This window comes from Entelurus aequoreus, linkage group LG13, assembly GCF_033978785.1.
Source record: "Entelurus aequoreus isolate RoL-2023_Sb linkage group LG13, RoL_Eaeq_v1.1, whole genome shotgun sequence".
NCBI classification, from domain to species: domain Eukaryota; kingdom Metazoa; phylum Chordata; class Actinopteri; order Syngnathiformes; family Syngnathidae; genus Entelurus; species Entelurus aequoreus.
Window position 1 is genome coordinate 60,735,534 of NC_084743.1, and position 59,110 is coordinate 60,794,643.

Below are 59,110 nucleotides of genomic sequence, written 5' to 3' on the forward strand. Positions count from 1 at the left end.
ACTTTAGAATTTGATCATTCACATTTTAACAGGTCAATTTAAAACTCTCTGAGAGCTTTTCTGGCACAGCTTTTGTGCCTCAGTGAGTGTGTGACACACTTACTAGCTGTATTGACACTGCACAGATGCCGTGTTGATGTTTCACAACAGTCATCCACCATCTTCTGGCTTAAAAAAGTCATTACACTTGACCTGCAGATAAAATGAATAGTTAGCCAATTTTTTTTTTTTTTTTTTTACAAATGGCTGCACAGAAAGGAATATGAAATGCACAATAAGAAAATAACTAACCTTATTTGGAGCAACAAGATCAAAATGATCCCACACTTTTTAAATGTTTTACTTAGTTCCATTTAGATCGATGATGGTGATTAAAAACCGCAACTCCTCCAACTTCATTTAGTACCGGTCATTTGTGAGGAGGGATAAACGATAAACAAGAATAACCGCGTTAAAACTCTTGACGGTTAGTGTTATCGTTTAAAAAAAAAAAAAACGCTCCCTAGGTAGCCTAAATGCTGACAAGAAGAGAAAAAAACGCGATTGAAAGCCAAACTTTGATTTAACTCACGGATTGACTACTCGTGCTGTCCGGAGGACACGACGTCCAAAGTTTCCAAAAACAATTTGAAATGTGCACTCGTCAGACCACAGAACCCTTTTCCACTTTGCATCAGTCCATCTTAGATGAGCTCGGGCCCAGCGAAGCCGGCAGCGTTTCTGGGCGTTGTTGATAAATGGCTTTCGCTTTGCATAATAGTTTTAACTTGTACTTACAGATGTAGCGACAAACTGTAGTTTCTGACAGTGGTTTTTTGAAGTGTTCCTGAGCCCATGTGGTGATCTCCTTTACAAATTCCTTGCAATAGCTCATTGAGAAATGTTGTTCTTAAACTGTTGGACAATTTGCTCACGCATTTGTTGACAAAGTGGTGACCCTCGCCCCATCCTTGTTTGTGAATGACTGAGCATTTCATGGAAGCTGCTTTTATACCCAATCATGGCACCCACCTGTTCCCAATTAGCCCATCCACATGTGGAATGGTCCAAATAAGTGTTTGATGAGCAGTCCTCAACTTTCTCACTTTTTTGCCACTCGTGCCAGATTTTTTATTTTATTTTTTTAAAATGTTGCAGGCATCAAATTCCAAATGTACGGAGCCCCTAAAGGGACATGGGGGAAATTATTTTTTTTATATATATATATTTTTTTTTAGGCATGTTTGAAATAGTTTTTAATTTTTTTACTTTATAAAAAGTTTCTCGTGCGCACGAGATGTCTAAAAAATAAAAAATAAAATAAAAAAATTATTAAAAAAATGTTTTCCCCCCATGTCCCTTTAGGGGCTCCGTACAAATGAGCTAATATTTTCAAAAAATAAAGTTTTCCAGTTCGAACGTTAAATATCTTGTCTTTGCAGTCCATTCAATTGAATGAGTTGAAAAGGATTTGCAAATCATTGTATTCTGTTTTTATTTACCATTTACACAACGTGCCAACTTCACTGGTTTTGGGTTTTGTATAACAGGTGTTTAGTTTTTTTACAACTTTATTAAAAAAAGCGGTCTACAACCAAACGCAAACTCACGTGTAGCAAAGTGAACATTCAATTTACCTTTATCAATTGAAAAAGATTCTAAAATTTACACAAATTAAAACAGAAATAAAACAATATATGTCTTAAGAATGTAGAACAACACGTACCGTATTTTTCGGACTATAAGTCGCAGTTTTTTTCATAGTTTGGCTGGGGTGCGACTTATACTCAGGAGCAACTTTTGTGTGAAATTATTAACACATTACCGTAAAATATCAAATATTATTTAGCTCATTCACGTAAGAGACTAGACGTAATGCGACTTATACTCCAGTCCGACTTATATATGTTTATTTTTCTTCTTTATTATGCATTTTCGGCAGGTGCGACTCATACTCCGGTGTGACTTATACTCCGAAAAATATGGTACATAAAATGTGTTTCTTCTGTGAATAAAGTATATTGTGTCATTTCATTAGAAATGTGAGTGTGTACAAACACACATTATGAGCACATTCAACAATACCACGATCATAATAACCGTGATGTGAAATGTGTTTTCATATCAATTACATCGCTGGTCATGAGCGAAATAAATGCTTCCTGGCAAGTTTGATGTGTCAGTCAAACGACACAGCAGCTGCATCGTCACCTGGTTCCTGTCAGGTTCAAACACTGATGACATCTATTAAACAAGACAAGAAGCAAATAATCAAACAGAGACAGAATTCAATTTGGCTCAATTGAGGAGAAACGTGTCACCCACGCTCTGCCGAAAGATTGTATGCCTCCCCCTTTATTTGGACTTTCTCTGACCACATGTCTACAGCTGCTTCCAAAGGGACGGGGGTCGTAAACAGTTCACAGAAAAGGTTGTAAAAGAGTTCAAAGAAGAGGTTCGTAAAACAGTTCAAAGAGAGGTTCGTAAAACAGTTCAAAAAGAGGTCGCCTGGAGGGGAGTCTGGTCCTGCTTCCTCTTCGCTTTTGTAGTTCTTGGGTCAGACAATATCCTTCTGCTGATTATAATACATGAAAGAAACAAGAACACCTTCATGTTGCTTCCCCCCTACACAGTGGAGTTTTACAAGCCTTACTCTTGGTAGGTTCAAAGACAGCTTTTGCTTCTTACCGGGCACTCAATGCAACACAAAGTTTATGTGATAACTTAGAAACAATTATTCTAACAGTTCCTTTCTTAAAGTGACACACACACGGAAGCTTCGAGACACGGTATCACTTCTTGTGTTTCACAATGCGTTGATATCGTTTCACCCACCACTAACATGTGTTCCATGAAACATTTGAAAATGAGCACTTATAAAGTGTAAAAAATAAAATACTTACCATAAATGTTCCAACTTCAGGCCTCTCATATCGTCGCCGGGTGCGTGGAATTCAGTCAAGCACGCATGCGTTTGATTTTAAGAAAGCTGACGCGTATAAATGTATAAAAAGGGTCATCTTTATTTAAAGCCAAACTACAATATCACGGAATAAGAGCACGTAACTTAACATGGAAATCATTGATGCCAACATTCCAAGATATTACACAATCAAATACATCATTTATGTATCATAAACCGCTCAAATCAAACAATTTGACGCTAAAGTTCCACTGCAACTTGAGCGACTGAGGAATCCAAAGCGAAAGAAATACGTGAAAGGGTAACAAGACTAAGATTCTAGTTTTAAAGTCCAAACAAAGATGTTTAGTACAATTTGTACACGGCTGATTGTTGTCAACTCAATTAAACATGTCCTCACGGTCAGCGTTGTAGATTTCTCCCTCCTGCAGAGAGGCAAAGTTGAGGAAGTGCGACGGCCGATGGACTTCGTGGTAGAACTCCTTGGGGTTGGCCAGCTGCAGGTCGTACTTCATGTTGGGGTCGTGGCGCACGCCTGATGAAGGAAGACAGGTGGTGATCATCACGTGTAGTCTAGATCAGAGCTGGGCAAATATGTTGACTCGGGGGCCACATTTAGAGAAAAAATGTGTATGTGTGTATAGATGATATAAACATTTAGCTGTAAAAACATTCTGTACAGCAGGGGTCACCGACGCGGTGCCCGCGGGCACCAGGTAGCCCGTAAGGACCAGATGAGTTGCCCGCTGGCCTGTTCTAAAAATAGCTCAAATAGCAGCACTTACCAGTGAGCTGCCTCTTTTTTTAAAATGTTATTTATTTACTAGCATGCTGGTCTCGCTTTGCCCGACATTTTTAATTCTAAGAGAGACAAAACTCCAATAAAATTTGAAAATCCAAGAAAATATTTTAAAGACTTGGTCTTCACTTGTTTAAATAAATTCATATTTTTTTTTACTTTGCTTCTTATAACTTTCAGAAAGACAATTTTAGAGAAAAAAATACAACCTTAAAAATGATTTTAGGATTTTTAAACACGTATACCTTTTAAATTCCTTCCTCTTCTTTCCTGACAATTTAAATCAATGTTCAAGTACATTTTTTTTTTTTTATTGTAAAGAATAATAAATACATTTAAATTTAATTCTTCATTTTAGCTTCTGTTTTTTCGACGAAGAATATTTGTGAAATAGTTCTTCAAACTTATTACGATTAAAATTCAAAAAAATGATTCTGGCAAATCTAGAAAATCTGTAGAATCTAATTTAAATCTTATTTCAAAGTATTTTGAATTTCTTTTAAAATGTTTGTTCTGGAAAATCTAGAAGAAATAATGATTTGTCTTTGTTAGAAATATAGCTTGGTCCAATTTGTTATATATTCGAACAAAGTACAGATTGGATATAAACCTATTTAAAATATGTCATCAAAATTCTAAAATTAATCTTTATCAGGAAAAATTACTAATTATGTTCCATAAATTCTTTTTTTTAATTTTTTCAAAAAGATTCGAATTAGCTAGTTTTTCTCTTCTTTTTTTCGGTTGAATTTTGAATTTTAAAGAGTCGAAATTGAAGATAAACTATGTTTCAAAATTTAATTGTCTTTTTTTTCGTGTTTTCTCCTCTTTTAAACCGTTCAATTAAGTGTAAATATCATTAATTATTAATAATAACATAGAGTTAAAGGTAAATTGAGCAAATTGGCAATTTATTTAAGTGTGTATCAAACTGGTAGCCCTTCGCATTAATCAGTACCCAAGAAGTAGCTCTTGGTTTCAAAAAGGTTGGTGACCCCTGCTGTACAGTATGTGTTTTTGGGTCTCTTTTTTTCCAGGAACACTAATACAAAAAGTCACAATGTCCAATAGAATCCTAAAAAGTTATGACAGACCACCTCAAAAAAACGGAATGGGATTTTACAGTTTTTTACTGAATGAGACACCCAAAATGTACATGAAAATAAAGAAAGTGGGATTTCCAAAAAATAACTATGAACAATAAAACACTGAATATTAACAACATATGAACATTGCTCTTCTTTTACTTCTCAGACCAGCTACTCTGTAATTGTGTATCTTTTACAATCAAGCAAAACACAACAAAAATGTAACAAACAGCAAAATATGAATGCAAAGTGTAATAAACACCTACAATATGATATATTAGCACTTTTATGCAGACATTTGTTGTACAAATTTGCTTCTGCATCTGTTCCTGACACATGCATTTCGGGCTGGCTGCTCTGAAAACAAACCCCGCCCACTCTGCTTTGTTCCTCGTCTGAGCTGCTGTGACATAGATTACTGTAATAACTCAAAAGCGCAGATTTCAACCATTGTATAGTTCAAGACTTACAGTAATTTAAAAACAGCACTGCACATCATATTGGCGGCGACAGTTTTGATGAGGTTAACCTCTTAAGACCCAAGCTGTTTGTTTACATGCTTTTATTTCTCTTTGCTATTTGGGCTTATTGGACCCTAATTAGAATAAAAACTAAGAATCATCTATTGATATGATGTACTTAGTCCATAAGTACACAAACGTGTACTAAGTCTAAGTCTATCTGATAGCTCAGTTACAGCTCTTTTTATTACCAAATATGTGTTATATGTGTTTTATGTCACACGTTTGCACCAAGAAAAATTCCTAGGTTGTGAACCCGTTCTCAAACAATGGCAATAAAACTATTCTGATTCTGATTCATGTTTAGTGACATGCTAATTCTTATTTTTACACTTTTTTTCCCCAAATTCCATTGTATGTTATACTCTTCTGACACCATCAGATGGCAGTATAAGTGTCCACATAAGCGGCCATAATACCCCGATTTAGTAGTGTACACAATTTTGGAAATAAGAGCTAAAAAGTGCTGTCCACGCATGTGGCCACTAAGTCTTAAGGGTCTAAAAAAAATTATGTAGAACGTCTGACGGGCCGGATTGAAAATCTTAATGGTCCGCATGTGGCCCGCGGGCCGTATTTTGCCCAAGTCTGGTCTAGATCCAAAAATATGTGACAAGAGGCCACTCAATGGAACTACATACTCGATTTACGAACCCCTCTATTTGCGAGCTTTTCGATTTACGAATTTTTAAATGGAGCCAAATATGCTTCGATGTGCGAACCCTTCATTCCTTTCTATCACGCCTGCAGGCAAAAATCAGGGCGCATCATTGTTGCGAAGGCGGGACCCCACGTCACTTGCTGCACAGGACATGGGTCCAAAAAGCCAACAAACCAGCCTCGAAAGTAAGAAATTTGCTGCGGACTAAAAAAGGGGCCACCATAAATTCTAGACTATAAGCCACTTCTTTTTTCCTACATTTTGACGGTGCAGCTAATTTATGGATTTTTCCTTGGCTGACGGCCATAATGCAAATAGTAAAAAAAAAAACAAGCTAATACACAGAAAAGGTGTTATTGTTTGTGCTATGGCGCCATCTTTTGGATGAGTTCGCTCAGTGCAGGTGCAGCAGTGTCCTATCATGTAGTGCTTTCAACCAAAGGTAGATGTGCTGGTCCGTCTTCTAGCTGTCCATAGCGTTTCTACTTGTACGTATTCTTCATTCATCAACATTTGTAAGTTTTACAATACAACTAAAACAATTACTTACTAAACCGTGCCATGTGTGATGTCTGTAAAGAGTGTTTTAATGCATATTTGTACATGCTATCGTAACACAATGAAGCTGGCATCGTTAGCATAAGCTAATATGCTAACACCTTTACGAGTGTCAATGTTAGTATTATTTACTTACAATGGCATTCTTTTTGTATTGTTTCAGTTACGTAATTTCACCAAAATGTCAGCGTGGAGTTATTGAGTCTGTTTAGCTGATTAGAGAGCTAGCTTCTGCAGCTAGTGGGTCCATGATGACTTCTGTTTTGTTTGAGCAGCCGTTTTACTGCCGTGTTACAGGCACTGTTTCAAAATAATTAAAGTATGTAAATAAACATCTACAAAATGTTTCTGTGTAAATAACTCATTTCATAACGTATATATCTGTGGCTCATAGTCCGGTGCAGCTCATTTATGAATAATCACTTTTTTCTTTAAAAATTTGGTGGGTGCGGCTTATATACCGGTGCGCTCCATAGTCCGGAAAATACTGTACAGACTATACGGTCTTCAAATTGTCTTCTATTTTCTTTTTCAGAAAAAAACTAAAATAGGGACTTTTCTCGAGGCTTGAACCATTTATTCATGCTTACATAGTTTTTTTTTAATGGAGAACGCTGCTTCACTATACAAACTTTTCGGTTCACCAACCTTGTTCAAGAATTAATTAAGTCCGTAAATCAAGGTTCCACTGTATTGTAAAAGTGTGAGATGAAAAGCAAGTAAAAGTTACTGACCCATGAAGTTGTAGTTCCATGAAACCTGGCCCGGCACCATGAAGAAGGCCAGGAAGCGATCCGAGAGCAGCATCTGGACTCGCTCATAGTGGGACGGCAGGTAGCCTTTCGGGTTGTTTCCCTTGTCCGTGTTCTGCCTGCCCCACTCGTAGCCGCTGGGCGTCAGCTTGTAGGCCGTCAGCGTGCACGAGCCTGGCGTGAAGCTGGAAACGAGACGCTATTAAATACTACTTCGCCAAATAGCCATTTATTTCCGCTTCTTATTGTCCAACTTCAGTCTTCGACAACACAAGCAACCGTAACCGTGGTTACCTGCAGGTGATGATAATGGTCTTTTCTCCATCCCAAGAGGGGTTGTCAGCCATGACTTTGGCATGAGTGGTGACATCTTGGGGCGACAACTGTGGCGACTCGTTAGGTTGCGTGTGGATCCAACCGAGGGGCTCCATTTCCTTTGCAAACAAAACCTCCTTAATATTCTTAAAATACTTTGGACTATCTCATGTGACAACATAATCTTGAGGATGAGTTCTCTAGTTCAGCCTCGGTCTCTTACTTTCAGATATTCATGTCCCGGCAGCTGATTGGGCAGATGGACCGTCTGGTGGGTCCCCCACTGAGGTACCATGACAATACAACGGATCTCCTTTACTTGCGGGTTGTCGGGTGGACTGGTGCCGTACAAGTAGCCTGCAATCTGAACAACAACAACAACAATTGTTCTTACTGCAAACAGCCAATTTTTATTTGACACTGTTTTTGTCAAACACATAAAAGCATCATCATAACACCGACTACCAGGACATACCTGTGCTCGCAAGTCTGAAATGCAGATGAACTTCTTGAGGACGTTCTTGGGCAGGATGTAAGTGTATCCCGTCTCCTTGATGTCATCCGATGACACGTAAATGTGGTTGGTTCGGAGATGGAGATTGGCAGCAGATATAGCCCTAAAAATAAACAGAATTTAACCAACTCAGAAAATAAAAACTAGGTAATTTACAACAGGTGTGATGATGATACAAGATAGGGCTGTGAATCTTTGGGCACCACACGATTCGATTTGATTCATGATTCAAAACGATCCTCGATTAAAAATCAATACTTTTTAAATACCGGTAATCATTCACCACAATTTCTATAATGTATTATTTGGAGTATAAATTATAATAAAACCTTTTCAAAACAGGTTACAGTTTACAAACGCTCCTCTTGACTGCTGACATACAACTTATATGCAAAGTGTTGGCCTAAAAAAAAAACATATTTTTAAAAATAATTTTTTTTATTGTATTTTATTTTTTTAAATCATAGAATGTTAATTTAATAAAAGAAAAATAATGTAACCAACTCAATCGAGCTTTACAATACTTAAAATAAATGTATAAAGCAATTGAAAAGACATACAAAATACAATACTTATTAAATACAATAATTTAAAAAAGGAATTGATAAAAGCAACAGTATCAATAATAATGTTGATGTCAATAATAGTTGCTTAATGTTTTGAATTCAAATTTCCACCCCTAAAAAAAAAATAGTTAAAAAAAATAAAAATATTTTAATACATTTTTTGAAAATTATGACTTGATTTAAAATCAAAATAAAGAAAATTCGCAATTTGGATGTGAATTTTTATTTATTTATTTTTTTAATAGCATCCCTAGACTTTGACTTTTACACTCTTTTAATCCAATACAGTAAAGCTGCAATACTGAACAGTATGATCTAATTTGTTTGGTCTCCTCTAGAGGCCAACACTACTTGCTGCTCATGAAAGCAATCCGGTGTGTCTAGAGTGCATGATTGGCAGTTTAGCCTGCTTCTACTGGGACATATTGTTGGCTGTGGAACTAAAATGAAGAAGAGTGGCTAAAAGTCACCCCCACCCAGGAGAGGCTAGCTATGTTAGCTAGCTCTCAGTAGCTCTTGTGTGCGCAAAACGCCACATATGCTGTTCAAATGTCTTGCTCATTGCCAGACTAATATGCTTCTAGTAGTAAAATAACAAAATAAGCCGACTGCGTATTGCCCGTGAGACAGCTTTTCTTTAAATGAGAAACATGTTAATCCCGCCAGTTATCATCACACTCGTACCATTAATTGCCATCTACTTTCAGTGTTGCCTTTGAAGAAGACACATACCTGACCCTCCATTCGGTCTTGGAGGAGAAGGTCTGCGTCTCATAGTTGGATGTGGTGGATGTGATGATCTCATCGCCGTGTTTGTTGACGGTGCGGGTCTGTGTGGCGGTGAGCTGCGACTGCTCTTTGGTCTGCTTCTCAATCTCAGCAATTTGCTGGCGCTGCTGCGAGGGAGCCGAAATCTCCATTCCCAGAATGATGTCACGGATCTCAGACTGGGTCAGGGAAGCCACGTTCACGCTGAGGGAGAGAAAACCGGAGTGACGTGCTGGATGTTAAATTGTTTGGTCCTGCTTTATCCACCTAATGGTACTAACCAAAAAAACTGTACAGTGTCCAATTTTAGTTATAACACTCACTTGTTCTTCTTGCCATAGTCGGCCAGAATGAGGTCTTTAAGTTGCACTTCCACCTTGATCCACTCCTCGTCCGTGAGAGTGGGCCAAATGTGATGGGGCTCAGTGATGGTCGTCTTGTCAGGTTTGAGGATCACCTTGGCACGGTCATTGTTGACATGTAGCGCTCTGAGGATCAGGATGAGTCGCGAGAAGGCCTACAGAGGGAGAAAATCCCCATGCACAAACTACTTACACAGGTGGATACGTATTCAGTTTCCTGTCATGTCACCCATTTTCATGCTTGCAAAGAAGCACGATGGTGAAGAAAACACTACAATTTCGTTTTGGCGATAGGGAGTAAAACTCACTGTGTACGACGAAATAGTCTTGAGCCAGTCATCGTAAAGGTTGAACAGCACCATCTGCGGCTCGGTAGCTTTGAGAATCAGATCTCCAAACTTCTCTACCTTCAGACATGCCTGGAAGGGCAGCTGTAACTCAGAGCCTTTGATCACAATGTTGGGGAAGTCAAGCAAGTGGACCTGTGTAAAGAGAAGAATGGCATTACAAATATTAGGCATTGACGCTACTGGGGGGGCTCGATCCGATATCGATATGGGTCAGATATCAGCAAAAAACATGAATCGATTTACATCTAAAATCACCAATATGAGCGCTCCGATACAAGCAGTCCTGCAGCGTGTTTACTTGTGCAAAGCTGGACAGCCAGTTAATATCCTCCAATAATGACACATGGTTGGTCTTTTCTTTCCTCTTAGTCAAGTTATTTACACAAGGTACACATGGTAGGCTATAGGCTAGTAGAAGCTACACAACAGCTAAGCACACAAAAGCATATAAGCTAGACATACATAGTAATAAGTGTCCTTGATTGAACAACATTGCAGTCTAAAACAGTATCAAATAGTTATAGTTGCACATTACACACAGATACAAAGTCTCCAAGGCAAAAGCGTATTGGAAAAAAACCCAGTCACAAACGTGTCCGCATCATTCAACTTACTGGGCGTCAAGAGCTTAACCTAATGATTGTGGCCATGAAGTGTTGCAAAAAAAAAAAAAAAACAGTCATCACTCCACTTCCACTTGAAGACAGCATAAGTCCATTTAAGACAGTTAATAATAAATAGGTGAGTTGTTTTCATTACCTACCATTGTTAGGTTTTATTTCACCTAATCAAGCATTTTCTAAGATTCTACATTACAATATTTTTGTTTAGTATTTAAACTGTATTTATAGAGCACTTTACTATACCTGATACTAGGGCTGTGAATCTTTGAGCACCACACCATTCGATTCTTGGGTGTAACGACTTGATTCATATTAAAATATAAATAAATTAAATAGATAGATTAGTTTTTTTTAATTGATTAAGAATCGTTACAAATAAGAATCGCGATTAATTCCAAAGGCGGTTTTTTTTACACCCCTATCTAATACGATCCCTGAAATGCATTTAGTATACATTACATTCACCCATTCACACACAGATGGCAGAAGCTACCATGCAAGGCGCTAACCACGACAAGCCCCAAAATAATAAAAGCATGTATGATTCGTGCTGATATCACGTCCGATCAATATCGTTATCGGGCTATAATTAAAGCTCTTATATCGGCATATCATAATATATCGGGAAACCCCTACTCAGCGCTAATAATTATTAATTAGCCAACTGTACTTTAGTGTGACAGTCTTACCTCCAGAGGGTCCAACATGCCCTTCCTGGTCACAATGATCTGCTTCGGTTGCTCTTCCACTGGGAGAGATCGGATTAAGGCGGCTACTTCTTCAGCTGTCTTCCATTTAGCCAGCTGCAAGGAAACAAATTGTTTTAACACATGCAAATTATAAGGAAATTAACATTATTGATATTGGTTTAAAAACGGTATTTGCAATAGATTATGCATGAAGCCTAACATGAAAGTTTTGTTTTCACTCCCACAGAAACAGAGCTAAAAACAGCAAAGAGTCGCTTGTAGTGTTTCCTCGATTTGCCAAAAGGAACTCAATTCTGTAGCAGGTACAGCAGCATCAGTTGTATAATGTCACATGACATGTGACATTGAGTCACATGTCTTTTTTTTTTTTTTTACCTGTCCCAGACGTTTCTGCCCAGCCCACACAGAAGTGTGAATGATCTTAAGGAAGAGCTGTCCCGTCCTGGGGTTGAAGATGAAAATGGCTCCATTGATGGGTTTGGTGGTCAAGTTACCTTCAAATGTCTGGTAAAAATGGAAAAAAATGGTTGTAATACATTTTCTATGACGATACAATGGAACCTCAATTTATAAATCCCTATATTTGCGAACTTCTCGATTTACAAACTTTTAAATTGAGGCATATATGCCTTTGTGTGTAAACCATGTATTTGTGTACAAACACTTCATTCAGTCATTCCTTTTGTGTTAGGCCTGCAGGCAAAAAAGCAAGGCGCGGCATTTTTGTGGAGGCAGAGCCCTCCAGGTCACTTGCTACCCAGGACGCTGCTAGTCACTTCTTAGCGCTTTAGCATGTGTGCTTTTTGTGTGCTTTCCCCCATTTGACACATCTTGTCCATTTTGCTAACTCAAGTACCTAACTTAAGTCCCAAAAAGATAACAGACCAGCGTGGAAAGAAGAAGGGAAATGCAGTAGAATTTAAAAAAAAAAACTATTTGCGAGGAGTACATTAATGGCAGAAGAATCATCGAAGCAGCCTACGTACCAGAGCAAGTTTTAACTGTGATGAGACTGGACTTGTCTAGAAAAATATGCCAAAGCAGATTTATTTCACAGCGAATGGGAAGAGCTACTCTCGTTCAGTAGTGTGTCTTTCATGTCGCACTCACGCACACATTGCCCGTACTCTCGCTTTCCCTGTCTGCTCCTTTCTTTCCCGTCGACTCCTTCTCACGGATTTTACTTTTTAAAACCCGTTTAAAATCCAGAGGGGATCGTGCATTTTCTGCCGTGGCTCCAAAACTTTGGAACAATATCCCTCTTGCTATTCGGACGACTCCCTCTTTAATGAGTTTTAAAACACGTCTTAAAACATAATTTTACTCTTTGACTTTTAAACAAGCATGAGAATTGTGTGATTTTAGTCCATTTAAAACATTTTTATTTTATGTTAAATGTTTTATATTACTGACTCTCCTTGTATGGATGTCTTAACTCCTGTGGAGCACTTTGTGAAACTTTTGTTTTTTTAAATGTGCTATATAAATAAAGTGGATTGGATTGAAAATCTTAATTAATATAGCAATGTTGTTAAAGTTAAGGCTTGTTGTGATTTCTGATTGTTTGTGAGGACACCATAGTGACTTCTGCATGTGTTGGCAGAGCAGCGCATAGAGCACAGTTCAGCATGTTTTGGCTTTATGGAGAAATTTGCTTCACTACATGAACGTTCGTAAATCGAGGTAATATCTAACAAAGAGACAAACATTTAAAAGTTTAAAATTGGGAGCACAAGTCAGCACACACCTTGTGGATGGTGACTCTGTAGACATTGGTGTCATCCACAAACCAAATGATTTGGTTGGAGAAGAGTTCCCCATAGTTCTGTGAGGACAGGTAGGGCTCAGTAGGCTCTGAGGAGTAGAGTTGCAGACCCTTGCGGATGCGCTCCCTCAGCACATACAGCGCAGGATTGGCCTTCATGATCTTAGCCATGGCCTGCTGGATCAAAGGCTTGCTGCCAGGGAACCAGTTTCCATAACCACTGCACAAAAAGAACACATGCAAGATGTGAGAGCTGGACAACGTCCACATTTATATTTCTGGGCTCTAATAATTGTTATCAAGTCATTGAAGTACTTAAACCAGGGGAGTCAAAACCTTTTCCAGCGAGGGCTGCATGAATAAAAATTGGAGGCAGCGGGGGCCACTTTGTTACATTTTGTACATTAAAAGATACTAAAACGAATACAACATGGGTCAATCAAAATATGCTAAACTTCTGAACACAACATCGATTTCTTAGCTTTGTGTTATCAGTAACAAAGCATATTCTACATCATTTTGCACTAAATTAGGCATTTTAAACATAACATTTTTTAAATTAACTAAAAATACCAACACTACAGTAGTATTGGCCACTAGACCAGACCTAAACAATGAGACTGCCCTCATCAGTATTGTGGCCACTGATTGGGTCAGGCTCTGCAGCCTTATTAACATTAGCATGCTTACTTTGTATCCAATTTTATTTTGTCTTTACAATAGTGTTTCAGGCCAAAAACAAACAAACTGTAGGCCGCACTTTGGGTGATGCCCACACAATACTGACCTGTGAAGGTTGTAAGCCAAGTCGATGGCAATGAGCACCCCAGTTGGGGAAGGGTAGATGCTCATGTTGTCTGTGGTGTAGTCCAAGAACTTGGCTCTTGCGTAGCGTTCAATATCATGCGAGTCATAGTCACCCCAACGCAGCTGGATGTCAATCCAGTATTTTTGGGTGGTGGTGCTGTCCATCACATCCCTGCAAAGAGTCGTACATGGAGTTTACATGAAGTTCATACCCCAGTTTCATGAGCATAGACAATCAATGAAGAGAAGTGCCGAGTCATACTTTGAGTCAGCCAGCAGAGACGGCCGAGAGACGTTCCACTTGTAGGACGCAAAGAGGAGGATGTCGGCACAAGACGAGTTCATCTTGTAGGACTTCCTGGGGTGGATGGTCTCCTTCTGCACAGTCTCGATCTCAAGAGCATCGAGCTCCTGGTCAAAAACCTGAAAGCAAAAACACATTCATATCTGTACAAATAAAAGCAGGGAAATATAGCTTTCCATTCCTTATTGCTCTGTGTAGAAAAATCCTACCTGACAGAGATCCATGACAACGCTCTCATGAATCTTCTGCCACAAATGAGCCCTGAAGATCTGAATGAGGGAGATCTTCAGTGTGGGGATCTTTCCGTGCATAAAGATTCCAGTCAGGTCAAGTTGCACCTGGAAACCCACATATACCTAAAGAGGGGGGAAACACTATTAGTTTGAGAAGCTTTTAACCTTCAAAATAGTAATTTTTAATCCCTACAAATAATACTTTTGTAGTTATATTTGGAACTAACATTGGCTCTGTTGATCGTGGGCGACCACCAAAGAGTGAAGCGGCGGTTGGGGATTTGGTTGAGACCAGATCTCTGCGCATTGGTCAGCTTCTTCCACTTCATGGACTCTTCAAAGCCACTGGCTTTCTCCCTGTAGTCCAGAAAGACAATTAGTCAGTTTGATTTAAATTCAATTTTGGGGAAAACACACACAATAAGAAAACTTGGTGACGCGAGTATAATTTATTTCTCAACATGACTCACCAGAAGAGACCTTCCCATGTGGGGAAGTAAGTGCCTCTGAAGAGAGTGTGTTCCAGGATGCCTTCCACACCACCCAGAGCCTGGATCATATCTGTGCGGTAATTGTTGAGGTTCCACAGTTTTCCATCATGCCTCTGATGGGTCCACCAGAAGGGATTCTGCTTCAGCACCTGCATTATTTCACAAAACAGATGCATCAATTTTTAGATTCACTTCACATTTGGTGTTAAACACAGCATGTTATCATGCGACACACGATAATGCTGATAGCTCGTTTGAACTTTGCATCGAACATGCATTTCCAGCTAAAATATCTCTCCATCATACCTGGTATTGTTTAAAGTCTGTTCTGACTCTCCAGCCTTTGTCATAGGCCAGTGTGTGTCGGTCTTTTTGGAAAAGGGTGTTGATACGTGGAATTCCTCTGTCCCATGAGTCTTCCAAATCCTCCAAAGTGAGACGCCTGGGATACAGAACACAAACTGCCATTTGTTCCACAGCTTATGACATTCTTTCCTTTGTGGTCAAGGAAAACTAGAAATATGTGGGTGTCTAGCGTTCACAATACACAAGTCTAATGACTGGGAAAGCCTTTTATGAAAACATGCCCATCATGAGAACTCCAATTACTTTCATAAAACACTACCAATGAAAAGAACAACATACCTGTTCTGTGCAATGGCCTCTTGCCTCTTGAGGGCGTACTCTGCCCATACTCTCTGCGAGTCAATGAACTCGCTTTCCCATGGCTGAATGTAACGATACAAGTTTGGAATCAGTTGGTCCTCTTCGTGACTCATTCCAGACCTGAAATGGGTGATGCCCACATCTGTCTGCTTGGACCACCTGGTAGGGAAAGAGAACAGTTTAATACAAACTTTGAAGTAGTTTAAGGATCATGGAAAATGTGCCGGCTTACCGCAGGTCAGACTGTGGAATCAGCACATGGCCCATGGACAACATGCCCAGGCCTCCCAACTCTTTGGGAGTATAGAAAACGACAGGCGGGAAGCGACTGGGCATTTTGGAGTTCAGACCGATCTTGATACGCGTCTGAATCTTGTTCTCACATTTGACCAGTAGATCCAGGAGCTCCTGGGTGTTGACCACCGCTTCACGGAAGTAGGTCATCAGACCGATGAGAGCTGTGTTCCATTTGTTCACAATCTGGAGGCAAAAACATTCGTTATGACCCTTAAGTCATTTTGACAAACACTACCTCCAATTTTTAAGACTGTACATTTTAAGGATGCACAATTTTTTCATCCAAGCAGATACCGATAATTATTTCTAAATCTATTACTAGAGATGCCTTGATCGGGGGCCGATATTTGTTTTTTTTTCAACTGATCGCGATCGGCTGATGAGCTGCTGAGCCCAGGCGATCTTTACCACAGCTGTTTGTGTTCACATGGCTAAGGATTGTATTCACCGGAAAGCTTCCTACAAAAAGGGATACAGTCAGGGAGACAGAATTAAATTTACATATTCCTCGTTACACACATGCAGGAGATGTGTGCATTAACTCCCGGACAGTGCGAGTCTTGCCAGAACACTGCACCGATTTGAGAGCAAGCTCTAACAAGGGCGTCGTCGAGAAGCCTCTTTCTAAAATTGTAATCCTCAACACCATGGTGGAAAATAAACTTTCTTTTACTGGAGGACTAGAGGAAAGAGAATGGTTAAGCATGTTACACACACCGAGCAGGACAACAAAAGAAACTAACAGCTTGGGGCGGTATAGCTCGGTTGGTAGAGCGGCCGTGCCAGCAACTTGAGGGTTGCAGGTTCGATCCCCGCTTCCGCCATCCTAGTCACTGCCGTTGTGTCCTTGGGCAAGACACCTTACCCACCTGCTCCCAGTGCCACCCACACTGGTTTAAATGTAACTTAGATATTGGGTTTCACTATGTAAAGCGCTTTGAGTCACTTGAGAAAAAGCGCTATATAAATGTAATTCACTCCACTGCTAAAGCAGCCATGTAAAATAGAGGTGATCGATGAAGATGTCGATACTATCAATGCAGAGCATGGTATCAGTGTATAAATGATACTAAAACAATTAGATCAATCTTAATCTTTTTACTGTTCTTATTACAAAATCTTTATTTTTTAATCGTTTTTTGTTATTGTTGACAAACTCGGGTAGTAATTGTCTACATACAGGAAGGCTTTGAAGGTAAAACCCAATTTTTTTAAAAGAGGAAGCCAATAGACATTTTTTCCTTTGTTTTTGTGCAGGAGCCACTTTATTTAGTTAAAAAGTTGTATGTATCTGTATCTGATTTACAACAATATTAGCAAATTTTAAATGTTATAAGATAAGCTTGATAAAAATGTTTTAATGTTTACTTTAGTTTCTTTCTACCAGCCACCCCAGCAAGGGACAAACGGTAGAAAATGGATGGATGGATAATCTGTCAAAATATCTGATCGGGATATTAGGCCAGAAATGCTAATCGGGACATCCCTATTTATTATATTTAAAATGTTGTTTTAACTGTAGTTTGTACACATTTAAGGTGGATTTGACTAACATTACATGTAGATTTGTCCTGACCAAGGACGACATCACTACTATGGTTGGGATAACACAATCATTCATAAATCAGTAGTGAAGCTTAAGTCCTTATTTCCATCAATCAATGCATGCAGTGTGGCGATCACGTATTTTGCTAGAAAAAACATGAATTCGAAAAAGCTTGGAAGTACAAACTGTGGCTCCTAGTCGTTTACTAGCTCACAAAAGCCTGTATCTTCACCAATAATAAAGGGCTTGTCATCCAGCGCCATCACTTCAATGACAAAATCACAGATCGTTTTATCCCTCAGGTTGTCTCTTTCAAACCTAGGCTACAACCCTTTGGAATTTCCGTCAACTAAAACTACCAAAAAAATAAATGACTAAAGTGTGACTAAAACTAAGTATTCTCAGCCAAAGGACTAAGACTAAAACTAAGATGGCTGCCAAAAACACCAGCTTTGGAATTAAAATATCCACTGACCTTTGTAAAAGTGGTTGAGCCAGAGGCCATCAGGATCTGGCGCACTCGGTTGTGGAAGCGCTGCATTGATTCATCATCCACACGCAGGAAACACTGAGCTGTCCTCTCTTTGGTAACCTACACATGCAAATACACAAAAGCAACGATGCCTTTAACACCGCAATGGTATGGTGGCCACAGCATTTTGGGTCTGTAGAAGGTAAAAACCTGGTACTGGTCAATGAAGGGAAGGTATTTATTTACCTCATTCTGCAAATTCCAGACACCGTCCTTATGGGTGAACTCCTCATAGCTTGTTCGACATTTGGGCAAGATGCGGCACTCAAAGCCACACATGTTGAAGAGCAGGTTGGGATTGTCTTTGCTGTAGACGGACACAAAGCTGTTCTCCCACTGGACTGTGGTCACAGACCTTGGCAGGCGGTTCTTGATGTCCCAGAACACTGCACGCCCACTGAGATGAAAATGAAAAGATTTATAGCCAAATTTTTGACTAGTTTGAAATACATAGTGGTATAAATCAGAGGCAGACGACTCACAGATTGACATCATGCTTCATCAGCCTCATGCGGGCATCACGGGGCCAGCACTTCTTGTTGTTGTAGCCCACAATGTTCTCATTGTTGGGGTCAGGGTGCTCCGTCAGATACCTCTGAATGAGATCCCGAGCCTCGTCAGCAGAAAACCTGATGAAGTCACAAGAGAATATTTACACAAAAATGTAACTAGCCAAGAGTAAAAAAGGAAATACTAATTTTGAGAGGTTTCATTTTCTAACAACATTCTAACCTGAAGAAGATGTGAATGCGGTCGATGTAGCGGCAGTACAGCCTGATGGGGTGGGCACTCTCTGTTGCTGTGTCTTGGAAACTGAGGAAGTCGTTGGGCATCTGAGGGGGACCTGCCATCTCGCTGGCTCGGTGCAGACCTAGCACTAGTAGATCCATAACTAGACCATAGTACTGTACAATGAATGAGGCAAACTGGAGTCCCCGGATGATGCCGTAAGAGTTTGTGTGATTCATGTCCTAAAAACAATGATAAGAAAATGCTCACTTACTTTTTGTGTTGTATTACAAATGTGATAACAGAAAAAATAATTAGGGATTATTTGATATCTTCAACAAGAAACTGTACTTTTTGGAAATGTTGCCTATCATTCACAATCCCTATGAAAGACAAGAACACATTTTTCTTTTTTTTATGCATGAAAGTATGAGGTGGCTAACAATGCAGCTAATTAGAGTACTCTATTGCGCCCGTAGAGCCCGCTAAAAAAACATCCAAGAACCACCAACAATACTCCATTTGCATCTTGTGACCTGAATATTAACCAGGTATTAGCAATAGTTATTATAAGCGTTAACGTAGACAATTTTTTTTTAACTGCGCCGTGATCACAGAGAGCTAACTAGCTTACGCAGCTACACTAGCGACAATATGAGCTGGTACTGCATCGCCTCTGAGCTAATGAAAGTTAATTCTAGATTAAAAATCATGCCTCTCACCTGGATAGTAGAAGGTTGTGATCATAAACCAAGAAGTTGGTCAACTTTGACATTCAACTTATCTTTTTTTAACCTGCTTTAGGATTATAAAGAATTATTCATCTAAATGGGAATATGAGAACATCCTTTTTGTCGGCATCCCAGTAAGAGCTGACCTTGTACAGTAAGTGATTGTTTTATTATGTTTGTAGCTTGTATATATTGTTTAGCACTTGGCAATACTGCTACATGATGCTCAGTGTTTCACTAAAGCTGGATCAATTTATCACTCAGCTTTTAAAACCTGTAGCTCATCCTGTATATTCATGCTAAAGAATATAGGGTTCTGGATCATCGTTTGTTCCAAAGTAGTCTTTGTTGTCTCTTATGAAGTCTGCCATGATTAGTAGTGTTGTTGTTAAAGGGAAAAGCAAACGTGACACCTCTGTGAAATTAACACATCGCCGTATGCTTAATGACAAAGATACGTAAATATTGTTGGATCAATAGGGACGACTGTACATTTTAATGACTTTACTGCAACTCCTGCATCACAAGAACAACGACTCAAGAAAAATGCCCTAGGCTTGGTTGTTTTAGGAACCGTTCAAATCGCAAAAAGTATAAAAGTTTCTTCAGAGTTCCTTGAGAGGAGAAGAGCGAAAGATGTCAAGATTTTACAAAAGGACGAGACAAGTGGCACATACTCCAGCCCAAGAATGCAGAGTCGAACAATGCACAAATTTGCAGTGATCTCTTCATTAAAGGTTTGTTTGTTATACTTTTAACTTCTAGTATTTCCCATTTAATTATTATCTTGATATTATTAGTATTTTATCTTGTTTTGACGTTCTTAACAGATAGTTCAGATAGTTTGACTTGTCTGGGAACGCGACCGACGGATAATCTATGAGGTCACTCGACAAATCTTTTTTTGATAACGTATAGGGATAGATTCCATTGCATACGCGAGGCATTCAATCGATCGCAACGGGACTGTTGGGTTCGCCTCTTACCCAAGTAGGCTTCATCAATGTGTTCCAGATGAATGAGACATTCCATTGCAGAGTTTGCAATGGAATACTCAGTTCGTACTCGGTTTTCTGCAAAGTTGCCATGTTGGTTTGATGGCCCACTACTTTGTTAACTTTGGTTTAAAAGTCACGTGACTGAATACAACCTATATACTTACAGCGTGCATATATATATAGATGGAGGTTTTTGATGTTTTTAGAGCGCTTTTTAGGCAGAATAGAGCGACTTAAATTACCTTTAATGTTAGACAGACTTCCTTTGTCATTCAAATTTTAACTTTACAGTACAGATAGGAAGGAAATGTTTATTCAAGAGTTAGAATGCAAAAAAAAAAGAAATGTGTTCCTCAAAAAACTGCAATTCCTTTTTAAAATGTATTAGAAATCAGTTTACCTTGTAGTTGATGACCACATTGTTCTTGGCCGTCATGTAATCAGCAATGTTGTGGTCCACAATAAGACGCAGCAGCCTGTTAAGCAATGTCAGATCTATCTTCTCGTACATCTTCTCATAGCGAGATTCCAACATCACATTACACTCTCCTTCTGTAGTTTCCCAGACATCTTGCAAGTTGTTAACGCCTGCAAACATTCAAAAGGATAGGAGTAAAAATATGATCTGTATTGAAGATTTTAAACATTGTTTATGTAATGGCAGGGGCTCAACCTTGGCACCACTTGTAGACGAGCAGTGGAGGTGGCTCAGTGTCGGCTGGTTTGATCCAGGGTGGGAACAGCCGTCTCTTGTCAGCTTCATACCACAGATACTGATCGAGGTAAGCGTCTGTGATCTTTTCCAGGGGTTCCACGTCGTACACCGGCACCAGGTGGCTGTACAGGTCCATGAACTCGATCCCCACCTGTACAAAACAAGAACAGTGTGATGAAGGCCAATGCAATGAAGCTTCTGATTAGCTCCTCAAAAACCTCTGTCAAGAATGAATGCATAGCGGGCCAACATTTGGTGTTTGCAATCCAGTAGACCCCCCCCATATTTGCGAGTGTTGGCTATTTAAATATAAAAATGTGTATTTTACTTAACTCCCAACAAATGAATAACAAGTAAAATTTAGCACTGTCGAATCCAATAATTGCCACTGCAATAATCCATTATTTATCACTGTTATTTGGTTCTGGACATGACCACAATAAATGAATTTCCACCAGGTAAGAATATCTATAACTTTTATACTTTCATAGCTAAAGCATACATAACACTTTACTACCTTCTAAATACATTTGACAACATAATGAGAGCCCTCTAGACATGGAATAACAACAATGCTAATGTTAGCATGCTAACTTTTTAAGTTAATTTTGCAGCCGTACTCCTCAGTCATAACTTGGTACTTCATACATGCTAACTGTTACCATGCTAACGTAAGCATGCGCAGGTGATAAGAGTGGTTGCGAGTTCCATACTCAATCCCCCTGTCGAAGTATACCAAACCCCCAGTTGCTCCTGATGTCATCAATAGGTGAATGTGGTAATAGTGTCAAAGCCCTTTGATTACCTTGAAGGTAGAAAAGCGCAATACCCTTACCCATTAGTCACTTTTCCACTCTTTGAATCTAATATAGTAATGCTGCCTGTGGCCTGAGGCTGAGCCAGTCAGTCTGGGGCCACGATACTGAACCGCATGATCTGATTGGTTTGGTCTCATCAAATGGTCAATAATACTTTAGTATTGATATTTTTAGTTCATTTAGCCATGTTTATGCTTGAAAAGGCTTCATCTACAGGAAAATGTAGACTGTGTTTAAAATCCCCCCAAAAAATCAGCAATGTGGTGAAACCGCAATATTTGAAAACAAGATGTGGCGAGGAACAACTGTGCTCAGATTTTTGACAGAATCTTAGCTTTTATAAATAATAATAATGATAATAAGCACTTACAATGCAACTTGTTAATTTTATATTCATTTGACTGCTTATATATATGCTCTGTATGTTGTAATAAAAACTAGATAAATTAGTTTACATCATTAAAAACATGATGAATTAAAAAAAAAAAACTAGCGAGTTTTAAGGACTACTCAAATAAACTGATATGGGAGTCATTTTCAGACAGACTCGTAGTATCTGAAGTATTTTTTTATTTATTTTGTACATTTTGTAGTCATTAGATTAACAGTTCTAATTAATTTCTATATTACTTAAAAGAAAACTGGTTTTGTTTAAAAAAAAATCGACCCAAACATTTAATAAAGTTAAATACAAATAAGGCAAGAATAAGGAAAGTATTCCACACTTCTCTTTTCTAAAGTAAATCTGTACATCAGACATGGGCATCTACATCAACAGTATGATTTGCCTGAGTGGCTGGACAGAACACATTAGATCAATTTTTGATTTTTTAGGCCGATAATCGTTACAAATAAGAATCATGATTAATTCAAAAATCTATTTTTGTGACACCCCTAGGGGTCATAGATCTTTCATATAACAGGTGTGTTCTGTTTTAAGTACCTATAGTAAAAATAAAATGTTGCTATATAGTGTTGTGCTGCAAAAACATCACAGTTTAACTTTTTAACTGTCCTTACAGGACAACCGGTTAAAATCGATTGCTAACTTATTATAAACACATACAAATTATTTTTACAATTAAATTGGCAAACTTAACTATTTTCTAGTCTCACAAAAACATCACAATTCAGGACATTTTTGAGTCAGTCAGGATGTCAGTAGAAAAGTGCAATTTACGAATGCATGTCGAGCAGGAGTAAAAACAATGGTTTGGTCCTGACCTCTTTGAAGGCTCGCTGGGTGAGCAGGTGACGCTTGATCCTGGACAAAGCCTCGTGGGGATTGTCATAAGCCTGCTCTATCAGACCCAGTTCTTCTCTTTGAGACTGGTTTAAGCGAGACTTCACACTAGGACACACATTGTCAAAAGACACATCCATTAAGGCTTCTTTTCAGGCTGGAATGACCACAGCTGTTGAATGTTTGTTTACCTGTAAGCCTCTTTGAGCCTCTCCAGGGCCAGGATGAGCAGCTTGGTGTCGTGCTTATATGACAGTGGTGGGAAGGGGATGGGTGAGAACCGTCGACTCTCCAGCCAATGAACAGTTGTGGTGTAGATGGCTACAGCTTCCTCAGCTGTGATGTAGGGGCCATCCTGTAGGCAAATCATAATAACCACTTTCACAAATATATATAAAAAAAATTAGCAGTTTGACATCAAATTAAGGTTTTGTGGGAATATTTTTAATATTAATGTACATAAAAAAAAAAAACTTGACCCCTGAATTTAATTGAAAGCAATGTCTGAATGGCGACATATTTGCTGCTGCTGCAGCTAGTGATAAAGAGCTGCCATTAAATTCAATATTCCTCCCGCTCTTACGCACAGGCAAGCAGTCCAATGCAAGTGCGCCTATGTAAGAGGATTTCCCCCCCCAAAAAACAATATGCTTTTTGTCCCAGCAACTTACCTTCAGGTAGTTGTGCTGTCTCTCCTGCTCAGCTTTCAGATACAGACGAGTCAGTCTTCCCAGGTTCTTTTTGCAGACCGTCTTGTCAACGGTGGCTCCGCGACGGATTCGCTCGCGGTTGTAGTGGGCCGTGTTGGTCCACCAGTCGGCTTTGGCTTTCACATAACGCAGGATCATGTTCTCGATGGGTGTTGGCAAGCCGGGCACCTGTAGGGAAAAGAGAAACGATACATCTTTGGTTTTACGTTCCCTTTGTTCCATCTTCAGCACGACAATGGCTTGTTATGTACCAACCTTCCAGGGGATGTTGGCCTTCCAGCACCTCCACGACTCACTGAGATGCTGCAGAATGGTCCTGGCCTTGTTCTGTTTAATGCCCTCGGGCATCATGTCTAGGATGTCGTGCATTACAGCAGCACGCAACTCCAGATCAAAGTGAGACTCCACGCGCTGTTTGGTTACGGTCTTGGCCACACCCTTAGAGTGACGCCCTGTTGGCAAATTAAAATTTTAAGAATTACAAGTAGTTCACACACAGAATGCAAAATCCATTCTCTGAGTTCCACACATCTAAATATCGACAGTTATAGCAAAACTCTCTGCAACATTTTAGATTTTTGTTTGCCTCTTGGGACTCATTTAGTTATACATTCTGTTATGTGGTTTAATACTGTATCATTGTTCATTTAGGATTGAACACAACAAAAATATGGCTCACCTTCAAACTGTCTGGCCAGTAGATTTCCAAGCCACCTCTCCAGCAGGGGAGTGATGCCCCTCATGAAGAAAAGCCACACCCTCCATCCAGGCGCCCAGAAGCCACAACCTGGCCCCTTGCCTACGGGACCCTGATTAATCACAATAGCCAAACATGAACTCAAAATTCTACAATTAAAACATGCAGCGATGGATTTGAGACAATTTGAGTGTTGTGGTAAATACATAATGTGAAACATCTAGGAATGCACCAATAAAAGGTATTAATGATAATTGAGTAGTATTACCATTTTAAATTGAAATGATGGAAAAACCTGGATTGATAACTGCACTTGATTAACTCACGGACTAAATGGCAACAGCTCACTTGTAAATGCTAACATGAAAACAAGAAACATTAACATCCTTCCCCGTTAAACGACATACCCCAAACCTAAACGGCTTGCTAGTGTTACCATATCTGAGTTAATGTGCAGAAATATGGGGAAAAAACTACAAAAGTACACCGTGTTACAAAAAAGATAAGTGAGAATAATACATAAAATTGGATATAGAGAACATTCAAACCCCGTATTTTTTTAATTGAAAATATTGAAATTCCACGACATAGTGAATTTGCAAACAGTTAAATTATGCACAAAGCAAACTATAACCTGCTAGCCAAGAACGTACAACAATTCTTCTCAACAAAGGAAAAAATATAACTTAAAAGAAAAATGTAACTTAAAACATTTGTATGCACGTACAACACTTAAAACCTTTATTATATCAGTATGTGGAATCAAATTATGGAATGGATTAAGCAAATAAATTAAACATTGCACTAATATGATCCAATTCAAAAAACTGTTCAAACTCAAATTGTTTACAAAGTACAAAGAAGAAAAACCATGATAAACATTCTGAATTAACTGATAATCTCACCATATGAAATACAACTTACTTCACTAATTATTATTTAATGTTATTACTTATGGAGTATATTGTGAATTAATTGAGAACAGGAAGTGAACAAAAGTGTTAGCAACTGCCATGTAAAGGAAAAGGGGTAGAATTAAATAAGCTCTGCTTCTTCCTACTCCTTTTCGAACATGTTGAAAAGAGAAACTGGAAATTGTGATGTATCACGTTGTGATTGTACGCATGTTCTAAATAAACTCAAACTCAACTCAAAACTTATTGCACATAACACATTGATGTCTGAGTAACCAATAGATTCAATTGTGCACATTAAACCTACAAACTGTGGTCTCTAAGAACAGAGTGACTGTTCAATACTCCAAGGAATATGAGAGAAGTGTTTTTATAAGGCGTTCAAGGACCGCTGAACAAAGGACAACACAAGGCCCTACAGAAATAATAATATATATTTAATTTGTTACACACTTTCCATTCAAAAAAATTGGCAATTCGACCCATGAAATAGATGAATTAAGACAACACTATAAAGATTTCAGTGTCTGAAAGTATTTTTGAGCCAATTTTACAATACCGACCGCAATAACAACAGTGATAATTTTGGTCACGACACTTATGATATTTTCATATCCTTACATCCCGAGAAACGTGTCAATTAAAAAAAATCAAATAATACTTACAGTATTGAAGCGGTAGTAGATAAGATGCTTCAGATCTTTGCACATCCGGATTTGTCTCATTAGCTTGTACTTGTAGCGGTACATGCCAGTCAGCTGTCCCACATGAGCGAAGATGTACTGCAGTCCATCAGACAACTATAAAAAAAAAAGTAATATTGAGATTTGGCTTATTAATTCATTAGGTTGGGTCTTAAAATAATGCACAACTATCCAATGGTTAAAAAAAGTACAGAAAATATACACTAATATGACCTGGAAGGCATCCACATTTCCCAGTCTGTACTGCACATGGCTGTCCACCACCAACTTGCTGAGTCGCAACACCTCTCTGCAGAGGTGGAAAGCGTTGCCAAACCTAGACTTTTTGCGTTCCTGGAAGGGAAACAATAAAGTGTCAAGTAGTTATATAGGGGTATATAACGCTAATGACAAAAGGTTTAAGTTTGTACCTTTGTGGTCAGTGTTTTGACAGGCTTCAAGTTGAAGTTGTAATCAAGATGCAGGTAGTTGAGGTTCTTGCGATGGATAAGCAGATTGAGCATGTTGTAGCCCTGTCGACAGACCTGCAGGCCCACCTCCACCCAGTCCAGCTTGGTGGACTGAAAGAACTTGGTGGCCTTGAAGGAGCGGAACAGGTACCTGGAAGCCAAACAACATAGTTCTTAACAGCAAATCTAGGATGATGAGCAAAACAAAGGTTTAAAAGAGGAAATTTAGGTCTGTAAAAGGAAAATCAAAACAAATATGCCACACCTCTTTTTCTGGGCCTTGGGTGGTCTATGTTTGAGAGCATTGAGAACATAGTACTTGAGCAGTTTCTGATAGGACACACGTACTTTCACCGGCTGTCCAGCAGGGCAGTGCTCACGGTACCTGTTGAATATAAAAACCCCTCTTTATAAAAATATAATTTTTTTGATGACAACTATTAACATGTTGGCCTGCTTACCAGTTTTTGATCAGAGGGATATCGATGGCTCTTCTGGTGCGACCTGAACGAAGATTAAAAGGCCGTGGCGCCCAAAGCAGAGCGATGCCATTGGCGGTGTTGTCAGTGTAGAGTGGCGTCTCCTTCAGGAAGGGCTCCACATACTCGGGAAGCTCAAACTCCTCGTCGTCATCTGGTAGAGGCTCTTGACTCTGAAAAGAAGCAGGTAGCAACAATGACAATATGAGACATTAAATCATCACACTGACGAGCAAACTAAAAATGACTTATCAGTTCCTTTACATAAACAATATTTGACTGATGGCAGACCTAATGCAACTGCAAACGGCCATAAATAAAAGCCACCATTCATTTTAATATTCCTCCATTTGTTACGCACAGGCAAGCAGACCAATGCAAGTGCGCCTTTGTAAGAGGACTTGATCAGTGAACTAAAGCAACAGATAGGTTCCCAAGAACAAGGTAGGGATGCACAATATTAAAAATGTGCCCATTAATCACCGATATCAGATGTTGTGATGATGTAAGCAATATGCACATAATGTCAGCGTCGTGGACGTACGTTAATACATCAGAGATATTCAGGGACAATGATTTACAAAATATTTAATGTGCATAAATTAAAGAAAGTCGCGCTCTTTTAAGGAGAGAAAATGTAATCGGAGCATAAGCGCGAAGCAAGTGTGACAGTCAAACTTGCCGCAGTGTCCAATCATGAGTACAGTCTTTAATAACTAAAAGTCAATAACAGGCTTGGCAAAGTTTTTAGAAACGAGAAAAATTCTCAACAAAGTACATTGTACAATAAGCAGCAACAATTGAAAAATAGAGTAAAATTACATAAGAAAAAATATGTTAGTTATTTAAGAGATTTGTTTTTCATTTGTATGTATATTTTTTTGTGGCCATTTTAAAGAAAATATATGCATCATCGCAGATTATGCAAATCATATGATGTCATATTGACCACTCCACTAGCCACGCCCCCACAGGTATGCTGGCAAACCAGGGGAAACACTGCTAAATATTGTGTAAATATATATACATAAATATCAATTATCGTTATCCGGTGTGAAGGTCTGGAAAATTATCGGTATAGGTTCAAATTTTCATTATCGTGCATCCCTAGAACAAAGCATTATGTTAAGTTGTTGTCTATAAAAGACACGAGACGCACACTTACCTTGACTGAATGTCTGTGTGAAATAGGGTTGATCAGTGGATCAAAGTAAAACGCTGGAAGATCTGGGTCCTCGGTCTTGATGAACACCACATTGGGTGTATGGTACCTGCATACGAATCAACAACCTCTTTTTACAACCAACAAGAAACAAATTAAGTATAACTATTCATAAAATATATAACATCTAGGGTTTCCCCTACATGTACAATATTTTTTCGGACTATAAGGCGCACTTCAAATCCTTTCATTTTCTCAGAAGTCGACAGTGCGCCTAATGTACGTATTAATTCTGGTTGTGCTTACCGACCTCGAAGCCTTTTTATTTAGTACATGGTGTAATAAGTGTGATCAGTAGATGGCAGTCACACATAAGAGATACATGTGGACTGCAGGTTGACTGATGCCCGGTTAGTAAATGACGCTATCAAGTACACACAAGCAATCAAGCATAATAATTTGATGTTTCATTGAGAATATAGAACATTACACAGGGCCCTGAGAAATCTGTCAAAATGTTTTAACAAGACTTTGGTAAGCTACGAAGCCGCACAACTTGATGGAATAAGAAGCATTACGGCTACCGTAGTCAGACGTGTTGTGCTTCAACATACAAATATTATTAGGGTGTGTGTATAAGGACCCCAAAATTGCACCTATTAGGACACATTATTTGGCGTTTTGTTTCGACCTATTATGCAAAACTAACTTTTCTTACTTATTGGTTCCTGCTGATGGGTATTTTGGATCTGCATAAGTTCCAAAAATGTGTGCATGTCCGCCGTTAGCCCGCGTTGTAGTCAATAAGCTCCTTTTTCCTCTACCCTCTTGTTGTGGGGCATTCATCCTGTGCGGTTGTCATTTCTGATATAAAGTATCATCCATCCAGCCATCCATCCATTTTCTACCGCTTGTTCCTTTTGGGGTCGCGGGGGGTGCTGGAGCCTATCTCAGCTGCATTTTGGGCGGAAGGCGGGGTACACCCTGGACAAGTCGCCACCTAAAGTACCATACAGTTGTAACTTATATCTGTCAGTGGCCTCGCTGTGGCAGTGCTAAAAACTACCAGTACAACCAAGATGATGGAAAGAAGACGCTGTCCAAGTTCAACCAGGTAAATAGGACCGCCAACTAAACGGGTTGAAGATGGTCTGTAAAACATAATCTATGCAACATTTTGACCGAAGAACCATCATTGCATGTTATGTAGACCACATGGAAGTGTTTTAAATGTAGGGGGGGGGATCATATGACCCCTTTAATGTGCCTTATGTGGGAAAATAGACCGGAGTAAACCCACTCATCAGCAGTGCACCTTATAATCCAGTGAAAAATTTGGTAATTGATCATGAAAATTGCTTCTTACCAGGTGAGGTGAACATGGTGTGGCAAGTTGTTGTACAGGTAGGGGAATGCGATTTTGTACTCCGTCCTGATAGGCTGCCTGATGATGATCTTGTTGATGTCATTGAACTCATTCCAGTCTTCATCCCTTCGGGAAGAAAACAGAAAAACATTAAGTCGAGCACTTTTTTTGTGCAGCAAGATATGCGGAAGGTCCTTACTGGAGGTTAATGTCTCGGACGAGTGGCTCAAATTTAGGCCCCCCTGGTATGGCCATGTTTAACGCCTTGGAAGTAAAAAAGGCCTTAAGGTCAAACAGGTAGAAGTAGTTGAAATCCACCAAGTCTGTTAGCAGCTGGTTGGCCAAGCGGTACAGAGTGGACATCATGGGAAGTGTGAACTGCCAGCGACGGTAAGTGGTGCCGTTTACAAACCTGAAACAACGAAAGGTCAGTGCATTGTTTGCAAATAACCCAAAAAGATGTCAAGAGATCCTTACTTTAAAGTGTCTTTGAGGGGCTGGTGCTCGTACAGCCATTCCGCTACTGAACCGTCCTCCTCTTGATCCATCTCCATCTGAATGGCCTCCAGGGGTTCTACGTCCAGGATATTGTCTGCGTAATCCAGCGGCGGCTCCTCGTCGTCGAACGGCGGGAAGCGCATCCTTTTGAAGTGTCGACGGTCACGCTTCTCTCGACGCATCATGATCCACATGGTGCTAACAGAGGATACAGGGAAGTACGTCAATCACCGCGCTCAACTTTGTGTGCATTTGAAATGCATCCTTCTTACCCCCACTGGGCGATGTAGACTGGCTCGATGACCCATGGTATTTCATTCACAAAAGAAATGGCCCCAGTGATGTGGTAGAGGACTGGCACGTCCCTGATCTGTTCCCAGGGCATTGGCATGTTCTCCAGGAGTTTCAGAACTGCATGGGGCATGTACTTGAGGGCACTGTGTAGAAAACAAACTGAATCAGTTCAATTATATTAACCAAAACAAGAAGCTTGAGGACATACATTAGATTCTGAATACCGGATGATTAAGAAATAAAAGGAAAGATGATAGTCAGGGCTGGGCGATATATCGATATACCGTATTTTTCGGAGTATAAGTAGCTCCGGAGTATAAGGCGCACCGGCCGAAAATGCATAATAAAGAAGGACAAAAACATAAGTCGCACTGGAGTATAAGTCGCATTTTTTGGGGAAACGTACTTGATAAAATCCAACACCAAGAATAGACATTTGAAAGGCAATTTAAAATAAATAAAGAATAGTGAACAACAGGCTGAATAAGTGTACGTTATATGAGGCATAAATAACCAACTGAGAACGTGCCTGGTATGTTAACGTAACATATTATGGTAAGAGTCATTCAAATAACTATAACATATAGTACATGCTATACGTTTACCAAACAATCTGTCACTCCTAATCGCTAAATCCCATGAAATCTTATACGTCTAGTCTCTTACGTGAATGAGCTAAATAATATTTTTTGATATTTTACGGTAATGTGTTAATAATTTCACACATAAGTCACTCCTGAGTATAAGTCGCACCCCCGGCCAAACTGTGAAAAAAACTGCAACTTATAGTCCGAAAAATACGGTACTCGATATATCGCGGGTTTGTCTCTGTGCGATATAGAAAATGACTATATCGTGATATTCGAGTATACGTTCTCACACAGTTGCTTTTAGCTGCGGGCATTACACTACATGTGTTCCCACTCTTTCTTGTCTATCCTTCTCACAGAGACTTAAAGGCCTACTGAAATGAATTTTTTTTATTTAAACGGGGATAGCAGATCTATTCTATGTGTCATACTTGATCATTTCGCGATATTGCCATATTTTTGCTGAAAGGATTTAGTATAGAACAACGACGATAAAGATTGCAACTTTTGGTATCTGATAAAAAAAAGGCTTGCCCCTACCGGAAGTAGCGTGACGTAGTCAGTTGAACATATACGCAAAGTTCCCTATTGTTTACAATGATGGCCGCATGAAGTGAGAGAGATTCGGACCGAGAAAGCGACAATTTCCCCATTAATTTGAGCGAGGATGAAAGATTTGTGGATGAGTAAAGTGCAAGTGAAGGACTAGTGGGGAGTTGAAGCTATTCAGATAGGGAAGATGCTGTAAGAGCCGGGGGTGACCTGATATTCAGCTGGGAATGACTACAACAGTAAATAAACACAAGACATATATATACTCTATTAGCCACAACACAACCAGGCTTATATTTAATATGCCACAAATTAATCCTGCATAAAAACACCTGCGTGTTTGTTATGCTAGCTCCTAGCTCCTCTGCTAGCTCCTAGCTCCATAGAACACGCCAATACAATTCAAACACCTGATCAACACACACAATCACTCAGCCCAAAAGACCGTTCACCTAACCCAAGGTTCATAAAGCTTATATATTTTTAAAAAGTTACGTACGTGACGCGCACGTAGGTACGGTATGTGTTATGCTAGCTCCTCTGCTAGCTCCTAGCTCCATAGAACACGCCAATACAATTCAAACACATGATCAACACACACAATCACTCAGCCCAAAAGACCGTTCACCTAACCCAAGGTTCATAAAGCTTATATATTTTTAAAAAGTTACGTACGTGACGCGCACATACGGTCAAGTTATCGAATGTTTAGCAGCCAAGGCTGCATACTCACGGTACCTGATATTCAGCTGGGAATGACTACAACAGTAAATAAACACAAGACATATATATACTCTATTAGCCACAACACAACCAGGCTTATATTTAATATGCCACAAATTAATCCTGCATAATAACACCTGCGTGTTTGTTATGCTAGCTCCTAGCTCCTCTGCTAGCTCCTAGCTCCATAGAACACGCCAATACAATTCAAACACATGATCAACACACACAATCACTCAGCCCAAAAGACCGTTCACCTAATCCAAGGTTCATAAAGCTTATATATTTTTAAAAAGTTACGTACGTGACGCGCACGTAGGTACGGTACGTGTTATGCTAGCTCCTCTGCTAGCTCCTAGCTCCATAGAACACGCCAATACAGAGGCTTCCGGTTAAGATGTGAAGGAGGGAGGACGCGTCCGAGCGACTCTCCGTGAATTTGACACTCAAATTGTATAAAAACCACATATTGTGAGGAAATTCGAGTTGAAAGGAGAACATAAGTGATTATAGGCACACTATGGCTTCGCGGGGCGGCAAAACTCCACAGCAGGGGATAAAGGCGCACTTTACTCGGCATAGTAAAACTACCACTACAAACAGTGGGACTAGCTTAGCCTCTCCAGCTGGTAGCTCTGTAGCTGCTAAAGAGGCTAATGCTGGTAGCATGACCGCAGCCAGCCTACCCCCAGAAATGGAGAGCCTACACCGACTCATGACCGCGTCAATGGAGAATATAATAGCTCCGCTGAAGAGGACAATGGATGAAGTGAAGATAATTGTGGAGGATCAAGGCAAAAGGATCGTCGACTTGGAAGAAAACGCAACGCAGCTAACTGAACGAGTCACCGCTCTTGAGGCTATATGTGAGCAGCTCTTGACCCAGAACGAGTCACTGAACGAACGCATGGAAGACGCCTCTAACAGGTCTAGACGCTGCAACCTGCGCGTCACGAACGTACTACCGAGTCCTGGGGAAAGGAACGACTGTGTTCAATTCATGCAAAACTTTTTTGCCACAGTACTTGGGGACGTGCTCACCGAGCCACCCATACTAGACAGAGCGCACAGGATCGGTCAGGAAAATCCGGGGCCCAACCCGAGGCCTAGAGTGATGATTGTCCGCTTCCATTACTTTCAGGACAAGATGCGTGCACTACGGGCAGACAGGAGCCTGCTACAATGGAAGGGACAGAAAATTATGCTCTATCCAGATTATGCGCCAGCTACTGTGAAACTTCGTGCCACATTCACCAAGGTAAAAGCTCAAATGTGGAAGAAGAATGTCCGATTCCGCCTCGTCTTTCCAGCTGTTTTAAAGGTGGAATTTAAAAACAAAACGCATGCATTCAAGACCGCTGATGAAGCACAACGATTCTATGACCGGCGTATAGCCAGACTCCCGGACATGGAGAGAAACATAACTACCAAACCAGCGAGAAGAGGGCGCGCCACCACCCAGGAGAGAGGCGACACCGGCCGGGAGAGAGAGGAGGAGAACGGCGCTGGACTAGGCAACGAAGAGGATGGAACGCACGGGAAGAACGGTCCGGGAGGAGAGGACGAGGCGATGGGAGGCATCAGCGTGGAAGGAGAATATAACGACGAGGTGAACGACGGCGAAGAAGAAGACGGCGGCAGCGGCAGCGAGTCCGGAGACAACATGGGGGCTCTGGACGAGAATGACGGTACTGAGTAGCATTGATCCGAGAAATGGGGTAAGAACACCACTACAACTGACACTTATGTAAATAGACACATCCACGGTTGCCTGCCAAGGAAATGGACACATTGAAGGGAATAGACTGATGGGAAACGGACAGAGATTTACTTTCTTTTGGACTTTTGCAAGAACTTGGGACTCACGGGGGGGAGGGGGATGGTCAGGGGAAATAAGGGAAACGCTGGTATGGTTTATTGGTTTAGTCTATGTTTGAACTCTCATTCTATAAGATATTAGATCTGGAATCAGATAGAATACAAACCTTTTTTTTTGTTTTGTTCTGTTTGTGGGTGTGTGTGAGTATGTGGGTGTGTGTGTGCGTGGGTGTGTGCGTGTGTGTGTATCCATTCATACATATGTGTGTGGGTGCGTGCGTGAGTATCCACATCAGGACATGGATCGTGTGTGGGTGCTTTTGTGGGAATGTGGGCAAGTTCGCATGTTTTTGTATGCATATGTATGTGTGAATGGGATTTTACGTGGGTATCTGATAAACATTTAGAAGCACTACATGTTTGTAATGATCCTTTATGTATTTTACTGTAAACCTTTTTTATTTATATTTTCCACGGAGGGAGAGAGGAAAGATGACGGTATAAGGGAGAATGTATAATATTTAAGGGACTAAATTGGTTGAACATTGGATATCATACAGGCGACAAAACATTATGGAACCTGATCTGTACAGGGTTCAACTTGAATATCTTTTCATACTCTTGTGTACTAAAAGAGGGATCTGGAAGGCATTTCCCCTTCGTCTCAGCTCGATTGTTGTCTCTGCTTTCACCACCTATTTCCCTCTCTCCCTCTATATTTTTCTATTTGTTTATATTTTTTATTATTTTCTATTTTATTACTCAGTTGTACTGCATATATGTTGAGGATGAGACCGATCTATATATACATCAATATTATGGATAAGTTGTTGACTTTGTTTTACACTGGACATGCTAGCGTAGAGGGGCTCCCCTGTCCTCGTTCCCGGTGGGCTTGTCTCCGGGGCGCTGTGGTGGGTGCTGCCGTAGCTGGGTCGACAGCCGGTTTAGTGTTGTGGTGCTGCGGTGGCGCCCGTTGGGGCGCTCGGGAGACAGGTCTATACGTACCCTGGTGCAATGGAAGTAGTTTGATATGCGAAATGAATACTACCACATTCCTTTTTTCAAGTGAATATATGCGTGGTTGTGGGTGAGTGCGTATATGTATTTACATGTATGTGCACATATAGGTCCGCATATATATTACCGGTCTTTTTCTGTTTTGTTTTTTTGTCTCTCATGTTCAAAAAAGAACACTGGTTACTAGGTAGTATAACTAGGAATATGCTCTCTGTCCTGATATAGATATAATCCCAGAGATTTAACTTTGATATAGAATCATGAACCGTGGATATTGATACTTTTTGTTTTCTTATTGGAACATTGACTTTTCTCCTATATACCCTCTTAGGGGTTTTTGTTTATCTTTTCTTTTATTCTAACTCACAATGTTATGGTTTAGGGACCTGTGTAGAGGAGAGTCGCTCGCTGTGCGATAGAGATAGGAAATGGTTAAAGCTAGCCAGGTTGAGGATTGGAGAGGATCACGCGAGCGAGCCTCTGTACCTTGGGGGTCATCTTTTGTTTCTTGTTTTATTTTTATTTTTATTTTCTTCATTATTCAAAAAAATTTAACTGAAACATGCAACAGACGTGATACAGGGAAGACAGAAAAAGTACGAAAGGAAAACCTTTATGCAAAGTAATGAAGTAAGGGTGGTGTCATTGAATGTTAATGGGTTAAACAATCCGATTAAGAGAAGCAAAGTCTTGGCTAAATTCAAAAAGGAAAAGATGCAGGTAATATATTTACAGGAAACGCACTTATCTAAACAGGAACATGAAAAATTCAGGAAACTCGGGTACAACAATACATTTTACAGTACATTCTTAAAACAGAGTAATAGGAGGGGTGTCGCCATATTAATATCGAACTCAGTTAAATTTGAATTAATCAAGGAAATATGTGATAAAGAGGGGAGATATATAATAGTGAAAGGGAAATTGGAAAACCAAACAGTAACGTTAATTAATGTCTATGTCCCCCCAGATAGCGGTAAATCCACGTATGAGAAAATATTTGATGTTATTAACAAAGAAGCAGAGGGGGTTTGGCTGTGTGGAGGTGACATTAATCTGACTTTGAATTATAACTTAGACACGACAAGCACGATTAGAAGTAAGGAACACATTAGCAAATATGTGAACATAATGATGAAGGAATTGGGAATAATAGACATATGGAGAGAACTACACCCGTTGGAGAAGGACTATACTCATTACTCAGCACCACATCAAATGTACAGTAGAATAGATATGTATCTGATGAACAAAGAAGAAATACACAGAGTGAAGGAGTGCAACATAGGAGTAACGGATCTCTCAGACCATAGTGCCATATACTTGACAATTCATCTAAATAGTAGGAAGAAAAACACGTTATGGAGATTTAATGTGGGCATCCTGAATAGTGAAAGTGTGATAGAATCAACAAAAAAAGATATAACCTCATATTTAGAAGAGAATGATAACGGGGAGGTGGAGCCGACAATTTTATGGGATGCTCTGAAGGCGGTCTTAAGGGGGAAGTTGATAGCTCAAACATCTTTTATGAAAAAGGCAAGATTAGAATTATATCAAAAACGAATCGGAAAACTGAAAGATTTGGAACAACAACATAAAACAGTGGGAACCTCTGAGATAATGGATCAGATTAAAGACATGAGAAAAAAAGTAAACGAAATGCTTATGGATGAGGTCGAAAAAAAGACCAGGTTTGTGAAACAAACATACTACGAGGGAGGCTCTAAAGCAACAAAGATGTTAGCTAGGAGACTGAAAAAACAACAAACATTAAATAATATTCACAAAATAAGGGACCCCAAGACCAACAACCTATTATACGATCCAGAAGCGATTGAAAACGTATTTGAAAATTATTATCGAACACTATATACACAACCAGTTGCGGCAAGAGAGGAGGAAATGGAACTTCTCTTAAATTCATTGGACCTGCCTTCATTGGGAGTTAGCCAAAACAAGATGCTAAACGCTAATATAACAATTGGGGAAATTGAAGAAGCAATACAAAGGACCAAAAATAACAAATCCCCGGGGACAGATGGCTTTAGTGCCGAATTTTACAAGACATTTAAAGAAGAGTTGATTCCCTTATTACAGACCTCCTTTAATTACACCCTTAAAAAAGGAAAAATTCCCCCCTCATGGAAAGAAGCGATTATATCAGTAATACATAAAGAAGGTAAAGATAAAGAAGACTGTAACAATTATAGACCTATTTCGCTACTGAATGTGGACTACAAGTTGTATACATCTATTATTTCAAAAAGGTTTGAAAACTTTATGTCGGATCTAATAGAGGACTGCCAAACTGGATTTATTAGGGAAAGACAAACTCAGGATAACATAAGGAGAGCCTTACATTTAGTTGATGAAATACAGAAGACAAAAACAAGTGCTATGCTCGTGAGTGTTGATGCTCACAAAGCATTCGACAGTGTAAATTGGTTATACCTGTATAAAGTAATGGAAAGACTAGGCTTTAACAAAAAATCAGTACAGATAATAAAGTCACTATACCAAGAACCATCAGCTAGAGTCAAAATAAATGGAAGTCTTTCGAAAAGCTTCAAATTGGAGAGGTCTACCAGGCAGGGTTGCTGTTTATCCCCGACGTTATTCGCATTATTTATAGAACCATTAGCCCAACTGATTAGAGAAAACAAGGAAATTAAAGGTATACAGATTAGACATAATGAACACAAGGTGGGGCTTTTTGCAGACGATGTACTGATCTATCTCCGAGATCCAGAAGAAACATTCCCTAGATTAATGAGAACCCTCGAAGATTATGGACGATATTCGGGGTATAAGTTAAATGTCACAAAAACACAAATATTATTGTTAAACTATAACCCCTCATTAGAAATTAGAGAGACGTATAAACTAAATTGGGACCTGGAAATGGTCAAATATTTGGGAGTTAATATAACAAAGGAAAGAGATAAACTATATGAAGCCAACTATGGGTCGATAAATCTGAGGCTTAAAATGGATCTGGAGAGATGGTCAGTGCTGTGTCTGGACTTAAGCTCAAGAATAGAAATAATCAAGATGAATGTGTTGCCGAGACTCTTGTACTTGTTTCAATCCCTACCAGTAGCAGTACCACAAATACAATTTGATGAGTGGGATAAAAATATATCGAGATTCATATGGGGGGGTAAAAGACCCAGAATTAGGTTCGAAACTCTCCAGCTGCCCAAGGTAAAAGGGGGAATGGCATTGCCAAATCTGAAAGAATATTTCCATGCAGCCCAACTTCGGTATCTAGTATGCTGGTGTAGACCAGAATACGAAGCGAAATGGAAGGGAATTGAATTAGACCAGGGGAGAGATCTTATCCAAAACTTGTTGGCAAATAAAACAATAGAAAAGAGAGTAGAGGCAGAACTGAGTCCGATTACTAAATTTACAATTGGAATTTGGAATAATATCTCAAAAAAATACAAATTAGAGGATGAAAGAAAGATACTAGGATGGTTGACACGTGATCCCAATTTCAAGCCTGGGTTCGAAGATCATGGGTTTAAACAGTGGGAACGAAAAGGCTTGACGGCAATGTGCACACTGTTGGAAGATGGGCAGATGAGGAGTTTCGAAGACCTACGGGCGACATATGATCTAGACAAACATGAGTTCTTCCGGTATTTACAGATAAGGGACTACTATATTAAAAAAATTAAAAGGGCATCAATGAACCCGCTAATTAGAATAATGGTACAAGCTTATAATAATAAAAAATGTAGAGTGATCTCAGCTGTTTACCAGGGATTGATGACAAGCAAGGGGACTTCAACCATGTACATCAAAGAGAAATGGGAAAGAGGATTTGGGGAGCAGATCACTGAAAAGGACTGGTATAATATTTGTAAAACGCAGTGCACGGCCACGAGTTCTAGGGTATGGAGGGAGTTTTGCTGGAAAAACATGACTAGATACTTTATAACTCCAAAAATAAGCGGAAGAGTCGCAGCAAAGAAACAACCATGTTGGAGGCTATGTGGAAATATGGACGCTGACCACGAACATGTGTTCTGGAACTGTCCCAATATTGAAAAATATTGGTATGACGTGTGGTCAGTGATAAAAGAAGTACTACAATATGACATTCCAAAAACAAGTATGATACTATACTTGGGAAACTTGACGCAGGAATATATGCAATTCGATGATTTCTATTTAGTCAAGGTTTTGTTAGCAGCCAGCAAAAAGGCAATTACAAGACTGTGGCGTAGTAGCAGCTCACCGACCTGTGAACAGTGGCTGTGCATTGTGGAAGAACTATATGTAATGGAAAGATTTACACATAGACTCAGAATACAGGAGGAACTATTTCTTGAGAAATGGACAAAATGGACTGAATACAAAACTCAGGAAAATGACACCACAAATGCTTGATATGGAATATAAATTGACTATGTATATATTGTAAGATGTTGACCCTGTTGATATATGTATGCATGTGACAGAATAAAAATTTAAGTTTAAAAAAAAAAGAACACGCCAATACAATTCAAACACATGATCAACACACACAATCACTCAGCCCAAAAGACCGTTCACCTAACCCAAGGTTCATAAAGCTTATATATTTTAAAAAAGTTACGTACATACGCAAAAAAAAGCCAAAGCTGCATACTCACAGTAGCACGTCTGCGTCTTTGTCATCCAAATCAAAGTAATCCTGGTAAGAGTCTGTGTTGTCCCAGTTCTCTACAGGCGTCTGTGTATCCAAATCAAAAGTCCTCCTGGTTAGAGTCTCTGTTATCCGAGTTCTTCCATCTTGACTGCATCTTTCGGGAATGTAAACAAAGAAGCGCCGGCTGTGTACTGTTGTGGCTGACTACGTTCGAAAAATACGTCCATTTCGCACCGACAACTTTCTTCTTTGCTTGCTTGGCTTCCTTCTCCATAATGCAATGAACATGATTGAAACAGATTCACGAACACAGATGTCCAGAATACTGTGGAATTATGAAATGAAAACAGAGCTTTTTCGTATCGACTTCAATGTGGAAGGCATACCCGTGTTCGCCGGGCTACGTCACGCGCATACGTCATCCTCAGAGGCGTTTCGAACCGGAAGTTTAGCGGCAAATTTAAAATGTCACTTTATAAGTTAACCCGGCCGTATTGGCATGTGTTATAATGTTAAGATTTCATCATTGATATATAAACTATCAGACTGCGTGGTCGGTAGTAGTGGCTTTCAGTAGGCCTTTAAAACAAGCACACCTTCCTACATACGTCACGTGTGCAACGTCACACGCTCCCGCGGAGCAGACAGGTAGCGACATGGTAACGTTAGCTGTGATGCTAACGGCGCGGTGCGAGTGGTAATACGAGAGAAAGAAGGTGCGAATCTGGTAACAAATGAAGGAAGAATTAATTCCCAAGAAAAACAGCACAGGGTCCATCGTCTGGCATTGCTACAAAAAGTAGCAGCACTGCTAATGTAGCATCATATGAAAAGTCACCCGCTAGAGAATAACGAGTGCTTGAAACTCTGCATGTCATCATCTGCGTTCGGTGCCACACCAACAAAATGCCGAAGCAACTATTTCCAGATCAACACTGTATGAAAAAAATAGTCAACAGAAGGAGATAACGTCCGCAGGAACCTACCACATAGCGGAGGACATACACTATTTGATTTCCTATTATGCAGCTCATTTTTATTTGACACTTATTGAAATATCTTGTGTGACATCATGCACAAAAGTGCACTTTATTTGTTTTAAACTATTGTAGTGGCGTTCTGTACAAAAAGTGCACTTTAATTTAGTGTTGTTTTGATATGTCATCTTAGTGACATCATGCACAAAAGTGCACTCATAGCTTGTTTTAAAATGTCTCTGACAATCTTGCACTTTGTTTTGGAAATGACATGAATGTTTGTGCCACTACTTAATAACCGTCCAATAAATACAGTTTTGGTATATTGAATCAGTTGTGATTTCCCTCTCTGCATGAAAGTTTAAAATGAGCATATATTAATGAAGTATGAAGAAGAATGTTTTAATGTAGACACATAGAATCATCATACTGCTGTGATTATATGCATCAAGTGTTCATTCAAGGCTAAGGCAAAATATTGAGATATATATCGTGTATCGTGACATGGCCTAAAAATATTGAGATATTAATAAAAGGCCATATCGCCCAGCCCTAATGATAGTACTCTTACCCTAAGTAAACTCTCTTGTCATGCCGGAACTTCCTGTTGGTCATGTCCCCATGGTCCCTGATGATCTTACGGACATGCTCCGGTGGCATGTCTTCCTTCTGAGCATCCACAAAGCCAAACTTTCGCTTCTCAGAGTAGCGCTTTGCCTGGAGCTGCTGCCATTTTCGGGCTGTGTGGTTGGAAGACATTCAACACATGAACACAAATCCACCATGACCACGAGTGCTTCAAATGAAGACCTGCGGTGAGTGAGCAAACCTTTCTCTTGCAATTTCTCCTCCGTCATGTAGTCTGGGACCTGAGGTGGAAGCGGTACACCTGGAGGTGGGATCCCAGGAGGGACTCCTCTGAAGGGGAAGGGAACTGCCATGGCGCCTCTAACTACAAGCAAACACAAAGGAAACCACGTTAGATTGCTGAAGGTGCTTCCGATGTTTGTTTGCTTCGCTGTGTTACAAACTTAATTCAAAAACGGTCATAATAGGGCTGCATGATTAATCGACAATGTGGGTTTTAATTCCTGCAATCACCAACCGCAAGAGATGGAAGTTGTTTTTATTTCCTTCGCCGTCACCGCCATTTGAGTGACAAACACGTTGGCCAATCAGCATTGTTGAGCCTCACGTTTCTTCGGCTCGCTCTTCAAACAGGGAGAAAAGGTCTCACTCTCTGCACCTAAACGCGTTTATTACCAGGTGTGAATGAATGATGGGTTCCCACTTCTCTGTGAGCGCTTTGAGTATCTAATAATAGAAAAGCGCAATATAAAATCTAATCCATTATTATTATTATTTAACAGTATAATTACCTGGATGCAGTGAGCCCTCTTTTCAGTCATTAACAATCTTTGTCTCGGTGGGCGTAGGGCTAGACCCCCAGCTTTATACACACAGGAAGCGCAGACAGAGCACCTCGCTACTTGCTAGTAAGAAGTTCCACGAAGTAACAAAAATTAAGAGGGAAAAAAATGTATTACGAAGCCAAACGTCCCGTTGCGGTAATAGCTCAGGTTAAAATCAGATGGCCAATATGAGACCATCAAAGCGGACAAACGAGCGAGAATACTGTGATGGCAACAAACAAAAAGACAAAAGTGTGACCTAGTTTTTCCAACGGTAATAAAAAAAGCACAAATGTTAAATAAAAAGTTAAATACATATTTAAGTTACATTTTTGCTTACAGAAATGAGAACCCATTTTATTTATTTATTTATTTAAAATAAAGTTATTTACCTTCCAATTACAGTAAAAATGGTAAACAATTCTACTAGGGCTGCAACTAACGGTTAATTTGATAGTCGATTATTACTTCCATTAGTCGATTAATAATCGGATAAAAGAGACAAACTACCTTTCTATCCTTTCCAGTATTTTATTGAAAAAAAAACCAGCATCCTGCGCCATGTTCTTTCAACTTGCCAAATAAAACAAGGAAAACGTTACAAAAATGCACACTTTTGACAACCCTGCTATGATAATAAAAAATTAAATCTGATAAATCTATCGATAAAAAGCAGAGCCTGGCGGACGCATGCGCGTTTATCATAACTCTCTCTGTCTCTGCCCCTCCCTCACGAATGCTGCTGCGCGCACAATTTGTTTTGTTTTTAACCCCTTTTTAACCCTGAACGTACATTGTTATTACTCGCAACCATAACTCAAAATGCCGGACATTTGAGGCATTTAGGAAACACCACCCGGACAGCCCCGCAAAAGAGGACATGTCCGGTGAAAAGAGGACGTATGGTTTCACTGGACATGTCCTCTTTTGCCTCAAATGTCCGGCATTTTGAGTATTGTTTACACAACGTGCAGTACGCTACTTAATATGTCCGTGTGGAAACTCGTTCGGTACACCTCCGTACCGAAACGGTTCCATACAAATACACATACCGTTACACCCCTATTATTTTGATTATTGTTTCTCAGCTGTTTGTAAATGTTGCAGTTTATAAATAAGGGTTAAAAAAAATGTTTTCAATAAAATAAAACGTAGCCTCAGCGCATGCGCATAGTATAGATCCAACAAATCGATTACTAAATTAATCGCCAACTATTTTGATAATCGATTTTAATCGATTAGTTGTTGCAGCCCTAAATTCTACAGTGATGACTTCATACCCTTTTAATAGGTTACTTGCATGATTATATAGTATTATTACAATATAATCACTGTATAGGTTGTATCAGGTATTTATTCAGTTAAATAGCTTAGTGTACTGTAGACCAAAGCTCTAAATCTGCCTACATAAAGTCAAATATTTTTATAGTAAATATTCGAATACGGTCCAATTGTGGAGCACATTGAGACAATTATATGTTGATTGGCAGTCTAAAAGTCATCCTTCACTCGTAATTTTCGCAGTATTTACAAAATATAAAAATGCGATCGAATCAAAATTAGATTTTTTTCCCCTCAAAATCGTGCAGCCCTAGTCCATAACATGCAAAACATTCTCAGAAGTCTATCTAAAATTAAATAATAACAGAAACTAGCTTCAAGAAAATAGTGTTAATACGTGGTTGAATAAGAGTACAGTTGAGACAAATGAGCTAGCATCCGATTGCTTAGCTTGCGTTCGGTAACAAATGGTTCAATGGATCACAAAACGTGAATATTATGCAAGTTATGCGAAGATCTCACATCGAAAATACAAACCCAATATTTAACAGGCGATTCTACTACACAAATATATCATATAGGTCCTCATTTTGGCTTTTAAACTCGGTACAATAATGGCGCTAGTTAGGCCAAGCGTGGTTGACTCGGTCGGCTAAGCTAAAAGCTAACCCTTTAGCATAGCTCGGAAGTTACAAACATAATACAGCAAACACTCACCTCGCTACCTTAGCAGCACCTGCGATGATTTGTAAACGTGAACAATCTTTTTTCCCCCCGCACTCTTGCTGGCTAAAACATGTTTCTTTTAATGCAGCTTGCCTTCGGAAAACTGCATCACGCACACAAGGAGCGACGCTGGCCCCAAACGAAGTACGTCGTCTAGTTGGATTCACCACCGCACTTTCGTCTGCGTTATTTCCTGAACTACGTTGCAAAACATGCGCAAGCGCAACTCTGAAAATACCCGGATTGTTTTTGTTTTCAGCTCATGGCCGCCCTCTGCAGTATTGGAGAATATCGTACATCATTCCAACAGTACCATAGCCATCTTATTAGTAGACGCAGCATCGAGCGCTACTGCCTACTGGCGCTGACGAGACGCGGGGCCGCCATCTTGGAGTGGTGATCCGCTCCACTCAGTGCAATTAATTTGACAGTAGCAATGAACTGTCAGCGCAATTAATTAATTTTACCTCGCTGAATACCACTGATTTTCACGCGGTTTTTTGTCATTGATTGATTGATTGAAACTTTTATTAGTAGATTGCACAGTTCAGTACATATTCCGTACAATTGACCACTAAATGGTAACACCCGAATACATTTTTCAACTTGTCAACGTAATCAATTCATGGTACAAATATATACTATCATCATAATACAGTCATCACACAAGTTAATCATCAGAGTATATAAATTGAATTATTTACATTATTTACAATCCGGGGGGTGGGATGAGGAGGGTTTGGTTGATAACAGCACTTCAGTCATCAGCAATTGCATCATCAGAGAAATGGGCATTGAAACAGTGTAGGTCTGACTTGGTAGGATATGTACAGCGAGCAGAGAACATCATGAGTTTAGTTAGCATAACAACAAGTATATAGATTAGAAATACATTTGATTATTTACATTTGGTTATTTACAATCCGGGGAGGTGGGATGTGGAAGGGGTAGGGTGTTAGTCAAGGGTTGAAGTTGCCTGGAAGTGTTGTTTTAGTGCAGTTTTGAAGGAGGATAGGGATGCACTTTATTTTACACCTGTTGGGAGTGTCATACGTGTAGCTATGATAAAGGACACATTTTTTGGCGTGTTTTATTTTTCATAGTTTGCTTAACAGTAATAGAATACCACTGGATTGAGAGTTTTTCCTTGCCCTTATGGGGGCTCTGAATCGAGGATGTCGTTGTGGCTTGTGCAGCCCTTTGAGACACTTGTGATTTAGGGCTATATAAATAAACATTGATTGATTGATTGATTGATTGAATATTTTTATATGCTATAAGTAACCAGACGTCCCAGATCAAAACTGGGAATATAATCCCAGAGAAGGGGGAAAAAAACGGTCAGCTATTTTTAAGTTCAAGAAACAATATGGTTAGGTTATATATACATGCATATATCCTACATAAACAATGTATGAATACATTAGATATCTATATATCTTAGGGACCTATAGACTGTATCTCTGTTGCTGCAGCAGCAGAGTTTATTCTGTCTTGACGCTTTGTATTGATATTTTGTATCACATTCTTCCCTTAAATGATCATGTTTACAGTGATTGTTTTATATGTATTTTTTATGTATGTCGCTTTGGATAAAAGTCCCACACATTTCACGAAGGTGGGCTACACAAAATTGGGTTGGAAAAGCTAGACTAAATTTAGACTTGTATAATTGAATTGAATTATATTTATGTAGCACTTTTCTCTAGTGACTCAAAGCACTTTACATTGTGAAACCCAATATCTAAGTTAGGTGGGTAAAGTTTCTTGCCCAAGGACACAACGGCAGTGACTAGGTTGGCAGAAGCAGGGATTGAACCTGGAACCCTCAAGTTGCTGGCACAGCCACTCTACCCACTGGCCATCTGATTGTCTAGTTAGCTAACATATATTACCCCCCCCCCCCCCCCCCCACACACACACACACCCACACAATCTGGACTGTGGTCCAAACTTTTACCCCTGTTGGCTTTTACAATCTTTATCTTCATCATTTATTTCAACTTTGTTATTCAAGTATGACATGTTTAGATGTAATTAATTTAATTGACAAGCAATTCTATTATGGTCATACTCTTGTTTGCTAGCGGCTACGATTTCAGTACTATTGAAGATCTTTGCTCCTTCTCAACTCTGTGGTAATATTATTTTCACAAAATACAACCAATAGTACGTTAATGTTAAATCTTACTTGTGAAAAGTAATCCCCCGATTCCTATTTTCAACAGTCCGCTCATTTGTTTTCTACCTGTCAACTGTCAGTTTAGGCTGCTCACCGGCTCCTCATCACCACTTCAAGATGGCGGCCGAATTTCTCGCGTCACAGCAGCCAATGCTGCGTCTACCTATAAGATGTCTATGGCTGTGACCATAGACATCTTATAAGATGTCTTTGATCTGAGGGCTCACCACAGCATTTTAAACAACACAAACTTGAATAATTCGGCTCCACAACTTCAGGTCTTGATCCTAATTGGTACCAATGATAATGATAACACCCTGTCGTGCCGTATGGGTCAGTACCTACTTGTACCCATTCATAGTGGGCGGAGCCTGGCGGTGAAAACTGCTCCTTGCCATCATATATTAAACTGTCAATACGTCACTTAAGATGCACAGAGACATCCTGGACGAAAATCAACGCTTCCCATCCAATCCAATCCAATCCACTTTATTTATATAGCACATTTACACAACAAGAATGTTTCCAAAGTGCTGCACAGCCATGTTAAAAACAATATTAAAAACAATATTAAAAACTATATTAAAAACAATATTATGCTACACCAATGACTGAATAAAAACAAAGAATAAATGAATAGAAAACCAATACAGAGACAATATAAAAAATAAATATGATTAAAAACGATTTTAAAGGGTGAAACCAATTAAAACAGTAAAATAGACATCAAAATTTATAACCCTAACCCTAACCACACAGGACAACAGAGGACAGAAGACCACACAACTCACGTAGTGTTAAAAGCCAAAGAATAAAAGTGGGTCTTTAGACGAGACTTAAAACACTCCACTGTGGGAGCAGTTTGAACATGGAGGGGCAGAGTGTTCCAGAGTTTAGGGCCGACCACAGAGAAGGCCCTGTCTCCCCTGGTTTTAAGTCTCGTCCTGGGCACCACGAGCTGGAGCTGGCTCTCGGACCTCAGAGCGCGCGCAGGAGTGTAAATTTGGATGAGGTCCGAGATATACTGAGGTGCCAGTCCATGTAAAGCTTTAAAAACAAACAGCAAGGATTTAAAATCAATTCTAAAATGAACAGGGAGCCAGTGCAAACTCCGAAGAATTGGGGTTATATGCTCACGTTTCCTGGCCCCTGTTAAATCCAACCTATAGAGCTTTAGAGGTGCTGCAAAGAGGCACCAAGCTTATGGCATCGTATTCAAAAAGGCTGTAAATGCCGCCAAAGGTGCAACAACAAAGTATTGAGCAAAGGCTGTGGACACTTATGTACATGCGAGTCTTTATTTTTAATACATTTGCAAAAAAAACCAAAAAAAAACATTGTCATTATGGGTATTGTGTCGAGAATTTTGAGGACAAAAATTAATCTATTACATTTTGGAATAAGGTTGTAACATAAAATGTGGAAAACGAACAGCAAAACAACTATAATCTTAGAAATAGACACAATAATGAGATATGCTTTATTAAAAGACATTTGCTAAAGACATACAGTTAATATAAAACAGTGATGAACAGCACCAAAATAGACCTGAAAAAAATAAACCAAGAGCGTAGCCTGAGTGGAGCAATGTCTCTAAAATAAATAAGCACAACATAGCGCTGACTGCAATATGGAAGCAGTTTACAACTTAAGTATTTGTGATGTTTTTATTTTGAAATAATCAGCGTTATCAGGAATTGAGTTCAAGCATAGCATAAATGTAAACAAAATCCTTATTTGCATGTTTCTCGTTTTATCAGACCTTTTCATACCCACAGTGCATCTTCAGAGAGAATATTGTACAAGCATAGTGCAAAAGGGTGGCGGGAAACAGGATCAAGACTGTATCCTTTGTAGTAGGAGGCCAATCAGAAACCTTGCAGCCAACTCAGGTCTTCACATCTGCATAGAGAAAAAAAAAGAGTTTATTTTATTATTATTTCTTCGGTCAGTGGTCAACTAAATAAACAAAAACTATTTTACATCCAATAAATTGACAATTATTCAGACCAAAAGGGTTTAGGCTAGGGGTCGGCAACCCAAAATGTTGAAAGAGCCATATTGGTGCAAAAATACAAAATAAAAATCTTTTCATTTTTCAGACCAAAAGGGTTTAGGCTAGGGGTCGGCAACCCAAAATGTTGAAAGAGCCATATTGGTGCAAAAATACAAAATAAAAATCTGTCTGGAGCCGCAAAACAAATACAAGCCTTATATAAGTGTTATAATGAAGGCAACACATGATGGAAGTGTCTAAGTTAACTATATTAGCCTACTGTCAAAATGACTTTAAAATGACTTTAAAAGCGTTATAATAATATGTTATAATTCACGCACAGTATAAAACGTTTGGCGGACAAAATGAGACAAAGAAGGAGTGGCATAAAACACGTCTTTCTCTGGTGGCGTCGGAGAAAGTTGTGCATGTAAACAAAGTATGGTGAGTTCAAGGTCGGCCGAAATTCGTAGGACAAAACGGCGCTCGCCAAATACTCTCATCAGTGAAGCATGTTTAACATAAACAGTGGGATTTCTAACAATTAGGAAGGTTTGTGTCATGTTTGTCCTCCTACAGAAACAATATAAATACAAAAAAAATATTTTTCCATTTTCATACATTTTTAAAAAGCTCCAGGGAGCCACTAGGAAAACCACAAATTACTTAACTATTTATTCATGAGAACTTGAATTATTGGGTATATGTTTATAGATGTAATATTTATTCAAGTATTCAATATTTGTTTACTTCCTAATTTTATATTAATTTATTACTCATTTATTTATTTACTGTTCTGTTACAGACAACAAAGGAATGGGATAAAACCGCTATGATATCAAAAGGGGTAGGATTAAATAAACTCTGCTTCTTCCTACTCCTTCTCGGACGTGCCGTCATGAAACAAGTGGAAACATGTGATGCATTACATTATAATTGTATTGTATGCATGTTCGAAATAAACTGAAACTAACTAACTCTTGTGGTGTGGTCTGTGTGCAATCAACTCACTGAGCCTGAGCTCTTGTCACGCGCTGGCCTGTTGCCATCAGTTCCGCCAGCTGAGCCACGGCAGGATCGAACATGAGGCTGGCCGCCGCCACCACCGCCTCGTCTCTGCGGACGCAGGGCAAACAGGAAGTTGAACACGACACACGGCGTCGTTGTCAGCCAGCGCACGTGCTTACTTGATATAAAACGCCAGGAACTTTCTCTCCTCCACGTTGCCTTTGAAGATGATTTCGGTGTAGCCTTCCCCGTACCCTACGAAACAAAACAAGATTGAAAATCTGAAAGCACTTTGGAAGAGTTAAAAGACGTCTACCTGTGTATCGGATGCTCTTTCCAAGCAACACAGTCCAAAAGAAAGGCACCGACTCCATTTTGGTTGGTTTATTTAACATATTGAGGGCGGCAACCCTTCCTGAGAAAAGAGACAACGCGAGATCCATTTTTGGGTTCACCAAAAAGGCCAACAAATATGGAGGTTCGTTTGTGTGTTAATAACAGACTCTTTTATTTGACACTGACAAGCGGTAGAAAATGGATGGATGGATGAATTTATGTGACTGAATTTTTTGCGTTTGAATTTTGTAAACTGAATTCGTTACATCAAATTATGCTGATGATTTCATTGAAAAAAAATTGTTAGCAAAATGCTTGTGTTTAAAAATTCAGTGTAAAAAAATTGTGTGTATTAAAATCAGTGTAAAAAAATTAAATGTAAAAAAATTCAGTGTAAAAAAAATCAGTGTATAGAAATTCAGTGTAAAAAAAATCAGTGCTGAAAAATTTGGTGTATAAAAAAATCAGTGAATAAAATGAGTGTAAAACATTTTTAATGTAAAAAACTTCATTGTAAAAAAACTTCAGTGTAAAAAACTTCAGTGTATAAAAATTGAAATAATTTTTAGCGTTTTGTGAACTGAATTCTTGCATCAAATTATGCTGACAATTTCATTGAAAAAAAAACGTTAGCAAAATGCTTGTGTTTAAAAATTATGTGTAAAAAATAGCTGTGTATAAAAATCAGTGTAAAAAAAATTCAGCGTAAAAAAAATTCAGAGCTGAAAAATTCAGTGTAAAAAAAATTCAGTGCTTAAAGAATCAGACTGGGCACAAACAGAGTGGGGAAGAGTGGGCGGGGCTTGTTTACGGCGTAGCAAGTGTCAAACAGAGGCAGATTTTTTTTTTCAGCACTGAATTTATTTACAATTAATTTTTGTACACTGATTTTTTTGCACAATTAATATTTTTACACTGAATTTTTATTTAATAGATTTTTTTTTACTCTGAACTTCTATACACTGTTTTTTTTTACACTGAATTTTATACACTGATTTTTTTTTACACTGAATTTTTATAAACTGATTTTTTTTAACATAATTTTTTTACACTGATTTCCTATAACCATTTTTTTTTTTACACTTAATTTTTTTTACACTGAATTTTAAAACATTGAATTTTGAAATGCATGCCTTTTGCTGACACATTTTTTTCAATTAAATTGTCAACATAATTAAATGTAAAAAAAATTCAGTTCACAAAATTCAAACGGCAAAAATTCAGTTACATACATTCAGTGTCAAATAAGAGCTTTGGTAATAAAGACACAAATGGACCTCCACAAACAAAAGTCTTACCTTGGGCTTGTGACATTTGCCAGTGAGCGACATTGACCATCTGATCGCCTCGAATGGTCAGTGGGAAGGAGGTGACGTCTCCCGCGCTAAAAACGTCCGCCATGTTGGTCTTCATGAACTAAAGAGAAGAACGGGCACATGAGAATATGCAACGTGCATCTTTCAATAGTTCCATGAACTCTGCAGTGACCTTATCTACGATGACTGTTCTCCTAGAATCCACCTCCACTGCACTTCCTGACAGGAAATCTGAATTAGGACTCACACCTGAAACACAAATACATGTTGTGGCAAAATTAAGATTTTAGTCATCACTTGTCAAACAACAGTTTCAGTCTAAGTAACAGTCCTCATGTGATTTATACTGTATCGCTTCTCTTCACTGCATTGGACTGTTTTGTCTCTAAAAGTTCCCTGCGGAGAAAGCTCTGCTTGGTTCTTTTTACATCCATACCCCCACCTTCCAAGAACATAAGGACTAGGACTGTTGTGATGCCGAAGATCAATAATTTATACTGTATTTAACGTCTCTTGGTCAAAAGGCTTCTCTCCAAATGGGTTTCTTTTGTGATTGATGCTGTATTACTGCCACTCCCAATGTTTAACCAAAACATTCCTGGTCACAATCAGTCTGTATTTTGCATTTCTTTATTGAATAGGACAATTACAAAACACACACTGTTTGTACTAACATAGCACACCACACACAGACAACAACAAAAACTGATCAATGCCTGATTTCTATTTTTGTGTGTGGTCTGTAACTGATAAAAAGTATTTTCATACTCAGAAAATCATAGTGCGTACCAGCCTTTGGTTGAATGATGTGGACACGTTTCTTACTGGATACTTTCCAATACTCTTCTGCCTTGGAGACTTTGTATGTGTAAGTAATATCTAACAGTAATTATTTTACACTTGTTAATATTGACAAATGTGCGGTTTTACATGGCATTGTTGTTCAATGAAGGACAGTTATTACATATGTCTAGCTTGTGTGCTATTGTGTGCTTAGCTGTTGTGTATCTGCTAGCTCCTCGTAGCCTACAGCCTACCATGGTCACCTTTTTGTAAATGACTTGACTAAAATAGAAGAAAGTGTGTGTTTATTGGAGGACATTTAGAGTTGAACTGTAACTGTTAACAAGTAAACACGCTGCTTGTATCGGAGATAATGTCAGACATTTTAGATACAAGGTGATGATATAATCCGATACTTGTTTTTCGTTTTTTTTGCTGATATCGGAGCGATATTCAACATTAATATTAGATCCGGACAGCTCTACTCGATAATAAGATTTTTGCATTTTTAAAATACTGTAATTGTTTACATTTGAGTATTCCTAAAAATATGTATCCTTTAACAACACAAAAATAATTATTTACCTATTCCTGCAATCACCACATCTGCTTCCAGAACCGTGCCGCTCTTCAGCACCACCTGTCTCACCTGCAAAGAGGCAAGGTTTAGATTCAGGTTGAAAATAGGACTGCAACTAATGACTATTTTGATACTTGACTAATTGACCAACTAAACGATTATTCGGATTATGAAGCATACAACTGTTTAGTGGCTCTAATTTAACTAGTGAATTCAGTTTAAGGTATTAAAGGCAAACACTAACTTAAAATAAAGACAACCAAGATGACAACTTAATTCAGAAATATTTACTTATGTACTGTGCTGCTCATTAGGCTGCTCCAGAGTCAAAAATAATATTAAACTTTTGTCTATTAAAAAAAAAGAATTAAAAAAAGTATACAGCTCGCTCGCAGTCCTTGAGGTGAAGGCTGATTAGCTTTTAGCGTAATGTTAGCTCACTGTGCGGTGTGTGTGCGTGCGTGCGTATGTGTGTGCGTGCTTGTGCACGTGTGTGTGTGTGCGCCCCACATGAAACGGACAGCAAAGCCCTGTCTGTCTGAGAGAAAGACAAGCATTATTGACCTACAGTTAACAACTAAGTTATTTCACTTTACCTTTTTCCGTGTTGATTGAGCTGTGTTGAAGCAGCAAAAAAACGACATTATATTAAATGAAGCGTTTCCTGAAGCTGTCTCTGATAATTTATATAATAATGTAACTGCATCATAAAGCCTACATGAACTCCATGGTGTTCAGGGATGAATAGTCTCTCCTATTGCTCTTGTACTATTTTTTCAGCTATAGCTACATTAATCATTAGTAATGTAGCAGCCTATTTTTGAATGGCAGGGTCCCTGCTAGGGCTGCGAATCTTTGGGTGTCCCACGATTCGATTCAATATCGATTCTTGGGGTCACGGTTTGATTATAAATCGATTTTTTTTCGATTCAACACGATTCTCAATTCAAAAACGATATTTTTCCGATTCAAAACAATTCTCTGTTCATTCAATACATAGGATTTCAGCAGGATCTACCCCAGTCTGCTGACATGCAAGCAGAGTAGTAGATTTTTGTAAAAAGCTTTTATAATTGTAAAGGACAATGTTTTATCAACTGATTGCAATAATGTAAATTTGTTTTAACTATTAAATGAACCAAAAATATGACTTATTTTATCTTTGTGAAAATATTGGACACAGTGTGTTGTCAAGCTTATGAGATGCGATGCAAGTGTAAGCCACTGTGACACTATTGTTCTTTTTTTAAATTTTTAAATGTCTAATGATAATGTCAATGAGGGATTTTTAATCACTGCTATGTTGAAATTGTTACTAACATTGATACTGTTGTTGATAATATTCATTTTTGTTTCACTACTTTTGGATTGTTCTGTGTCATGTTTGTGTGTCCTCCCAATTGCTCTGTTTATTGCAGTTCTGAGTGTTGCTGGGTCGGGTTTGGTTTTGGAACTGGATTGCATTGTTATGGTATTGCTGTGTATTGTTTTGTTGGATTGATTAATTTAAAAAAAAAAAAATCGATTTTTGAAAAATGAGAATTGATACCGAATCGTACAACGTGAGAAATGGCGATTTGAATTCAAATCGATTTTTTCCCACACCCCTAGTCCCTGCTATCACATGTTGATAAAATATAACATTTACATAATACAAATCAACTACAGGCTTCCCAAATGCTGTAATAAATGAAGCATTATGAGTTGAGCTTATGTCAGCATGTGGCCCCACTTTTAACTCTTTTTTTACTAACACTTATTGCAAAACGCTTATTAATTTGACTTAGTAAGTCATTATTTTGACTTAGTAAGTCATTATTTTGACTTAGTAAATTAATAAGTCAAATTATTGACTTACTAAGTCATAATTATGACATACTTAGTAGGAGTGTTTTGTTTTTGTTTTTTTTACTTTACGGAAAAAATATCGAGATATATATCGCCATTCAGCAAATGGAGCGGAAAACACAACCAAAAATTATAGGCTTCTTCACGCGACGAAGCCGGCCTCTTTGACCTGACTTTTAAGCATGTTTGTTCCCGCCTGTGTAAATCACGAGCAATGCTGTCGAAGCTATTTGTTGGTAGTAGTCGGTGACAAATTTTAATATTGATTTTTGCGGACTAATAGTTGCAGTCCTAGCTGAAATAAGCAGCATGAAAAAAAAGTCATATTACCGAGCCGCTTTCCCCTCTGATCTCAGCGACGCGGTCGTCCATGTAGAACTTCACGTTGTGTTCCTCCAACATCTTTAAGAAGGAGAGCGACAATAAACACCCGATGATTACGTGGCATTCTGTGCTGTCCCCGTTGTTCCTCACTTGCATGGTCATCTGGCCAATCCGGGAACCCAGAGAGTGCTCGTAAGGATACTTGGAAGTTCCCACAACGGCCACACTGGACGCTTTGTCTGCCAGATAGGACGCCACCTCCATACCTGCAAAGACAGGTAAGGAATGAGTACGGCCATAGAGGCGATCCAGGAGCAGATGTAGAACTTGAAATCCTGTCCACCTATGAAGGAAGATCCGACGACCACAGCCTTGCGGCCCAAACAGGAAGTGTGGATCTCCTTGGCGTCTTCGTGACTCTGCAGTAACTTCACTCCTTTCAGCTCGCTACCGGGACAACCGAGTGGCCTCGCTCTGTGGACGCCGTGTTTTTTGTTGTTGTATTTACTGTACATCTACACAGTTTATTAAGGAAGACGCCATCTTGCCTGCAGCCTGTTGCGATGAGGACCTGGTCGTAACGCAGCAAGGGGCCATCTTTCATCATCACTGCTTTATCGCGTGTGTTTAAATTCAGCGCCTGCGTCACAGAGAGCGTCTGTTAGAATAATTGTGTCTAAGTTATCACAAAACTTTGTGTTTCAATGAGTTCCCGACGAGCAGACAAAAGCTGTATTTAATCCTACCAAGCAGAAGGCTTGTAAAACTCCACTGTGTAGGATGGGAAGCAACATGAAGGTGTTCTGTTTCTTTCATGTATTGTAATCAACAGAAAGATATTGTCTGACCCGAGAACTACAAAGCGAAGAGGAAGCAGGGCCTGACTCCCCTACAGGGACCTCTTCTCTGAACTGTTTTACGACCTTTTCTGTAAACTGTTTACGACCTTTTCTTCGAACTGTTCTGTAACCCAAGGCGATGGCTGTTTACGACCGCCGTCCCTTAGAAACAGCTGTTGCCATGTAATCAGGGAAAGTCCAAATAAAAGAGGAGGCGTACAATCTTTCGCCAGAGCGTGCTGGAGACTGTACAACAGTACAGCCCAGACGTCTCTCCTCAATTGAGCCAAATTTAATGATGTCTCTGTTTAATTCCTTGCTTCTTTGTCTTGTTTAATAGATGTCATCAGTGTTTGAACCTGACAGCGTCAAGCCACGATATCACACGCTTTTTCTTTGGGTTTTTTTTTGTCTCTTAATCACCTCTTGCTGTGTCCGCACTTGTATCCCATATTGTTGAAAGAAGTCACTGGAGCGCAGGACGATTTGGCTGCTGTCCACATTCAAAGCCTGGGGAAAAAAAGGGCAAACTTTTAAAAAGGCTTCCGTTAGCTTTATTCATTTACAGTATTTACAACAGTAAATACCATGTTGACCCAAAATTAAGACATAAATAAATAATAATAACAGTGAAGAAAAAAGTGGTACCGTATTTTCCGGACCATAGGGCGCACCGGATAATAAGATAAATGGTCTATTTTCGATCTTTTTTCATATATAAGGCGCAACGAAGTATAAGGCGCATTAAAGGAGTCATATTAGAATTCTTTTTTTTTCTACATGTAAAACACTTCCTTGTGGTCTACATAACATGTAATTGTCTGTGGTAAAAATGTTGCACAGATTATGTTTTGCAGATCATCTCAAGCCGCTTTCTGACAGTCGCTTCCAGATGCGCCGTTTTGTGGGCGGTCTTATTTACGTGGCTCACCTTCAGCAGTCTTATCCCCGTCATCTTTTGTTGTAGCGGTGTAGCGTGCAAGGACGGGAGTGGAAGAAGTGTCAAAAGATGGAGCTAACTGTTTTAACGACATTCAGACTTTACTTAAATCAATAAAGACTTAGATTTCCTTTTTATTGTCATTCAAATTTGAACTTTACAGTACAGATAAGAACGAAATTTCGTTGCATTAGCTCATGGTAGTGCAGGATAAAAAATCAATAAAGGTGCAGATATAAATAAATAGATTACTGTGCAGATAAATATATTGCACTTTTGCATATGTATCCACGTTTATGGATGTATGTTATATTTTCTTTATATTCCAGCGAGTTAATCCATTTTTGGGGGAATTGAGGGGAGTATTATGATGCGTTCAAGAGTCTTACGGCCTGAGGGAAGAAGCTGTTACAGAACCTGGAGGTTCTGCTACGGAGACTGCAGAACCTCTTTCTAGAGTCCAGCAGTGAAAACAGTCCTTGGTGGGGGTGGGAGGAGTCTCTGCAGCATCTCCTCATTCGTGGCTCACTAGTGCAACAACAACGCCTGAAATGTGTCCCATGAAAAACGTCCGACCGGAACTCTCTAATAACTAAAGTTCTTGGGTGAATAATGTAAACTCACTACACCGGTATGTTTAGCGCTTTCATGGCGAGTTTACTGACAGATATAAGTAAGAACTTTACACTACTTTATATTAGAAATGGCAACAGTGGAGGATGAATGTCCCATAACAAGAAGATAGAGAAAAAGAAGAAGCCTATCGATTACGGTGTTAGCACGGAGTTAGCACGACTACAAAAGCGGACGCGCACAATTTTTCAGGACTTATGCAGATCCCAATTACACATCAACAGGTACAAGAAGGTAAGAAAAGTTGCTTTTGCATAATATTTTGCGAAACAAAATACCTTATACACACACCATCATAATGCTCCTATGTTGAAGCACAGTACAATCCATCAAGCGGTGCGGCTTCATAGCTTACCAAAGTCTTACTAAAACATTTTTGATGGATTTTTGAGCGCCGTGTGTAATGTTCTATATTTTCAATGGAACATTTAAAATGTTGGTGTTGTTTACTTGAGTCATATTGCAGTCTACACATATCTCTTGTGTGTGACTGCCATCTACTGGTCAGACTTATCATTTCACCATGTACCAAATAAAACAGCTTCGAGGTCGGTAAGCAAAACCAGAATTATTCCGTACATTAGGCGCACTGAGTCATAAGGCACACTGCCGAATTTTGAGAAAAAAAAAGGGATTTTAAGTGCGCCTTGTAGTCCGGAAAATACGGTATTTACAACAGTAAATACCATGTTGACCCAAATTTAGACGACAATTATTTTTTTATTTTAATAGCATTGTAGAAAAAAGTGGTAGATTGCTTATTTCTTTGTTCATTGATCAGTATTATCTGAAAATTAACATCATAACTCTCCCTGTTTGCTAAACAACCTTTGAAACACTTTTTTTCAATCTCTCCCGGTCACTGGTGTGTGTGACAGGAAGAAAGCTCTGCCTCCTTTAGAGGAGAAGTCATTTGTATGCATCAAGTAATTCTCTCGATCTGCATTGCATATTACATTTGCATTTAAACATTAGCGAAATCGCTAAAATGCTATAACTGTTAGCATGGTAGCACCTAGAAAGATAGCACTAAAGACTCAAAGTTATGTATCCAATAACGCTAACATGCATGTGTTCGGATTGTGGGAGGGAACCAACATTAGAAAGCGGAACCTGATTGTGAGAAACATGCTAACCAATGTGTCAAGATAGCATTGGTGACTTGATAAAATGCAAAAGAAAAGCTCCGATTACCTTACTCAATTTGGGCTTGTCAAACGGCGGTAGAGTGTCCTTGGTGACCATGACGATCCGACCTTGGTAGCAGTTCTGACGCAGCGTCTCAGCACACACCAAAGAAGCAGGGCCTGAACCACAACACATCAAAAATAAAGTGTAGCCGTCCACAGGCCGAAGTGCACGGTCCTTCTTACCCCCTCCTATGAGCACGATAGTGTGGTTGACGTGCGGTGAAACGCTACACATCTCCTTCACCCTTCTCGTCAACGTCAGGGTCTGAGGGGCGATATATGTCAGGTAAATTTAAATAAAATACGTCAGGATTACTTTCATCTATTCACCATGCCGCTACTTGCCTGTTTGGGGATAGAACATACACCTTTCCGTCTTGCACGCTGACCTGCGTCAAAACAACAACAAGAAAGGCATGAATATGGCGTTGATGCATGCTAACTAGAATATACAATTTCGGGGAAAATTGTGTGCGAATCCTGAATGCTATGTCAACGCTATGTGTACACTAAAAAATTAGCTGGCCGTAGTTCTGGTTGTCGCCTGCATGGACTGGGGGGGGGGGGGGGGGGGGGGGGGGGCTACAAAATAACCCCCACACACACACACACACCTTGTAGTGTCCGGAAGAGTTAGTGCTGCAAAGGGTTCTGGGTATTTGTTCTGTTGTGTTTATGTTGTGTTACGGTGCGGATGTTCTCCCGAAATGTGTTTGTCATTCTTGTTTGGTGTGGGTTCCCAGTGTGGCGTATATTT

The 59,110-nt window shown here is 39.3% G+C and overlaps 1 protein-coding gene across 1 annotated transcript; it reads right to left on the reverse strand.

Annotated features, from left to right (window-relative positions):
• Nucleotides 1–2,978: 2,978 nt before the first annotated feature.
• On the reverse strand, nt 2,979–44,547 carry prpf8 (pre-mRNA processing factor 8). Its single transcript, XM_062068107.1, has 43 exons — nt 44,370–44,547; nt 41,789–41,911; nt 41,531–41,699; nt 30,616–30,780; nt 30,323–30,541; nt 30,045–30,257; nt 29,846–29,971; nt 28,483–28,588; nt 27,300–27,490; nt 27,104–27,223; nt 26,800–26,989; nt 26,603–26,722; nt 26,351–26,485; nt 24,754–24,883; nt 24,330–24,526; nt 24,036–24,242; nt 23,556–23,719; nt 23,346–23,472; nt 21,262–21,454; nt 20,989–21,176; nt 18,863–19,101; nt 18,613–18,759; nt 18,317–18,527; nt 18,074–18,190; nt 15,988–16,235; nt 15,735–15,914; nt 15,396–15,531; nt 15,069–15,238; nt 14,826–14,955; nt 14,575–14,721; nt 14,324–14,484; nt 14,042–14,233; nt 13,237–13,474; nt 11,865–11,993; nt 11,469–11,582; nt 10,115–10,288; nt 9,768–9,961; nt 9,409–9,648; nt 8,072–8,213; nt 7,820–7,960; nt 7,576–7,715; nt 7,264–7,466; nt 2,979–3,437 (listed from the first exon to the last, which is right to left on the reverse strand). Exons 2-43 carry the CDS (start codon nt 41,898–41,900, stop codon nt 3,283–3,285), a joined length of 7,020 nt encoding a protein of 2,339 aa, XP_061924091.1. The 5' UTR covers nt 41,901–41,911; nt 44,370–44,547; the 3' UTR covers nt 2,979–3,282.
• Nucleotides 44,548–59,110: the final 14,563 nt, after the last annotated feature.

Coding starts and splice junctions, on each gene's coding strand:
- prpf8 (XM_062068107.1), bottom strand. CDS start 41,900: ATGGCAGTTCCCTTCCCCTTCAGAGGAGTCCCTCCTGGGATCCCACCT. Junction 29,972..30,044: donor GTCCGAGACATTAACCTCCA/GTAAGGACCTTC, acceptor TTCTTCCCGAAG/GGATGAAGACTGGAATGAGT. Junction 14,722..14,825: donor CCACGATCAACAGAGCCAAT/GTTAGTTCCAAA, acceptor CCCCCTCTTTAG/GTATATGTGGGTTTCCAGGT.